This window comes from Oncorhynchus clarkii, chromosome 9 (genome assembly GCF_045791955.1).
Source record: "Oncorhynchus clarkii lewisi isolate Uvic-CL-2024 chromosome 9, UVic_Ocla_1.0, whole genome shotgun sequence".
Taxonomy (NCBI): Eukaryota; Metazoa; Chordata; class Actinopteri; order Salmoniformes; family Salmonidae; genus Oncorhynchus; species Oncorhynchus clarkii.
In genome coordinates this window covers 49,039,767-49,111,855 of record NC_092155.1, presented here as the reverse complement: position 1 = coordinate 49,111,855, position 72,089 = coordinate 49,039,767, and the positions used below count along the sequence as shown (strand labels likewise).

The 72,089-nt window shown below is 42.8% G+C and overlaps 2 protein-coding genes across 5 annotated transcripts; one reads left to right on the top strand and one right to left on the bottom strand.

Annotated features, from left to right (window-relative positions):
- The first annotated feature begins 25,018 nt into the window (after positions 1–25,018).
- Positions 25,019–37,594, top strand: LOC139416459 (uncharacterized). Of its 3 annotated transcripts, XM_071165076.1 has the most exons (5): positions 25,046–25,165; positions 25,718–29,797; positions 31,208–31,324; positions 34,790–34,845; positions 36,786–37,594. In XM_071165076.1, exons 2-4 carry the CDS (start codon positions 25,753–25,755, stop codon positions 34,828–34,830), a joined length of 4,203 nt encoding a protein of 1,400 aa, XP_071021177.1. In that variant the 5' UTR covers positions 25,046–25,165; positions 25,718–25,752; the 3' UTR covers positions 34,831–34,845; positions 36,786–37,594. The 3 variants fall into 3 exon arrangements, with proteins under 3 accessions (XP_071021179.1, XP_071021177.1, XP_071021178.1); XM_071165078.1 differs by lacking the exon at positions 34,790–34,845 and having other exon boundaries at positions 25,019–25,165; XM_071165077.1 differs by lacking the exons at positions 31,208–31,324; positions 34,790–34,845 and having other exon boundaries at positions 36,786–37,106.
- Positions 37,595–38,538: 944 nt separating this feature from the next.
- Positions 38,539–67,355, bottom strand: LOC139416460 (pleckstrin homology domain-containing family N member 1-like). 2 transcript variants are annotated; one of them, XM_071165079.1, is made up of 16 exons: positions 67,151–67,355; positions 62,007–62,097; positions 61,337–61,498; positions 59,377–59,457; positions 57,893–57,983; positions 53,682–53,818; positions 52,856–53,002; positions 50,075–50,155; positions 48,826–48,901; positions 47,960–48,105; positions 47,520–47,858; positions 43,400–43,636; positions 41,875–42,045; positions 41,066–41,290; positions 40,415–40,475; positions 38,539–39,537 (listed from the first exon to the last, which is right to left on the bottom strand). In XM_071165079.1, exons 1-16 carry the CDS (start codon positions 67,222–67,224, stop codon positions 39,350–39,352), a joined length of 2,307 nt encoding a protein of 768 aa, XP_071021180.1. In that variant the 5' UTR covers positions 67,225–67,355; the 3' UTR covers positions 38,539–39,349. The 2 variants fall into 2 exon arrangements, with proteins under 2 accessions (XP_071021180.1, XP_071021181.1); XM_071165080.1 differs by having other exon boundaries at positions 39,256–39,537; positions 62,007–62,094; positions 67,151–67,317.
- Positions 67,356–72,089: the final 4,734 nt, after the last annotated feature.

The window sequence follows — 72,089 nt, the reverse complement described above, 5'->3', positions numbered from 1 at the left end:
GGTCTGGGTGGAGTTTGCCTGAAACACTCCCCAGTTCTGCCACAGGACTCTCCCCTTTCGAGTGCTCCTTGGGGTGGGGGTGGGGGGGTACTGTCCAATACAGCAAATGAAAGATAAACATCTTGTTAATCTACCCATCGTATCCAATTTCAAAAATGATTTACAGCGAAAGCACAACATATGATTATGTTAGGTCATAGCCAAGTCAAAAAAACAGCCATTTTCCAGACAAATATGGGAGTCACAAAAAGCAGTAATATAGATAACATTTTCATCAGATGACACTCATATGACATAGGACAATGTTACACAGTACATGTATGTTTTTTTTCCGATAATGTGCATATTTATATCCAAAAATCTCAGTTTACATTACGTGCAGTAATGTTTTGATTCCAAAACATCCGGTGATTTTGCAGAAATACTCATAATAAACATTGATAAAAGATACAACTGTTATTCACAGAATTAAAGATAGACCTCTCCTTAATGCAACCGCTGTGTCAGATTTCAAAAGCATAATCTGAGAACGGCGCTCAGAGCCCAATCCAGCCAGAGAAACATCCACCATTTTGTAGTCAACAGAAGTTAGAAATAACACTATAAATATTCACTTACCTTTGATGATCTTCATCAGAAGGCACTCTCAAGAATCCCAGTTCGACAATAAATGACTGATTTGTTCCATAAAGTCCATCATTTATGTCCAAATAGCTACTTGTTGTTAGCGTGTTCAGCCCAGTAATCCATCTTCTTGAGGCGCAAGCACTTTGTCCAGGCAAAAACTCAAAGTTCCGTTACAGGTCGTAGAAACAAGTCAAACGATGTATGGAATCAATCTTTAGGATGTTTTTAACATAACATCAATAAGCTTCCAACCAGAGAATTCCTATGTCTGAAGAAAAGCACTGGAACAAGAGCGAACTCTGTCGGGAGCGCGCGTCACGAGCCTGAGACACTCTGCCAGACCACTGACTCAAACAGGTCTCATGAGCCCCTCCTTTATAGCAGAATCCTCAAACCAGTTTCTAAAGACGGTTGACATCTAGTGGAAGCCGTAGGAAGTGCAACTTGACTCCATAGACACTGTGCATTCGGTAGGCCAAGCTTTGAAAAACTACAAACCTCAGATATCCCACTTCCTGGTTGGATTTTTCTCAGGTTTTTGCCTGCCTGTTTTGCCTGCCTGTTATACTCACAGACATCATTCAAACAGTTTTAGAAACTTCAGTGTTTTCTATCCAATACTAATAATAATATGCATATATTAGCATCTGGGACAGAGTAGGAGGCAGTTCATTCTGGGCACGCTATTCATCCAAAAGTGAAAATGCTGCCCCCTATCTCAAAAAGGTTAATGGTTAAAGTGTTAGCTTTGAGTGCGTAAAATCTGCAGTTTGTTCCCGCCGGTTACGCATAGGCACGCCTGCACGCACACACATACACACACACCCCCACATGCACACTGGTTATCTGAGTGATACATAATTTTTGCACCATTTTATCCATTGGGTATATAATCTACTACGGGTACCATGCACTAAGGAAACCATTAATTGAAATGACTGTAATGGCAGGCCGTGAAAATGTTATTTGCTTGCGAAGTGGTGTGGCTAAGTAAGCCTTGTTGTATCAGCACAATTTAGATAGAGGTGTGAGCAAGTAACTTCTTTAGGGGATTTTTGCTTTCTAAGCTAGATCTATATCACCCAATCCTGCAGAGCAATAAGAAGTGTGACTCCTAGCAGCAATGTGTGGTTTGGAACACATGCATTGTTTTCAGTGTGAAGACATCCTAAGTAATCCATTAGCACCATTGAGGTTAAATTGGTAGGTGGTAAGCATAGCATTGTTTTAAATTGCCTACTTTTTTTATTTTACACCTAATGCTGGTGAGTAGCTGGAGTCTGATGTTAAAGGTGAACTGAACTTAGGTTGTCACTGTAAGACTGATCAAATAAAAACAAAACAAACAAATGATACTGTGTATCATGTTAACATACTCACCAAATTTGGCCTAGGAACAGTTTGAAACTGTTTGAGTTCACTGTACCTTACCCAATCACATCCTACATGCTCATCCCTCTCCTCAACCTCTCTACGTTTCCTTATTTTCTGCAAGAACAGATGTAGCACAAACGCTAGCTGAACAGATGTAGCACAAAAGCTAGCTGCCCAATAAAGTGAGGAGACAGATAAAAGAGAAGAGAAAGCTGGGAGGAGGTGAGGTGCGAAGAAGACGCTAAGGGAGAACGGCTTTACTGCTGTATGCTAATTGATGCAATTCAAAAACAGAATCCAATATTCCCTGAGGCCTGAAAAAAAGGGGAGCTGGGAGCTTGAGGAAGAGGGACGTATGGCTGTAAAAGAGCTGTACTTCTTAATGACCCCAGCCCCTCAAGAAAGACAAGGCATTGAGATGAAGGATGTGTTTTGGTTTCCGTATAATATTCTGTAAGGCAGAAAACCAAAATGTAGGTAAATCCTTCTTCCTGAAATGTTTGTCACGTTTCTAACTGCTCACATTATGTTTCAGTTAAGATTGTATCTCTAGAACATAATTGTTTTACTCACTGTCATATTGGAGACCACCTGTCAAGTTGAATAACTTGTTCAATGCCACAGAACATGCAGTCCACAGTCCATCTGATGCTTGTCATCACTAGGTTTATGCATTTGGTGGGCTTCAACATTTGAACAAATCAGCAATGGATTGTTGTGTTTCGCCAAAACATTGCTCATCACTCTTAGGCAAGGATTTCTCAAAACTTAAATGTTCAAGACAGTTGCTTTCCCTCAGAAACCAGCAAACACTCCAGGAGCCAATTTGCACAGATGGAATACATTTCACACTTGTCAAGTGGGATGATTTCAGTTTTTTATATCTGTATTTTTTTTTTCATTTTAAGGTCTCTCTTGAGTCCTGCGGCTTGGCCATTTTTAGACCAGAATTTAATCTCTGGTATCAGTGTTTTGTTCTCCCGCTGGAGGCTGAGTCGTAAGACAAAGAGCTGTTTACACTAATGGCCCTGCTAGGTCTTTCACCGCAGAAACAAACTGCCCTTGGGAAAAGTCAATAGAATTTAACATTTAGAAAATTTTTCCACATGCTCTCAAACTCAATATTGACCCTAAACCCCTGTGTGGCCTGCCTTTAGTCCAGAGCCTTGGCATACAAATAGAGCCAATGCAGTTCGAGCAGCAGGCCACCAGTCAAGGGGAGAAGGCAACAATGGCCTTCCCAGGATGGGGCTCTCCCGCCAGGCAGGCAGAGTGGCCACTGTCCCTGGGCTCAAGCTGGTCCACAGAAGCCTGCTCTATGAAAGCCTTAACACCGTCCCGCCTGCTTTAACGATTCAGTCTGAGTGGGCCGATTGTGCCTGTACCTTGTGTCCTGCTGGTGGGTGAGGCGAACAAGAGGAAAGGGACAGTGGGGGCACTCACATGTGCAGAACAACCCCGTAGCGGGTAGCACTTCTCAAAGGCCACATTACAATCAATTAGAGCCTAATGAGCGGGGAGTTGGACTTGTAACCTGTTGCTCAGGGTGGGTGTTTAGAGACATACCCAGCTGGTGGACACATCAATAATCTCAGAAATAACGTCCGACTGAAGGCTAGGGAGCAGCGGGACGCTCCTGAGTGTGTGGCTGGCTGGCGCTGTCTAAAGTCTTCAACCATGTCACCAACACACTTTCTTCTGATCTTTGTCCAACTCTATAGAGGGAAGCTATGGAAAAAATAATAATAAATAAGAATCTACAGCTTCATGCTGCGGACAACCTCAACTTTCTGTTATGGGTTGTGTAGGGTCAGGGCTTTTTCTTTAGCAATCAGCGGGATTATTGCAGTTTTATGGTGATTGGTTGTGTAGTGATGGTTACGGGATTCATGGTAACAGGGTTGATGGTAAAGGATGATGGTAACATGGTTGATGACAGGGGTGAGGTGACACAGGGGTCATATAGAGAGAGAAGACAGAGAGCCTTGGGCCATCAGCCAGGAGAGCATTCATAACCGGCAATCAACCGGTTATTCTGTAGTGTGTGGAGTGGGGGTCAGCTAGTTGATCCACAGAGAGGTTTGAACATGGAGAATGTCCTCAGGGCCCTCTATACCTGTGACACCTTTCACTCTGTGGAGGAGTTTCTGCACTCCCCAGGCCACTCCTCTGTAATGGGGAGGAGGACTTGAGAAGGTGAAGGAGTGTGACGGGGAAGACAGGTCCGACGGGTGGCTAGAGAAATAAGGGATTTCCTAAACTGCTCAGAAACAGTATCTCAAACCTCTCTGTGCAATCTTACAGAGCATTTCCCAAACCAAACAGCTTTCATGAAAATTGATGCAAAATCGTATTTAACCAGCCAAGTCAGTTAAGAACAAATTCTTATTTACAATGACGGCCTACCCCAACCAAACCCTCACGACACTGAGCCAATTATGCGCCGCCCTATGGGGCCCCTGATCACAGCCGGTTGTGATACAGCCCGGGATCGAACCCAGGTCTGTAGTGACGCCTCTAGCACAGTGCCTTAGACCACTGTGCCACTCAGGATATTAAAAGGAATCACTCCAGTAAATCTCAGACCAGATGTCGCCACATGCACCTCTTTTCAAGTGCTGGTGCATTGTGGGAACAGCTGTGCAGACTGGCAGACAGTGATAATATGTGCAGCCAACTTCTTCTTCTCTGCCTGTAGTGTACCAGAGGTCACAACAGTGATGAGGCATTTTAATCAAGTGGGACCCACAGAGAAACCCAGGACCCCAACCGATACCCCCCCTCTCACCCTCTCGCCGTAACCAGCCACTTCCCTCAGCAACCCTACCCTAACAGAGAGAATTTAACAATATTGTGTGGCTGTCCAAGAGCTTCCCCTATAATGTACCCTCCAGCTCTCTAACCTCTTACAACCTCTCTACCTCCTTCTAGGGTGATATTACAACACAGTGGGAGTTCTGTGAAAGTAGAGCAGAAAAAAAGGGTTGTTTGGGAGTTCTCAGGGAGCGCTGGCATTTTCCCAGGCTGCAATGAGGTCAGGTTTTTCTCCCAGCAAGTTTGATTAAAACTGTGAAGGACACTTGTTCAAGTATATGGTCTTTGTTTCCACCCCCCACCCCGATCTTTGTCTCACTCTTCAGCCTATGTGCCCACTGTCCACCTATAAGAGGTCACATTCCAAGCTTTGTCAGAGTAAAGAGGTTTAGGGATCGAACCAACCAAGATAATAACACAACAATGAGCTGTTGTGTGGGAAAGAACCCTCGCAAAAGATTTTTCGCAACACATTAGATCCGATCTTCCGTGAAATATTTGAAAAAGATGAAATAAATGGTTTCATGACATACATCATCGTTGGCTGTGCGTCAGTGGGGGAAGAAACCCAGATCATTATGAGAGACTGTACAGGCGAGGAGTGTTCTGACTGAGCTTGTGCAGCGGCTAGGCGTTCCTCCGGCTTTCACTCGTGTGTTACAGCCCAGTGCTGCCTGACAATCACAGAAGAATAGGTGAGAAGTTTCAGTGCACCGTGGGATTTCCATGACATCATCGTAACCAATTCTGCCTTGGAGCCCTGGGGCTGGGAGCTGTTGTTTGGCAGGTGTTTCTTACTCTTTGCCTGTCTTCTTTACCTTTGTGGTGACTGGGAGTGTAAATATCACATCAAAGGCTTTGCTGGGTTATGGGAAAATGTATTCTCCATGTCTCATCTGAGAGGTGTATTAGCTAATACAGTGTGCCCCTTGTGAGCATGCTTGCACAGTACCCCACAGATTTAGTCTAATGTTTAATAGCTTGCTATTTTGGATAGTTTCTCTATGTACGGTCGGAGCCCTACAGAACATAAAGCAGTCATTTTCTAAACTCCCCTTTCTGTCACTGCTAATACTTGCTCTGAAAAGGTTTGGGAGCTCAAGTCAGTGGCTGACCTCTGATCACTTCCCTTTGTCACGGCCAATTATTAAGCAGGCGAACACATCGGGACGCTACTACTTATGACCCTTTCTGTTATGGCAACACCCAAGCAAAATAAGCTTCACCCTGCGTCTTGTTACCAGAGCCCTCCGCTTACCATCAATACAGTGAAGAGTCTCTTTCCCTGGAGAGTGCTCTCTGCTAGACCTGGGGCTTGAGCTGGACCACTTGTCAGGGACCCACCTTTATTGTCCTGTGAATGGTGGCTGCCTTGATGCAAATTCCTCCCACACTTTCAATTGGGAAAAAAGAAAGAATTGACTGGCTGGCCTGTGTTAAATTAGCTGCCTTTCATGACCACTTGATCGGACCAGGGTCTTATGGAGCTCAATAGAAAAAGAGTGTAAAGCGTCTGAAGGGTTAGTGCAAAGCATGCGCCATTCAGCCTAGCGTCCCAACATTGACTGATGATGGGGAACACACACCTGCATCAATCAACTGGGCCTAAATCAAGCATCATCAGTGAGGTAATGTTTACTAGTGTGGAGGTCCTGTCGCTAGCTACTGATAAGCTATTTTGAGGCCAAATCAACAATAAGTAAACAATCATGAGGCGGGGTCAAATAGGTCTCAACGCCTAATCTACCAATCCCCTCCCAGTAAACGGAGAGGCAGTAAAACCTGATCTGTGATTTGACGGCCCTCTTCGGTTGGAGTCTGAGTTCTGGAGCGGGGATGGTAGGGGGGGTTACCCCAGGGAGATCCCCGCTCAGGGCAGCAAAGCACTCACCCACTCTCACCACCACCGGACTGTGACTCAGAGACAGAAGGCAGAGAGAGAGTGACACAGGCCGGTTGACTCATGAGAGCTACCCAGACAGACACTGGGTTGGGTGTGTAGTGCACTGTGCTGTACTGTACTGTACTGTGCAGCACACCTGGGTTCAAAATATATATATAAATATATATTTTATTACTTTGAAGGTTTGCTTGAGTCCGCCTGGAGGGCCAGATGGGCGAGGTTTACACTTCCATCCCGCCAAGCAGACAGACGCATATGTCTCAACTAGGCACCTGGAAATGCAAATGCGCTACGCTAAATGCTAAATGTACTCGTTAAAACTCAAACCTTGATCAAAATTCACAAGCAGGGTATTGAATTAAAGCTACACTCGTTGTGAACCTAGCCAACAAGTCAGATTTTTAAAATGCTTTTCGGCGAAAGCATGAGAAGCTATTATCTGATAGCATGCAACACCTCAAAATGCCTGAATGCGACGTAAACAAAGACTTTGCTTATCCGGCGCTGCACAAAACGCAGAAATAAAATATAAAACATTCATTACCTTTGACGAGCTTCTTTCTTGGCACTCCTATATGCCCCATAAACATCACTATTGGGTCTTTTTTTCGTTTAAACCGGTCCATATATACCCAAAATAGCTTTCTATGGAAGCTGTGTCATTCAGAAAAAAACATCGTTTTTAAACGCTGCGTCATTTTTTTAAATTAAAAAAGTTGACGATAAACTTTCACAAAACACTTCGAAATACTTTTGTAATCCAACTTTAGGTATTAGTAAACGTTTATAATCTATCAAAATGATTACAGGGCGATGTATATTCAATAGCTCCTCGTCTGCAAATCAATGGCTGCCAATGTCCACATTGAAAAGATCCTGGTGGAGACCGGAAGAAACGGAATCCAGATAGTTGGATTTTCCAACAAAAAATTCCATTGAAAATGACGACAATGGCGACATCGTGTGGAATTTGTATGAATTGCATGCAGGTCGATATTAAATTTTGTCCCCTTTTAACAACCCATGAAAGTGACTTATGGAAATTATTTTTAGCTTTCAGAGAGCAGTTTTTCTTGCGTTTTTCAATGAAACACACGATCTGTTATAGTCACAGCCGTGATTTAACCAGTTTTAGAAACTTCAGAGTGTTTTCTATCCACACATACTAATCATATGCATATACTATATTCCTGGCATGAGTAGCAGGACGCTGAAAAGTTGCGCGATTTTTAACAGAATGTTCGAAAAAGGAAGGGGTAGACTTAAGATTAAGTATGTGAAAGAAAACAAATTATATTTGAACCCAGGTCTGCTGTACTGTTCTGGGGCTGGTTTCCCAAAAGCATCTTAAGGATAAGTTCCTCGTTAGAACCTTTTTAGGAGCATCGTTAAATCTCCGAGCTGTTTCCCAAAACCATCATTACTAAAGTGCACTTGAAAACGCTTGTTATTTACCGACTGCCTCAGACCACTCGTAGAAAAGCTAAGTACGTTGTTAGATGCTTTTCTGTTCTCTGCTAAACAGAATCAATATGTTCACCTCTCTGTGACATCCCATAACATCACAACAAAGTTGACGACAAAAATAAAGTCGTCAATGTTTCTGCAATTGTTACAAATATATGAAGAGTAAAAATATGCTTTAAATTATGACTGCCTTAAGAGATAAATAGCCAACAGCATAGGCCTATATCATTCAATTATATAGAAATTACTTTCATGTTCATTCAACTAAGTTCTATTTTGATCATTTTAGGCTACTGTCTGTCATTTTTGCCACAGTATACACTGAACAAAAATATAAACGCAACATGTAAAGTGTTGGTCCCATGTTTCATGAGCTTGAAATAAAAGATCACAGAAATGTTCCATACTGTACGCACAAAAAGCTTATTTCTCAAAATGTTGTGCACAAATTTGTTTACATCCCTGTTTGTGAGCAATTCTTCTGAGTAAAGATAATTAATCCACCCAATAGGTGTGGCATATCAAGAAGCTGATTAAACAGCATGATCATTACACAGGTGCACTTTGTGCTGAGGACAATAAAAGGCCACTCTAAAATGTGCAGTTTTATCACATGACACAATGCCACAGATGTCTCAAGATTTGAGGGAGCGTGCAATTGGCTTGCTGACTGAAGGAATGTCAGAGCTGTTTCTAGATAATGTAATGTTAATTTCTCTACCAATGTTGTTTTTGAGAATTTGGCAGTATGTCCAACCGGCCTCACAACCGCAGACCACTTGTATGTGTGTGGGCGTCGTGTGGGTGAGCGGCTTGCTGATATCAACGTTGTGAACAGAGTGCCCCATGGTGGTGGTGAGGTTATGGTATGGGCAGGCATAAGCTACGGACAATGAACACAATTGCATTTTATAAATGGCAATTTCAATGCACAGAGATACCATGACGAGATTCTGAGGCCCAGTGTGAGCCCCATTTTTTTAAAGGTGTCTGTAACTAACAGATGCATGTCTATATTCACAGTCATGTGAAATCAACTGATTAGGGCCTAATGAATTCATTTCAAATGGCTTATTTCCTTATATGAACTGTAACTCAGTAAAATCTTTGAAATGACTGCATGTTGCGTTTATATTTTTGTTCAATATGTTTCATGATGTGTAACATGTGCACAATGATTCACTGCATTATTATAGGGTAAGAATTAGAATAAGCCCCCTTAATATTTGCAGCCATAGGTGATAATATCTTTCTAGGCGCTGATCCCTCATCGGTATTGGAGAAAGCTGATCCTTCGTCGGCATTGGAGAAAGCTGATCCCTCGTCGGTATTGGAGAAAGCTGATCCCTCGTCGGTATTGGAGAAAGCTGATCCGAGAGCAGCACTGCCTTTCTTTTGATCCTGTCAGTATTGACTCATGCCTCAACAACGCACTTAGCGAAAGTTCTCACTTTGTGGTGTTTTGGGAAACGCATGTTACATCTTTGGCCATTGTACACTAGGAAATATGCATTGTTAAAACACTCTTAAGTCTAAGGTGCATTGCTATCGGGATACCGGGCTCTGCATTGTAGCCTACTAGATGTAGACAGATTGAGGGGCTGGTCCTAACAGAGCTCCAGCCCATATGTCATTCTTTTTAGCAAATGTGGAGCAAAGCCATAAAATAGACTCTCTGAAAACTCCCTGTAATGGTAATGTCTCAGAGCTTTGCCAGACAGGCAGTTTCGCACACCCTCATGCCTAAATGTTCAGTTGCTTAAGCCCTGATGTTGTCATGTATGCTTATACATATCTAGGCTACACTCAGCTGGTTCACTGAAAGAGTATTATTTTGCCACTGTTCATACATTGGGCAGTATGATGAGCGGTTATTTATATCCAAACAAAAATACTACAATAGAAGGGTGAGCAGTATATAAAAATGTTTTATACTATACAAAATGTTTAACTAAACACTTAACTGTCTTTCCTGCACTCATACTCACATTTGTTTTCTCTTTCTAGAGCAGATTTTCAGACAGTGGCTCTTTTGAAAAAGCATGTAGCTAATTTTACATAAATTATCATAAACTTTGCCGTTAGTTCCCCTAATCGCCAACTACAGTAAAATCTTCCCATAATTCTCCTTTATTGTTAAGGCACAACAAGCAACCTGTTCTCAGAGAAAGACATATCCCAATGGGCACACAACTTCCTTTCAACATGGATAATTATGTAATATTTGGTTGAGATGTTGATCAATGAGGTTACAACCTATATTTACCCACTCAAACGGACAGCCAAAAGTTTGTTGAATTTACAATGTATATCATTAAACTTTCACCCATTTAAAAGCACAGCTAAGTTCAGGAATATAATGTCAGATATTTTGTTCATATAACAAATTAATTTGTTATCACTGCGTCATATAATAGCCCAACATGGGTGTGGTGCTGCCTGAGAGCGCACCTTCACTTTTTAAAAATGATAAAAATACACCGAGCTGGTAAAACTATTTCTGGAAATGTATTCTTTTTAATTTTACCCCCTTTTCTCCCTGGTATCCAATTGTTAGTAATTACTATCTTGTCTCATCGCTACAACTCCCGTACAGGCTTGGGAGAGACGAAGGTCGAAAGCCATTCGTCCTCCGAAACACAACCCAACCGAGCCGCACTGCTTCTAAACACCATGCACCTGGCTACCTTGGTTAGCGCGCACTGCGCACGGCCCGCCACAGGAGTCGCTGGTGCGCGATGAGACAAGGATATCCCTACCGGCCAAACCTTCCCTAACCTGGACGACAAGGCCAATTGTGCGTTGCCCCACGGACCTCCCGGTCGCGGCCGGCTGAGACAGAGCCTGGGCGCGAACCCAGAGTCTAGCAGCCTAGAATTAAGTAAACGGTGGTTTCTTCCCTGTCTTCTCTCTGGCGGTGGTGAGATGAAGAACTGTAGGTTACGAGTGTGAACTGTGGTGGCTCGTCGGAGGCTTGACCACTTTGGCCAATCAGAACGTTGAAAAAAAAAATCTAAATTCACCATGATGTTCATAAAACTCCACGGACGCCTCAGTGGAACCGAGAACGATATGTGACCACTTGGTTATGGCGACACTGTTTTGCTGAGGTCATCCAAACCAGAGTGGCCACCGCAAAGCCCAAGGAGCCTGACCCTCTCTGGAAGTTGCTGTAGCCCTGTTTTGAATATTTAGCCTACATTGGATATTGGTTGAGACATAGGGCCTATTCTAGTTTGGTATGTCAGGGTGGGCAATTGGAAATACGAATTGGGCCAAGTTGGAGGTAATAATGCATTTAGGTTATTGTTTATTGAGATTCATGAATAAACCACACCAAAAAAGCTTGATTTTATAGTTTTAAAACAAATTTCCTTCAACTCTATGTAGTAATGATTTATGTTCACTACTTGGTCAATTGATTAATTGAATCTATACAAATTAAATCTATACAAATACATTATATGAGTTGACAGTGTCACACCCTGATCTATTTCACCTGTCTTTGTGCTTGTCTCCACCCCCCTCCAGGCGTCGCCCATCTTCCCTATTATCCACAGTGTATTTATACCTCTGTTCTCAGTTTGTCTGTTGCTAGTTCGTTTTGTACTTCAAGCATACCACCGGTTTTCCCCTTGCTCCTGTTTTTTCTATAGTTCCTGTTTTCTAGTTTTCCCGGTTTTGACCTTTCTGCCTGCCCTGACCCTGAGCCTGTCTGCCGTTCTGTACCTTTTTTTTTTTTTTTTTTTTTTTTTTTTTTTACCTTTATTTAACCAGGCAAGTCAGTTAAGAACAAATTCTTATTTTCAATGACGGCCTGGGAACAGTGGGTTAACTGCCTGTTCAGGGGCAGAACGACAGATTTGTACCTTGTCAGCTCGGGGGTTTGAACTCGCAACCTTCCGGTTACTAGTCCAACGCTCTAACCACTAGGCTACCCTGCCGCCCCACCTTTTGACTCTGATCTGGATTACTGACCTCTGCCTGCCTTTGACCTGTCATTATGCCTGCCCCTGTTCTAGTAATAAACTTGTGATACTTTGACAATGTCTGCATCTGGGTCTTCCCTAAAACATGATATTACGAACTGGCCATGACTGACCCAGCAGACTCGGACCAGCTCCGCAACACCTTTGCCTCCCAAAGCGCCACCATCGGAAGGCATGAGGAGTTGATTGATTCATGGTCTTATGGAAGTGTTCCAGACCTTGGCGCAAAGCCATTACTGAGCATTGAACACATTGCTGGAGCAATTCTGCGGGTTGCCTGTTAGACAGACTACCACAACGGTAACCTCCCAGACCCACAGTAACCTGGCTGTTAGCAGCATTGCCTCCCCGGTCACCCCGGTTTCCCGGGGACCCCACTTACCTCCCCCGGAATGCTTCGATGGAGAGTCGGGCACCTGTCGGGCATTTCTTGCTACGTGTTCCTTCATCATCGTGCTGCAGCCCTCCTCCTTCCCCTCGGACTGCTCTATGATCTCATCACGCTGATGTCTGGGAGGGCTCTAGCCTTGGCTACGGCAGTATGGGAACAGCAGTTGTCCGTACGCTTCAGTCTGGAGGAGTTCGTGGCGGAGGTAAAGAGTTTCCGGTGCTCCGTTGCCCAGGAGAAAGGCTTCCCAGAAGATACTCCAGCTTCGACAAGACTCCCGCAGTGTGGCAGACTATGCGGTGGATTTCCGCACATTGGCAGCTGAGAGTGCCTGGAACCCGGAAGTGCTGTTCGACATGTTCCTACACGGAGGAAGCAAAGGACGAGCTTGCAGCCCGGGTACTACCGACGGATCTCAACTCGCTCAACGGCTTGACCATTTGGATCGACGGGCGACTACATGAACGAAGGAAAGAGATTTGATTTCACTTGCCCGCCGACAAGAGCTTTGTGGATGCTACCCTGGAGTCCGAGCTAGGCATCCCACTCAGCCCCTCTCCATTCCCATGGACGTTAAAACACTGGACAGGCGCTCTATAGGCCGGGTCACCGACAATACCACCTCCATCAACCTACGGGTGTCAGGGAACCACAGCGAGACGATCCAATTCCTGCTCATTAAGTCTCCTCAGGTTCCCGTGGTATTGGGATTTTCTTGGCTCCAGTAACACAATCCCCTCATTGACTGGCCGGCTGGTGCCATCATGGGTTGAAGCCCGTTTTGCCACGCTCAGTGCCTGAAGTCAGCGTAGCCTACCCCGGGACGTCTTCCTGGGGGCTCGGAAGTTGCCATGGACCTCTCCACGACTCCCGGGGAGGACCATGAGGTGTTCAGTAAGGACCGGGCCACTTCGCTTCCGGCACACCAACACTATGACTGCGAAATTGACCTTCTCCCAGTCACCACTCCGCCCCGGGACGACTGTGCTCTCTGTCGGATCCAGAGACCAAGGCTATGGAGACCTACATTGAGGACTCCCTAGCTTCAGGTTTCATCCATCCTTCTGCCTCCCCCACGGGTGAGAAGAAGGACAAAACCCTGCGCCCGTGCATCGACTACCAGATTCTCAACGACATCAAGGTGAAGAACCGCTACCCGCTACCACTCATCTCCTCGTCCTTCGAGCCGCTTCAGGGGGCCACCGTGTTCTCCAAGCTGGACCTACAGAACGCCTGGTGCGGATACAGATAGGGTACAAGTGGAAGACTGCCTTCTACACGGCCAGTGATCACTACAAGTATCTGGTCATGCCATTTGGCCTTACCAACATCCCTGCTGTGTTCCAAGCTTTGGTTAATGATGTTCTCCGCGTCATGTTGAACCAGTTCATCTTCGTCTACCTCGAGGACATCGTCGTCTTCTCCCACTCCGCCCAAGAACATGTGCTCCACGTCCAACAAGTTCTCCAACACCTCTTGGAAATCCAGCTTTTTGTGAAAGCGGAGAAGTGTGAATTCCATTGCTCCACCATCACTTTCCTGAGTAACATCACTGCAGGGAGTGTTTGCGGTGGAGGCCGATGCTTCAGATGTCGGAGTGGGGGCTGTCCTGTCCCAGCGGTCTGCCCTGGACCTCAAATCTCTGCCCCTTCTTCTCCCATCGCCTCAAAGCCACGGAGAGGAACTATGATATGGGGAACTGTGAGCTTCTCGTGGTGAAGATGGGGATGGAGGAGTGGAGGCACTGGCTGGAGGGGGCGGAACATACGTTCAAGCGTTTCAATTTCATGCAAGCTAGATGGGACCTGCTTTTCACCAGGTTCAACTTCTTCCTCCCATACCGACCGGGATTCAAGAACTGCAAGCCGGATACGCTGTCGTGCCGCTACAGCCCCACGGCTACAACACTGGAACCCGAGACCATTCTTCCCACCTCGTGCTTGGTAACGGCACTCAGCTGGGGGGCACTCAGCTGGGGGATAGGGAAGCAGATTTGTAAGGCGCAGCGTTCCCAGTCAAACCCCCGGGGAGGGCCGATATAACTGGATGTTTGTTCCTGGTGAGGTTAGCTCCTCGGTCCTGGAGTGAGCCCACTCCTCTAGGCTTGCCTGCCACCGTGGCTCCCGTTAGACACTGACCTTTGCTACAACACTTTTGATGGCCTACCATGATTTCTGACGTCTCGGCATTCGTCGCCACATGCACGGTCTGTGCGCAGAACAAGACTCCTCGGCAAGCTCCGGCTGGTCTCCTTCAACCTCTGCCTGTCCCTCACTGTCCCTGGTCTCACATAGCCCTGGACTTTGTCACGGGTCTCCCCATCTAATGGCAACACCACCATCCTGACAGTAGTGGATCAATTTTCCAAAGCCACTCACTTCATTCCTCTCCCCAAGCTACCCTCTACCAAAGAGAGAGAGCTCATGGTGCAGCACGTCTTCCGAATCCATGGGCTCCCAGTAGACATGGTCTCAGATCGGGGTCCTCAGTTCTTGTCCCAGTTCTGGAAGGCGTTCTGCACATGGTAAAAACAGGAACTATAGAAAAAGACAAGAGCAAGGGGGAAAACAATGGTAGGCTTGACAGACAAACAGAGAACACAGGTATAAATACACTGGGGATAATGGGGAAGATGGGTGACACCTGGAGGGGGTGGAGACATGCACAAAGACAGGTGAAACAGATCAGGGTGTGACAGTAGTTGCTGGCTCCAGGTGGTGGGGTTGGTAGAGACCAGGCAGCGAAGAGTCATCTCCAAGTATTGGTTGGCTCGCTTTGACTGGCTGTTGGACTGGGGGTGGAACCCGGAGAACAACCCTGAGCCTGCCTGACGTTCTGTACCTTTTGTCTCTGATCTGGATTACAAACCTCTGCTGCCCCCTGACCTGTCGTTATGCCTGCCCCTGTTCTAGTAATAAACACTGTCTGCATCTGTGTCTTCCCTAAAATGTGATAGTTCATCTCTCTGCTTTATTTTATTCTGTAATAGGATACATTGTATCCATGTGTTCAAGCTAATCAAATAAAAGTTTATTTATGATACAGCGTGTTAGCTATAAAATGAAATGCCTACTCACAACTAAAGCTCTCCTCGCAAATTATTTTAAGCTATATGTATTTGTATTTACATTAGGCTATAGCCTACAAATAGATATACCATGTAGTCGTAGGACTATTAGGCTATAGGCCTATTGCTAATTGTTGTTTGGTCCTGACAAATGGCAGAGATATCCTAAAGCATCGCAAGTTGTTTCAGCTTCTTTAACATCATTGCACGATCCTGGCGTTGTTCTTTTAGCACAATAAAGGGATCTCCAATCGTTTAAAATTACACTCATCACGATGTTACCTAATAGTCCTACTCATCACTTTATTACAAATAGAAGATTATTTGTAATAAAGATTATCACTCACAATGGTGCTTGTTTAGTAAAGTTAGATCAAAGCTGAATCAATGTTTTGCAAGATGATATATTGCATTTACATAACAGAACCGAATATGATAGCATAGGCTCATAACGTTTCTGTTACACCAAAAACACCTAATTTCTAATGACACTTTAGGATGGGAAGCTGAATAGTCAACAAATAAATGATCATGCATCAAAACTCAAGTGTGCCATTAGGCAGTGTCAACGTTCTAGGTGAATGGTTAAGGCGGAGTCAGGCGCAGGACACAGGTATGAGTAAAATCAGAGCTTTACTCAAAATAAGCAATGTTCCAACAAGGATAAACATAAATATCCAGAGCACATAAAATAAACCACATGACAATGACAATCACGCACAAAACAAAAGGGGAAGCCAGAGGGTTAAATAAGGAACATTGATTATGGAATGGAAACCAGGTGTGTACAATGAAGACAAAACAAAACGAAAATGAAACATGGATCGGTGGTGACTAGAAAGCCGGTGACGTCGACCGCCGAACGCCGCCCGAACAAGGAGAGGGACCAACTTCGGTGGAAGTCGTGACAGGCAGGATATATGCTTTATTGAAACAAAATACAAGAGACTAGTAGTTAATACCAAATGCTCTAATTTTCTCACAAAACAGTTATTCAAGAATATATAAATGCATATTCCCATGAAACTGATTGAGCTCAATCAAATGATTGGCATGTAGATGCAGTTTGGTCACTTCCCTGGTAAAACGTGAATTATCATTCACAATTGACAGTGATGGCCTAACTTGGTTTTTGAGGGTATTAAAAACATTTGTTCTTTAGTCAATTTGTGTGTGGGCATAGGCAGACTTTGCAATCGGATGATTCATTTTATGCATATTCTATAATGATAAGCTATTTAACTGGCTACATCTGTCGGTAGAAATTGATTGAGGTAATGATGACGTCATAAAAAAAAGTGAGCTCAACCTCACCTAAAAAAATAGCACTGCAGCACTGGAACCAAATGACCTGGACTGCAGTTGAGATTACATTAAAAGTACATAGTGCTAGTGATCAATGCCATTCAAGATATTGCTTTGATTATTACAGCAATTGTGAAGATCTCCACAGACCTGCGACGACCTATGCATGCCATCTTGAACATGCATGGTTTCTATGATTACAGAAGACATTTATAGTTACAGTAACCTCAATGTGGCCATGGATGTGTTACTCATTTTAAGGTTGAATGGATTGTTACATTAGTTTGTGAGAGAGCCTTATGAAACACATTGCTTTTCTGTGATCCGTGGGGCGGGATTCTTCCCTGTGACATCACAGGGTATGATTAAAAGTTTTCAAAACGGTGATTTTCAAAAACCTGCAACGAGTTTCTAGCCCAAGGAAGGGTATTTTCATCAACTTTATATTTTCTTTCTACAAAAATGTGCCATTTTCACATGAGTGATAAAGTATGGTCACATTTCAATGTCTCTGTTAAACCTACCCTTTGGAATAACTTTGATAGCAAAAGTGAATCTATATAGTTTTGAAGTGGAGATGTCTCAACAATAATTCTCACAATAGCACATTGCTAATAGTTAGTAACAAACATAAAAGCTAAGCTGGGCTAAGTTCAAATCCTGGTTGGGAGACCAAAATAATAGCTGTAGATCAATTCTCCAGTAGGAGGTGCTGCCAATCCTATTGTTTTTGGATTTTTGTTAATCCTAAATTGATTGTCACAAATTTACATGCAGAATAATAAGAATTGTCCTGAGACCAAGTTGGTCAGCCTGTGTAGGTATGCAGGAAGTGACTGACAGTACTGCACCCCTTTGCCTGACCGTGCCACTTGCTATTGTTCCCTGTTGCTGATAACCCCGCCGACCCAAGCTCAAGGAAGGAAGGCCATCACTCGGCTGGAGGTGGCGGGCTAGTCGACCCTTTGTCATCAGATAACTTATTAACCCAAACAGTCCACCATCGGAGAATGGGTCTTCCCATGGCTCCCAGTATGTTTAACCCAGAGCAAACAGGAGACAGCCCACAAATGATAAGTAGACGAGGTTTGGGAGGATGTTCTTGCTTGCTCTCTGAATCCAATGAATCATTGTCGGCTGTTGCTGCAAACCTCCATAGATCTAAACAAGGACATTGTTTAGTGTTCATCTAATCATTCTCCACACTCAATCTAAATTAATCCTCTGGCAAACACTGTGATCGCCTATTACAGGTGGCCTGAATGATCAACTATACTGAGCAAAAATATAAACACAACATGCAACAATTTCAACAATTTTACTGAGTTACAGTTCATATAAGGAAATCAGTCAAATTAAATTAATTAATTAGGCCCTAATCTATGGATTTCACATGACTGGGCAGGGGCACAGCCATGGGTGGGCCTGGCAGGGTATAGGCCCACCCACTGGGGAGCCATTTCAGATTTTGTATTTCCCCAAAAAAGGGCTTTATTACAGACAGAAAAACTAATCAGTTTCATCAACTGTTCGAGTGGCTGGTCTCAGACTATCCCACAGGTGAAGAGGCCGGATGTAGTGGTCCTGGGCTGGCGTGGTTACACAATTTCTGGGATCTTATATTTCAGCTCATGAAACATGGGACCATCACTTCACTTTACATGTTGCGTTTATATTTTTATTCAGTATATATTGTGTAGAAATGGGGTAAGACATCTTAAAACTCTCCTGAAATGAGCTGTTTTCTCCAGGCCGAGCTTATCAAAAGCAGTACAGATGATATACAATACATTGGTACTGTTATGAATGAGTGTGACATTTGACCTTATTATCTTCATTAACAGAGGAAATCAAATTGATTACCATGTCTTAATCACCTTCATCTCAACAATGCAAGTCACTGATTTCCATGAATCAAGCTGCTTTTTAAAACATTAATTTATTCATAATTCTATCTCAGAGTAGCCAGATGTGTCACAACATCCCAGCTGTAAAAGCAGGTATAGAGAGCTGACTTTGCTGTTTTTCTCTAACAATTAGCCCAGGGCCCAAAGGGTAATGCTTGGTCATGAGGGAGATAGTCATGACAGCAGCGTCCCGAGGGGGACGAGACAGATCCCAGTCAGCCAGTGACACCCAGGGTCACCCAACACCTCAGGCATATAGCTGCTGTCTCATCAGGCAACCTGGTTCTTTACTGATGACTCCGAGACTATGCTAATTTGTAAAACAATTGAGTAAGTTCATTTCACATTCACACAGGTAACACAGCTAGCCACCACTTCTTTGCTGCTTCAGCCCTACTAACCCTACTGCCTTTCCAGGTGACCACCTTGCCTCTCATTAGCCAATCACACTCTTTGGAGGGCAGTAACCCAATTACTATTTGTTCATTCAAGCCATAACCCTCTGAGGAATTCATATGATTGGTTATTCTGAATAATAAAGTTTCAAATACACCACAGGCTGCTGTGTTGTTCAATGTACATGTAACCAGGTCATGTACATGTAACCATGTAACCAAAAATCGAACCCCAGGCTGCGGTGCAGTGCTTCTGACCACTGCGCCACCAGGACCCCTTGTGGAAAACATGTAGGGGGTTTAGAGATGGAAGAACAACAAACATATGACTATCAAGTGTGATACAGAAAATATATAGTCAAAACAGCCACAGTTGCATTAACTAACGCTCCCTGACCCCCCCCCCCCCCCCCCCAAAAAAAATGTTTGGCTAACGTGTCAGACTTGTCAAACTCTGATACTTATATTATGGCCAGCACTTGCAAGATCCCCTGTTAATGATGGTACAGCATCCGCCTTCAGTATTAGCTTCCTAGCAAGACCCATTGAATGTTCTCCCTAATGATATTGATATTGCCTGACTCCTGAATCCAAATCTTTGACACAGAGGGGGTGGGAACCAGTAACTTTATGTTGAAACTTAATCAATGTACCAGCTAAAGTCAATTGAACTGGTTTCATCCAAATATCATTCAATCTTGTGAAAATGTGATTTAAACTTTTCGGGACCTTTAAGGTTGGGGTTAGGAGCTAGGTTATAGGGTTAGGGGAAGGGTTAGCTAACATGTGAAGTAGTGGCAAAGTTGTCCATGATGAGATTCAAACACACAACCTTTGCGTTGCTTGACATTCGCATTATATGCCCACACACCCGACCAACTAACCACCCTTTCTGTGTGTTTTTTTTTTTTTGTGCCTTAAGTAACACACAGTTCAGATGCCGAATTTATGCCGAGTCGAACTGAATAGAAACTAAGAGCGGGCTGGCACGGTTAAGAACTTTGTTTGATGTACCGATTGGTTTCTTTACAACCGCTCCCAACACAGCAGCAGACTTCCTTGTTCGTTTTGGCGACATTCACCGAAGTCCTCCACCTGCGAATCCGAGGCCATGGTTGTGCTTCCGTTGTGGGTATGGTAGAGAAACAACCTTTATTTCCATTTCGCCTGACAGTGTAAGAACTGGGGTGTATTCATAACGGAAAGCGTTTGCCGTTTAAGAACCAAACGGAAGCAAACAGCAAAACTAGAGTTTATATTGGACTAATTCAGGTATGTCCCTCCCTGTTTCATTCCATTTGCTTCCGTTTAAGAAACGTTTTGCAACAGAATCTGCCGAATTAATACACACCAGCTTTGGCGCGCTGCGTGAAACAGGTGTGCTTCACCCGCAACATGCCAAAAGAGCGACAGAGGCTGCCGAACTATAGTCAAAAGTCCGAAGAGGGGCACTATATTGTTTCAGACGGCACTCTATCCCCGCTCTCCAAAAGAGAAAGTGACTGGTTTTTTTCCGATGTGGTGTTTGAGTTGGGACTAACTCTTTGTCTTATGCAACCATGCCAATCGTTACATACAATATAATACTAATTTGAGTGAGATTTACGTTCACTATGTTGCGTAAATTGCAAATGAAAAAACACTCAACACCAATTTCCCAAAATTAAATGTAATATTTTCCGAATTCTATTATTATCAATATTGGTTGAAATGTTGAACATGTGCATTCTGACGTTAAATTCACAACCCTGATTTTGTTTTTCAGCCAAACTTGATCACAAATCATAACAGGACCATTGCAGGTTGTAGCCTACCTCGATTCCAAGCAACTGCGCCCACCCAGGATTGCTCCTCAAACTCTGTATCTCTGTGAATCCATTAAGATTTGAAGGCTCTTCATTTCCATCTTGTGTTCACTCAATGCATTGAAAGGGCTTCCTGCCACTGCCTGTTTTTGGCTGTTTTGTAGTCTACTGTATTGTAGCCTACTTTACTTTAGATGGTAGGCCTATCCAGGCCCATTCCACATAGTAGTCTAAAATGAATAGGTTGAGATTGATGTAGCCTAGCCTGTCGGTTATTCTCTAGGGCAAAATTGGATCCATGTTGTTAATTGAATATCAAATAAGGTTCCAACTTTTATATGGCCAATTCAGCTAAACCAATTTGTGTAGCCTATTCGCAATCGCAGCCCATTTGATATTGAAGATCTGTAAAACGATAAGTCTATGTGTCAAACCAATTCAACTATTTGTATAGACAATTATTCATTTCAGGGGTCCTTAAACTGTACCTTAAATTAGTGGTATTTCGGCTATCGTAAATCAAACACAGATCTTCTTGAAACTTAAGTTGAGTAACCATTATTTTTGTCAAAGGGGGTCTGTTATTAGGACATGATCATTCCAAAATACTGAGTGCACTGATACCTAGACGTTTTCAGCTGCTTTTGAGTTAAGGACAATAATGTCTTGGTCGTGTTACTCTGCTCAGACGTTGCTGACACATGCCAGATCTTACAACGCCTGGATAGGTATTTTACGTATTAGCTAACCACATCATATGTTATAGCAATTTGGTGCTTGGAGGTACAGATGATGGCGTGGCATTCAACCTTCGGTTGATGCATGCAATGTCTGAGCAGGGGAACACAACCATTGTTTGCAGGTTGATCCAACACGCGGGGTCGCACTACTGACACCTCACCTTCATATCCTACGATTGTCTGCATGCGGTAATCACTGTCCCACAGTCCCAACTGTGCCTTTGGCAAGGCGCTCTCTCGCGCTGAGGTAGGATAAACTGTGGGCTAATCTTAGGCCTAGATCAAGCTACAACCAAGATGAGAGGAGAAGAATTGAAAACAGTTGATGGGTTTATGTGTAGACAATTTTTCTTCGGGTGTCGAGGGTAATATGACAAATCCAAAAAGACTGTATGCTAGGCTAGGCTAGATAGGCTACCGACAGTCGGAAAAGATTTAAAAAAATATATTGACATGAGTTGAGTTCAAGACAGTAGGAAGAGAAAGGCACTCAACCGTACATCTAATTAAATGATCATGTTAAGGCGCAATCTGTCATTTTAACTGCATGTTAATTGACACTGAGATTGACATGATAGCAAAACATATTTTTTTGAAGCCATAGCCTATGCCTACGTGTCTTGTTAACAAAGTATCAAATGACAACGAAAACCAGGAGGAGCTGCACTCAAAAAGCATTTTTTCCATTATATTCCTCAAGAATTGAATGGGTATATTCATTGAAATTACCAACCACACATTTTTACATTAACCTTATTACTTGTGCCATGCAGCTAAAACCACTGCTTTAGTGGTTTAAATGGGACTGTGCTGTCTTGCTCACTGTGTTGTCAAGCTCAACTTGAACAAACTTAATCCCCTAACAACATAGCCCTCAAACACCCTGTGAGGCATTTGTAACGTCAAATTGTCAAAAACAACCACCAAGCCTCTAAAACAGCCTCTTTTGTCAACTGTTCTGTCATAGTATGCTCCAGACAGAATACAGTGCTCCCCCCTCTTGGTCATAATAGAAAATGTTACTGACTGTGCCACCTGTGAGGTACTTGAGGTTCCATCAACCAAGGCATGCAAGCCAGTGCGGCATATCCATACAAACCCTCTCTGTATAAACAACATCATGTCGCTATGTCTGCCCTCTGAATGGCTCTGTTTACAAGGCTTTGTTTAATATATGCTGAATTGCCGGAGGTGACACGGTGAAACAATTAGCACAAACCAACCGGGCTTTAGCTACTGTTAAGTAGTCCAAACAGATTCTGATCTTAATCCCCAAAACTGACTTCATGAGGGCCTAATCCTGTCAATGGCAACAGAATCCCACCCACGTCAAAACAGCCCACTGCTCTTGCCCCAGGTGCAGTAGTCACACACAGGCCCTGGTTTGTCTCTTTATGAAACCAGATGCATTGATAGGGCTTTTTTGGGCACACGGCCCAGCCTGCAGTTTGTTAATTAGGTGGGCTGTTTTCCCATAATTAGCCTTAGTGGTGAAAATCAGGGCGCATAATGGCCGTGGTGGCCGTGGATAGTCATAGAGTTTGTGAATGTGGAGTGTAGATGCAAATCCTGAATGTTTTTAGACGCAAGTTCGGAATGCTTAACAACCGTCTCTCCTCCAAGACTGGAATCCAACTGGTGTTTGTGTGAGCCAACCCTGTGGATGAAAGCGTTTCCAAATGTAGGCTACTCTTCTGACAATATGGTGAACAATTTGAAAGCGCCTTGTTTGCTTTCTGTATCTAAACCTTTTCTAAAGTCAATGTCCTTGTCATTCCATTCCATTGCAATCAAGACACATCAGCAGTCTATTATGCCCAGATTAAGTGTTGATAATGAGGTCATAAATTATATGCTATCTTGATATCTAAGTCAATTACATTTTTAGAGCAGGGATGGCCCCATAATCCCATTGTTCTCATTAAATCATTCTGATAGCTGTAAACAAAGACTTAAACCCACCTCAGTTTAATCCTGGGGCATCTGAATGGCAGTCCTCACAGTTTAAACAATGTATATGCAAAAGTTAAGTCACGTAAAATAACAGAATAAGAACCATAGATTGTTGTGAAGATATGGATGGTCGATATCACCCTCAGGATCACTTCTTTGACTTGTCTGATTTATTGTAGAGTTCAGCTGTTGATCGCACTCAAACCATAAAAAGGAGCCAAAAAAAAATCTAATACATCCTAATCTACTGCCATGCTTGAAAGAATACAAAAGGTTACATGGCAAAGTTTTTATTTAGCACTTTATTGCACTTTGCACACACTCACTTTTTGTATCCAGATGAAATAATTGTAGAATTATTCTGTCTCCCACATGGAGGCAGAGCCGGCTCCAGGCATAAGCTACATAAGCAGTTGCTTAGGACCCAACGGTCGCCTCCGAATGGCAAAATATATAGAACTGCAGAAAACTTGCTCTAAAACTGCAACATTTTCTCTATGCTCCACGGCAAAATGTGTAGAAATGCAGGAAATGTACTTTAAAATAGTTTTGTTCTCTCCACTGTCAAGAGGGGACACCATTTTTTTCTCCTCTTGGTGGGGAGGCTCCCTAACCAAATCTCGCTTAGGGCCCCCAAAAGGCTAGAGCTGGCCCTGCATGGAGGGATCAGATAGCTAGATTCTGGCTGCAAGATGGCCTGTGTCAGACGACTCTCACATAAACTGGCATCCATTTTTTTCCATGGCCGCTCCAGCACTCCAACCTTTTCTGGCATTCACTCTGACTGTCCACAGTGTCCAGTGTGTCTAAGGGGAAGATTCAGATCCTCTGTCACCCAGTGACATCATACCAGCGATGTATCAGCTGACTGACTGCCACAAATGACCCTCTTCCGTGGGAGTGTGGCCATTGTCAGGAGCATTAGCTGCCTCGCAAGACTTTACTGCAGAAACACCAGTTACAGTTGTGTTATGTCCTGGCTGTTCCATACAACCAATGTTAGAATGAATCTGTCTAATTCACTACTACAAGGAAGCAAGGAACCCCCAAAATATAAACTTATACGAAAGACCACTTTTTGTCTAACTGGCATGAAGAAGGTGTGACAAAGTGGGTAAACTACATTAACATCACATGGACATTCAAGATCTTGTGATCACTTTGTGAGTGTGGCGTCTATTTACGGTGCTGAAACGTTATACCTCTGTTGGGAATGATGGCGAGCGCCAGACTGGAGCATTGCGTGTATTACGTGATAAGAGGCACCGAAGCACCTCTCTATTTATAACGGATCATAGGGCCTGACACATTGCACTCTCACAACATATGGACGGCCGACCAGAGGACACGTAGAGAAACAGCATGCCACTGCTGGAACACCGGAGCATAACACTCTATATAGGAGTGGCACAGCAGCAGGAGGCTTAACAGGTAGGACCTTATGGCTGCACACATGGACAATACACTTTCTGATACAGATGTGTGGGGGGAGTCCTTTAATAGTTAAGGTAATTTCAATGTTAAGGTCATTTCAAGTACTGTTGGAGTTAGTGAATCTGTGACATACATGAATTTCATGACAACTAGCTTTTTATTTTAGTTAATGATTAAATCTCCCCACCTAGACAGAAGAAATTGCACATGAAGTGGGGGCTCATAGCCCACACAAAGCATATCATCATGCATTAGCAGACATTATCTATGAATGCTTTTTGCTTGGCAAGTCTTAGTTGCTCTTCTCAAACAAGTTTTCGCAATGCACTTGGCAAACGTAGCCAATTCTTGGTTGAGACATCATGTAGCCTAAACTGATAGCAAACAAAGATTTTCAAGAGTTGAAGTTATCTGTCATTCGTTGCAGTAGAACTGTTAAGAATCCCACTTTTTTGTTGAACTAGTTTGAGACACGAGTATCTTTATCTTCTCAGGTGTCGCACCATGTTTGCAGTGACATTTAAAGCACAGTGTTGATTTATTTCACAGGTAGTGGTGAAACTGTTTTGTAACCCTTCCTCACAATGGATGACTATGAACACAGTGTGCACGTCTCCGAGGGTGACTGGGACTCCTTCTTCCAGGAGTGCGAGGAGTGTGACCTCCACCCCCCCGCGCTGGCTGGATTGGACTCTAGCATTAGTGACTACAGCTTGAGTGACGTTGATGATGCGGGAGGGTCCACTTTCTTAGACAAGGGTCTGCGAGCTGACCTCAAGTCAGATGCTTGGGAGGCTGTCTGCCCCATGGACGGCCCCCGGGATTCCGAGGGTTCTCCCGTGGAGCATTACCTCAACAAGTACGGTGTCGGTAGCTTGGAGAATGTCCTGTCGTGCAGCGAGGATGAGGATGTGCACCTGGAGTCTATCAATAGGTTCTTTGAGAGGCTTAAAAGTCTCCCAGAGGCTGACCAGTTTATTGAACACAGCCAAGCAACAGTGGGGAAAAGCAGCAAGGTGGTTCAGGGGGAGGTGTGTGGTGATGGGCCACGAGCCAATGACGACGCTTTGCCAATAAACAACCCAGAGTTCAACTCCCTGTCTGCCAGCAGTGAGGCAGCAACTGGCATGGAAACCACAGAGCCAGACAATGCCAACACAACAGATAGGCCTGACTCCAAGGTGGCTCCTGAGCTCCCAGTCAATGATGCCTCTGAGGGCAAGACAGACAAATCCACCAATCCCAATGTAGAGTTGGCCATCAGAGAGAAGGATTGGATGTTGGTGCCAGCAAATGAAGCAGGGAGGCTGAAAAGGGAGGGTCAATCCTGTGACTTACTCAAAGCAATATTGGAAATGACAGCCGACTCATTAAAGACACCTGCCTCTGGGAAAGTGCTGAACTCAGAGTTAGCTGTATGCAAAAGTGTGGGTGATGAGAGTAATGGGGATATCATGTTAGATAAACCACTTCTTAGGAAAACCTCTGATTCGTGCCTTAACCCTGATAGGGATTCATCTAAAAACCTTGAAGTGATGCCACACAATAAATCAACAGAAGGCAAATACCTTGCTGTCACATCACCAAAGAAAGACCCAGAACAGCAGAGCGTAAGGAGCCCAGATCAGTCTCCAACATTCACCATTAAAAAGAAGAGAAGGAGAAAAAAAAAGGTCAGTATTGTGGACGCTGGCCAAGGGTACAAGAGGCAGTTCTTTGCCAATCATAGTGACTCTGAGGCGGAGAGATGTGCACGGGGAATAGAAATGGATGCTCATGTAAGACTATCAAGAGATTACACTGCAATTTGCATGAATGAAGCCGGCTGTGAGCATATCAAATCCTCAGCTCACCAAACTCAGAGTTTTCATTGTCCATCTACACACTCAGAAATACTCCAAGGGAGAGCCAGAAACAATGTGACACCTGGCCCAACTGCAGTGGAGCATGACGAAGTGAGCCTCAATTTACCAACTCCCCTTCTAAGAGACCGTCAAAGTCAAACACTAACTGAGAAGAATGAGTTGAGGCCAGTAAAAGCTGAGTCTCTTGGTATGGAGGCGAACTGCAAACAAGCCAAATCTAGCTTACCTGTAAACAGTGAATGCACTGATAGATCAACATCCCCACCAGGTCGAGGTGTTGACAGCGGTTTGTCAACACCTAATTATGACGGTAATGTGGCAGCAAATTTACAGCCAAGCAGCACATTACAATTACAGCCATCAACAGAATCTAAAGAATGTCCTGGATTGCCAGTCTCAATGTCCACCTGTGCTTCTAGTGAGTCATCTCCAGTCACAGAGGAAGCAACGTTTGGCCCAGATAACATCACAAAATATCAAAGGGAGTCTGGGCCTCTGCAACTGCACGAAGTGAATGGAAAGACTCAAAACAGGGACGCCTCATCTGAGATTCTCAATACAGAATCAGAATCAACAGAGCATAACACCGCACACAGAAAGAACAACTTACTCATCTCTAAAGGCAGCAGTGGTGTTGTTTCAAACACATTGCAGCTGCCTGCTCATGAAAACATAGTCCTCAAGATGCACCAAGAATTAAAAAATGTACTCATCCCAACTCTTGATAAGAGTATGCCATCAGAAGTGGTCAGCACTAACACAACACTAAAACCTACCAAGACACCATTACTTGGCCAAATCAATAGTTTCAATGAGCCCTGCTGTTCAAAATCAGATGACGTAATCAGTCAAACAACATATGGAAACCAGACATTTAATCCTGTATTAGCAATACCTCTTTATACTGTCTCTTGTTACTCTGTTATTCCAAAGAGTGCTATGAACTCTAATCAGGCAGATGAAATAAATCATACTTACATAAGTTATGTCACTGAAAAAGACCCTGATTCGTGTACTCCAGAGAATGTCCCATTAACTCAATCAAATATTTCACTTTCGAAATCCCCTGAATTACAAATGGAAGGTAACCAAATGGTTGGGTTTCAGTCTAACAAAACATATATGACAGCACTGCCAGATAAACGTAACACTGACATAGACTTGCCAATGACGTTATTTGAAAGCTCTGATACACCTGATATTCAAACCAGATTCAATGGTCAAGAAGCAGAACTTTCTGTAGGCAAAGCAACAAGGGAAATGTCTGAACATGACAGTCAGGATACGTCTCAAGATACTCCAGAACTCAAAGTTGATATAGAGGTCAACACAGAGGACACTGTTAGCACAGCCAAAACAGCAGAGTGCGAGGGGATTGAAAAAGCACCCGACGAAGCACGTCCTGTGTATGCCATCTCCACTTTTTGGAATGAGATGGAGAAGCTGACCATTAATGACATTTTGCGACTACGTATGGTCAGCAATGCCCACCAGTCCAGTGTTCTCCCCCAGCCACCAGAGGCTGAGGCAGCCGACAGCTCTGATGCCGCAGACTCAGGCTACTTCACTCACTTGGACGACTCCAAACCTCACCGCTCCAGTGGCGACATTTCCACCATTTCTGATTTTGACAAAAAATTCTCACAAAATCCAAATGCTGATAATCCAAGCACTGATCCAACCACGAGAAATGAATCATCCAACTCTATTGGTATCTTATGGGAAAGCGAGCCAGACTCAGTTAGCGTTAGGGCTGGTATATACCCAGAAAATTTTGCAATGCTAAGTTCCGCAAGTTACATCCCCCGACCAATATTTTCAGGCAGTGCCCCACAGTACGTAAGAAAAATTAGCAAAAACGTCAGCGTGCAGAACCTACTAGCTCTGGAAGTTGAACCACTTTGCCAGGTGTTGAAAGGTCAGGCCTTACCAGCTGTCATATCAGAGGAAAGAGAACCAGAAATGGAGTCCTGCAGTGATGGACATTTAGTGAGGCAGCACAGTAGCATGAATTCTTTACCTTCAGCATCTTTTTCGGAGGATGTGTCAACAGAAAGCAATCAGATCTCATTCTCTGAGATCATCCAGTACATCTTTGGAGGAAATAAATCCGAGGCCAGTCCATCGGAAACAAACAATATGGCCGCCTACTATGTCAACAGTGATTCAGTCCCTGATTATGAGCATTTCTACTCCGAGTTTGATGCAGGAAGCTTCTTCTACCCTGTCAGGGAGGCATCAATCCACAACAAGGATGAGCTGTTGCCCATCTTTTCCTGCGGGCATTCGGCCAACAAGAATCTTCAGTTCCCTGAGGCCTACGATCATTTCTTCTCCAGTGACTCGTCTGCAGACTCGGATGAGGAAGATAACCAAGTCAGAAGTCCGATCCGGGTGATCACGCGGTTGAACCATAAGCCAAATGAGACTCAAGGTGTAATAGTGGCTCCGGACATATATGAGGACTTTTTCACAGACGAGGGTCTAAGTGAGAACTTCTTCTGGAAAAACTCTTTCTCCCTACGGAAGGTCCGCCTCACTGGCTCCACCAGCCGAAGTCAGAGATCTGACTCCTGGTCGCTGGTTCCTGTGGATGAGATCAAGAGTTCATTCTGCAGAAGCATTAGACCCATCCACACGCTGGGCATCCAAGACCAGCCTTTTCCTGATCAACTGCTGTACAACCTAGAAGGCAGGATCTTCAGACAGCTGGCCGAACAGAAGAGGAGATATCCGGATCTGCAGATGGCTGTTGCTAATCCCAGTAAGGCCATTTTCTCTATTATCACACACACATTACTATGCACATTCAGCACTTGGAGTCTTTAAGTATTTTACTTTTTTTTTAATGTATCTAACCCAGCTGGGAAAACTGATACATTTCTTGACATCATGGCCAAGTTGTATACTGGTTGTAAAAGGATGTTTTTTTTTTTATCTGGTTGTAATCTGGTTAGCTGACGTCTCATCAACCAGACAAGTCATTTACCACGCCAAATTTTGCAAGCTGGCAAGAGGTAGTGCAATCTAATAGTTGATGACAATCACATGTTAGATGAAGACCTTAGTCATAATCGATCACTAACTATTGTGATCGTGCTCCCTCAATCCAGCTCTCAATGAACATTGACTAGACGCACGTAGTAGTGCTACGCCAAGTGCCAGAGGAATGGTTGCACGTGATAACTCTTCTTCAATCACTGTCCGTGTCATCTCAAGTTGCCTAGTGCCAAGCGTTATTCACATGTTTGCCGTCAAATGGTAAGTATAAATAGGCCCACCATGGTGGCCAAAGGAGCACCATTCCATCCAGTAAGCAGCTCTAAGACGGAACAGTGACCTTGACCGCACATATACACAATAGCACAATATACACACATAGCACAATGTGTTTAACATGGTGATCAACAATGATTCACCCATAGATTTTCCTTAAAGGGAAGTTAGCAAAACACATATCCAAAAACTGTCTTGGAGTCAACAACAGCCAAATTGGACATTTTTCTTTAGTAGAACATCCCTTTAAGGTGCACAGAAATACCTGGGTGCCACAGAGCTGTCCCAGTGTCAGACTTTAGATTGTTTGGAATTAGTCCAGGTATCGCTATGGCTAGAACCTGATCAGGGCACAGTGTGAAAGAACAGGACATTTCCTGCCTAATGTAATGAGGCCTAGTCTGTCTGCAGCAGGTATGGGATTTGAGATCAATGATCTCCTCCTGGACATATTCCCTGCGTGAACGTGCATTACCACAGTAAGCCCATTTCCTCTGTGCTCCATGGGGACAATTGTACTCCCAAGACAGCTGAGCAATGCCACGTCCCCATTGATCTTATATTTTAGTTTTGTAGCCAAAGAGCACACAAAGTACTCCAAAGTACTCACACAAACAGTTTCACCTGTGTGTCATCTTTACCATTGCATAGGTATTTGCCATCTATTCTATTATACTTGTATAAGTCAAATATATTTTTCAATCTACTGAGCCAAGCCAACTTGTACTGCGCTGGCCTCATTACACATCCACGATAGTTGCTGGAAACGTGCTGGAGAGGACGGTGTGAAAAGAAAATATCCAAGCCAGCACAGTACGGAACAGTAGAGAATGTTCAATCTTGAATGTGATACATTGTGTTTGACTATTTAAACAGCCACATACTGTGTCCTTTCTAGGATTAGATGCCTCCCTTGTACCTCTCAGACAGTCAGACATGTGTTTAGTCTGCATCGCATTCGCCTCCTGGGTGTTGAAGTCCGCTAACCCACAAGCTGGAGATGCGTGGAAGGCTGGTATGTACATTCTATAGACCTTGGCCTGGTTTCCCAATAGCACCTTAAGGCTAAGTCCATCGTTAGAACCTTTGTCTGAGCATGGTTAGATCTCCGAGATGTTTCCCAAAACCATTGTTACTAAAGTTACACTTGAAAATGCTTGTTATTTAATGATTTGCTCAGACCACTCATAGAGCAGCTACGTGCTTCGTTAGATGATTTCTTTATTTTTTCCCTGCCGTGTCGCTTTATACATAGAAGATCTCAGCTAAACACAAAATCAAGATGTTTATCGGTCTTTCTGTGACCACCGATGACTTCAGATGTCTTTGCAATTGGTAGAAACTGTTGGAAACAAGCATGGTTTTCAGACCCCTTGACTTTTCCCACATTTTTGTTACGTTACAGCCTTATTCTTAAATTGATTAAATTGTTTTTTTCAATCTACACACAATACCCCATCATGACAAAGCAAAAACTGTTTTTATTTTGGAAAATGTATTAAAAATAAACTGAAATATCACATTTACATAAGTATTCAGACCCTTTACCCACTACTTTGTTGAAGTCTCCCAGTCCCTGCCGCTGAAAAACATCCACGCAGTATGATGCTGCCATCAGCATGCTTCCCCGTAGGGATGGTGGCAGGTTTCCTCCAGACTTGGCATTCAGGCCAAAGAGTTCAATCTTGGTTTCATCAGACCAGAGAATCTTGTTTCTCATGATCTGAAAGTTTTAGGTGCCTTTTGGCAAACACCAAGTGTGCTGTCAATTGCCTTTTACTAAGGAGTTGCTTCCGTCTGGCCTCTCTACCATAAAGGCCTGATTGGTGGAGTGCTGCAGAGATGGTTGCCCTTCTGGAAGGTTCTCCCATCTCCACAGAGGAACTCTGGAGCTCTTTCATAGTGACCATTGGGTTATTGGCCATCTCCCTGACCAAGGCCCTTCTCCCCTGATTGCTCAGTTTGGCCGGGCGGGAAGCTCTAGGAAGAGTCTTGGTGGTTCCAAACTTCTTCCATTCAAGAATTATAGAGGCCGCTGTGTTCTTGGGGACCTTCAATACTGCAGAAATGTTTTGGTACCCTTCCCCAGATCTGTGCCCCAACATAATCTCATCTCGGAGCTCTACAGACATTTCCTTCGACCTCACGGCTTGATTTTTGCTCTGACATCGCACGGCAAGCGGTACCGGAGCGCCAGGTCTAGGACCAAAAGTCTCCTTAACAGCTTCTACCCCTAATCCATACGTTTGCTGACCAATTAATCAAATGGCCACCCAGACAATTTACATTGACCCCCCCCCCCCTCCACTTTTTTTTTACACTGCTGGTACTCGCTGTTTATTTATCTATGCATCTATGCATAGTCACTACAAATTACCTAAACTAACCTGTACCGCCTCACATTGACAGTACTGGTACCCCCTGTTATATAGCCTCGTTATTGTTATGTAATTTTCGTGTTACCTTTTTTTCACTTTAGTTTATTTAGTAAATATTTGCTAAACTCTATTTCTTGAACTGCATTTCGTAAAAGACCAAGTTCAAATTATGGCAAGAACAGCTCAAATAAGCAAAGAGAAACAACAATCTATCATTACTTTAAGACATGAAGGTCAGTCAATACGGAACATTTCAAGAACTTTGAAAGTTTGTGCAGTCGCAAAAACCATCAAGCGCTATGATGAAACTGGCTCTCACGAGGACCACCACAGGAAAGGAAGACCCAGAGTTACCTCTGCTGCAGAGGATAAGTTCATTAGACTTACCATCCTCAGAAATTGCTGCCCAAATAAATGAAAATAAATGCTTCACAGAGTAACAGACACATCTCAACATCAACTGTTCAGAGGAGACTGTGTGAATCAGGCCTTCATGGTCGAATTGCTGCGAAGAAACCACTACTAAAGGACACCAATAAGAAGAAGAGACTTGCTTGGGCCAAGAAACACAAGCAATGGACATTAGACCGGTGGAGATCTGTCCTTTAGTCTGATGAGTCCAAATTTGAGATTTTTGGTTCCAACCGTTCTGTCTTTGTGAGACCGTTGTAGGTGAACGGATGATCTCCGCATGTTTGGTTCCCACCATGAAGCATGGAGGAGAAGATGTGATAGTGTGGGGGTGCTTTGCTGGTGACTGTCTCAAGGAACAGTTCTCTCTCTGTGGGTCTAACCCCAGAAGTTATGAAAAATGGATAAAGACCTAAAGAATATAAACCCTCCTCCTCACAGCTGCCCATGTCCCTTAATGTTGATGATGTGGTTGTTACTGACGAGGAGCACATGGCTGAGCTCTTTAATCACCACTTCATTAAGTCAGGATTCCTCATTTTCCATCCCTTCTAATGCGACTCTCCCCGATGCTCCTCCCTCTGTTTCCTCTGCCCCACGATAAAGTTTCTCACTGCAGGCAGTCACTGAGTCCGTGGCGCAAAATAAGCTCCTGAAACTTGACCCCAAAAAAACATATGACCAAAAACTTTAAAAAAAGAAAGGATGGTTTAGATCCTTTCCTTTTTTAAAGTTGCTGCCCCTATCATCTCCAAGCCTATCTCCAAACGTTTTAACCTGTCTCTCCTCTCTGGGGAGGTTCCCATTGCTTGGAAGGCAGCCACGGTGTGTACTTTATTTAAAGGGGGAGATCAAGCTGTTATATCCTAACTGTTATAGACCTATTTCTATTTTTGCCCTGTTTATTAAAAGTTTTGGAAAAACTTGTCAATAATCAACTGACTGGCTATCTTGAGGTCTACAGTATTCTTTCTGGTATGCAATCTGGTTTCCGCTCAGGTTATTGATGTGTCACTGCCACCTTAAAGGTCCTCAATGATGTCACCATTGCCCTTGATTCTAAGCAATGTTGTGCTGCTATTTTTATTGACTTGGCCAAAGCTTTTGATACGGTAGACCATTCCATTCTTGTGGGCCAGCTAAGGAGTATTGGTGTTTCTGAGGGGTCTTTGGCCTGGTTTGCTAACTACCTCTCTTAAAGAGTGCAGTGTATAAAGTCAGAACATCTGCTGTCTCAGCCACTGTCTGTCACCAAGGGAGTACCCCAAGGCTCGATCCTAGGCCCTTCTCAATTTACATCAACAACATAGCTCAAGAATTAGGAAGCTCTCTCAATTTATTTGTATGCAGAAGATTCAATCTTATACTTAGCTGGCCCCTCCCTGGATTTTGTGTTAAACGCTCTACAACAAAGCTTTCTTAGTGTCCAACAAGCTTTCTCTGCCTTTAACCTTGTTTTGAACACCTCCAAAACAAAGGTCATATGGTTTGGTAAGAAGAATGCCCCTCTCCCCACCTGTGTGATTACTACCTCTGAGGGTTTAGAGCTTGAGGTAGTTACCTTATACAAGTACTTGGGGGGTATGGCTAGACGTTACACTGTCCTTCTCTCAGCACATAGCAAAGCTGCAGGCTAAAGTTAAATGTAGACTTGGTTTCCCTCTATCGTAATCGCTCCTCTTTCACCACAGCTGCCAAACTGACCATCCTACCCATGCTAGATTACGGATGAATTATAGATCGGCAGGTAAGGGTGCTCTCGATTGGCTTGATGTTTTTTACCATTCGGCCATCAGATTTGCCACCAATGCTCCTTATAGGACACATCACTGCACTCTGTACCCCTCTGTAAACTCGTCATCTCTGTACCCATCGCAAGATCCACTGGTTGATGTTTATTTAATAAACCCTCTTAGGTCTCACTCCCCCCTATCTCAAATCAAAATCAAATCAAATGTTATTGGTCACATACACATACACATGGTCAGCAGATGTTAATGCGAGTGTAGCAAAATGCTTGTGCTTCTAGTTCCAACTATGCGGTAATATCTAACAAATAATCGGACAAATTCATAACAACTGGGGCGGCAGGGTAGCCTAGTGGTTAGAGCGTTGGACTAGTAACCGGAAGGTACAAATCTGTCGTTCTGCCCCTGAACAGGCAGTTAACCCACTGTTCCTAGGCCGTCATTGAAAATAAGAATTTGTTCTTAACTGACTTGCCTAGTTAAATAAAATAAAATAAAAACTACCTTATGCACACAAATGTAAAGGGAGGAATAAGAATATGTACATATAAATATATGGATGCGTGATGACCGTGCGGCATAGGCAAGATGCAGTAGATGGAATAGAATACGGTATATACATATGAGATGAGTAATGTAGGATATGTAAACATTATATAAAGTGGCGTTATTTAAAGTGACTAGTGATACCTTTATTAAGTCAATTTATTTAAGTGGCCAGAGATTTGAGTCTGTATGTTGGCAGCAGCCTCTCTATGTTAGTGATGGCTGTTTAACAGTCTGATGGCCTTGAGATAGAAGCTGTTTTTCAGTCTCTCGGTCCCAGCTTTGATGCATCTGTACTGACCTCGCCTTCTTAATGGTAGCAGTGTGAACAAGCAGGTGCTCGGGTGGTTGTGGTCTTTTTGGCCTTCCTGTGACATCGGGTGCTGTAGGTGTCCTGTAGGGCAGGTAGTTTGCCCCCGGTGATGCGTTGTGCAGACCGCACTACCCTCTGGAGAGCCTGAGATACCTACTGCAGCCCTCATCCTCCACATACAACACCCGCTCTGCCAGTCACATTCTCTTGAAGGTCCCCAAAGCACACACATCCTTGGGTCGCTCCTCTTTTCAGTTCGCTGCAGCTAGTGACTGGAACGAGCTGCAAAAAACACTCAAACTGGAATATTTTATCTCCATCTCTTCATTGAAAGACTCAACCATGGACACTCTTACTGACAGTTGTGGCTGCTTTGCGTGATATATTGTTGTCCCTACCCTCTTGCCCTCGTTGCTGTTGACTGTGCCCAATAATGTTTGTACCATGTTTTTTGCTGCTACCATGTTGTGCTGCTGCCACCATGTTGTGTTGATGCCATGTAGTTGTCATGCTGTGTTGCTACCATAATGTGTTTTTATGTGTTGCTGCCCTGTTAGGTTGTTGTCTTAGGTTTCTCTTTATGTAGTGTTGTGGTGTCTCTCTTGTCGTGATGTGTGTTTTGTCCTATTTTTTTTATTTTTTATCCCTGCTCCAGTAGGAGGCCTTTTGCCTTCTGGTAGGCCGTCATTGCAAATAACAATGTATTCGTAACTGACTTGCCTAGTTAAATAAAGGTTTAAATGAACTATTCTTACTCATTTTGATGCCACATGCTGTTTTAAACAAGATAAGTTGGTTTTAAGGGGCAGTTGACCTTTAAAGCCAATGTTATATTTTGAAGAATATTGTTATATTCTAGTCTAGTATTAAACTAGATCTAATACCTTTTTTTCCCCCCCAATCTATTTGTTCTTATGAGTTTATATATGTATATTATATGATTATATGATTACATTATTATACAACATGTCTCAAACATTCAATTCAATAAGAAGAAAATGTCATTAGTTTTTCAGTCAAGAATGATGCAGTCATGCTATTGGCTCATGTGATATTTTTTTCCCACGGAACATTGCACAGTTCTCCTGGCCAACATAAGTGCGCTGTCTGCCATCCGATACCTGCGGAGAAAAGGCAGGGAAGAGGCATCTGGAGAGAAGCCATAACATCAAACACCCTCCATCTGATACAGGGACAGTCACCATGCACAGCTACGTCCTTCCTAAGTTTACCCCTTACTCCCATGGAAACTGAATTCATCTTGGGTGCTTCAGTCCTATCAGGGTTCCTTGGGACGTCGTACCCTAACCCCTTAACCATTTGACATTTCTACTTCAATGGGGTAGGGACGACCCAAGGATACCGTATAGCATGGACCATCCTTTGACTGCAAGTGAAATCTGTGGTTTCCGCTTGTAAAAATATAGATATTTAAATTTAAAAAAAATAGAGGGCTAAAGCTATGTTTTGCTGTGCCTGAAATGTTTGCACTATAACTTATGAACATCAAAGTTAGCAATAAAAAACATGTCCAATCCACTGAAATGGTCAAGATAGTGTGTATGATAATAATCCTCTATGCCATTTTTAAGTGTGTTTGAGGTCTGTTAATGTCATTTGGATAAATATAACCTATAACAAGGGTTTAGATGACAACATCCTTGGGTAAGAGATGTATGATATTTATGAGCGTACAAAAAGAGACAGATCTATTGAGATTTCATAATGAAGGTACCAAAATGTAGAGAAGAGACATAAGATGCCAGTGGAAAGTGCTCTAAGAGATATACACTGTCAATGTGTTAGGATGAGGACATGAATATAGTGTGTATGTTTTGGAATTGAATGACAAATATTAGTAAAGTAAAGGTACAGAATGGATATAAAAATATAGCTATGTTTGATTATTCAATCAACTTCAAAGTATTTTACTATGTGAAATCATCGCATACCCCAGTACAAAACAAAGGTGTATTATATGGGGTGACAGGTAGCCTAGCGGTTAGAGCTCTGAGCCAGTAACCAGATTTATTTAGGGGACTACAAATACGTGCCATTTTTTTTTTGTTTATACATAATTAAGGCTGTTTTATTTGATGGCCTCTATTAGATGACTTTCTGTCATTGTATGGTTTGTTCTGTGAACTGTGGATGTATTACGTTTCAAATATATGGCATTTCAGAGTTGACAGCGGTTTCCTGTGTTCTGTCAGATTTTCTACACTAGAGGGCGCTATAGTACCGTGTATAAACTACCTCCACAATACTGTCAATGCTGCCAGATTATAAACCACTATAAAGTAGTTTTTTGCTCTTAAAATGTGCAATCCTAACAACACACATAACATCACATTTAACTCCTACTGGGCCATTTGCATCAGACAGGCACTCCATAGACATGGGGTTCCAATATAATTGTAGAGATGACTGTCTTACACCAGCAGAGAGCGAGGTTGTGCCATGAGAGAGAATGAGAGGAGCATCACAGATTCTGATCCGGGGTGAAATAACACTCTACCTACTGGCATGTGCTCATTTGACCAAAGTTCTATATTTTTTTCAAAATGAAAAACAGTTGACTAGTAAAATGTGTTTGTTTTGACTGAATAATACACATTCCTTCAAATGACTGTACTGCATTCCTCTCAGTACATTTGATATTCGATTTGAAGTTAATCTTACCTATACTATCTGATTTATCAACTTCTATTAGTTCAAAGGAGCTTGTCTATTGTACAGTAGGACTCTACTGTCCGGTCTGTCATGTTAGTATGTTTTAGGTCATAATTACTACTAAACATCCATCAAAATAATCACAGTATAATAATGCTAATAATATCAATACTAGTTTATATTAAAAACTTAAATAAACACCTAAAAGTATGAGAAACAAGCCACAAAGACAAGCAACATTTTGCAGCAGTAACACAATGGAGAAAGCCCATTCAAGCCATCAATGTTTGCCTTGTTATTTCGGAACATTAAATAAATTATCCTGATGTGTTGCTATTATTAAGCTTGCTGGAATGCTTTTTACAGCTTACAACCAAAGACACGTTGTCTATGATGCAAAAAATGATAATAATGATATAACATATGAATCAAAACATTTGCACAAAATAAAACCATTTAAACAGGACGGTGTTAAAAGAAAATGCCCATAAATAATACAAAAAAACTCAATTCAAATGAAGCCAAATGCAGTGTAATGACAGTGGTAAAAAAACAAAACATGTTCAAGCACTCAGGGATAGAAACTATGTACATTTTGCACTTTCATCAATGCTACGTAAACAGAGGTAGGCTCAGTTTCCTACCTTTTTATGCTGTTGTGTGGGAAAGTGTTTTTGCTGAATCATGTTTATCTGCATTTACATACAGTACACAGTAGTGCAGCATTAATACTAATAAGTTCCTCTTATCTCATGGCCACTTAAAGCATTCTTTTGACCAACTAACAAATACATTATTCACACCCTATTCCCTATATAGTGGGCTACCTTGAAACAGAGCACACTATGTCGGGAATAGGGTGCCATTTGGGGCACAACCATGATATGCAGTAGTGAGCTTGGGTTACTGAATGGCTCTCTGATAGGGATCTGTTGTTTGCGCACGTCCAGACGAGTGTCGGCCCATTGTTTTTATAACCATCTCTGCTGGTTGTTTGCCATGGCACCAAGGCCTCTGGCCCCAATGTCTAATCCCGTCCGGTGTGGCGAAATTCCAGACATGGGTTGAATTCTCTCGGTATTGCAGTCATACTCCCAAATGTTGTCATAGTCCATTTCCTGGTCATCTGGCTCGGATGGTTCAAGGTATGAGTTGTGATCTGTGGGGGCGAGAGAGACACGATTCCCAGGCTTTTAGTTTTCAAAGAGCAGAAGAAGAAGAATACAAGACCTGGCCCAGATTGGGCAACTAGTTTTGGATCAGGTCCAATGTATACTGTCACTCTCTCATGGTGTGTGTGAACAGCTACACACAGTGTTACTGTACTGTAAAACCCGTCCTGTTGCATACCTAACAGCACCCATGATTTGTGCAAAGACATACAACTTGAGGTGATCACATGATAATGTCCTGAGTTATAGCCAATTTTACAGTGGGTTTATATTTGGAGATACCGAGATAACCTCTTTAAATCCCATCCTGTTTTTATATGAGATAAAAGGAGACATAGATATGAGCTAGAGCGAGCGGTCCTAGCCTAGTTGTGAGCTGTCAGTCATGGCTAGCAGTAACCCTGTCTGGAACAGTGTTCTGTTACACTGGGCTTTCCCCCCATGAGACACCTGAACACATGGTATTTAAAGCTGGCCTAAGCTCCATTTCATTGGCACATCTGCGCATTTCCTGCACTTTTTTGTCAAACTGCATGTTGACAGTGACACACCCAGTCCAATATTCCAATGTTTTATATGGTATATTATACAATACTGCATGTGCACATGTGCCCTTTTTCTCCAGTCCCCCTATGAACAGACCTCTGTGTCGTTGAGGTTTTTGAAGTAGATTACCAAAAAAAGGCAGGCTTTGCTTTTAGTGGGATTGTAGTGGGTGAATGAAGACATGACAATGTATTAGACGGGTTTGAAATGGTGTGCATGACAGAAATGCTAAGAACGTAGCAGGTTTAAAGGTAACCGATGTTGTAGCATTGTGATGTGCAGCGTGTTAGTTTACAAGAGCATGCTTGACATTCTTACCTGGTGAGTAACCATACGGCATCTGGGGGGTGTTCATAGCAGCCATCGATGGGAAGAGCCGCTGTCAAAAGATGAGGATAGAAAATTGTTTCACATGTACAAGAACAACAAATAGTACTTTAGAGATGATTATTATAGAGTACTAATGGAGATTATTCAAAAGTATTCGAAAGAAATATGATTGAGCCATAATGCGTTAACTATGGCCAGGATTCAAGTCTTACAGCACTGTCAACAATGCGCCTTTTAAAGGCAATGCTCCTGCGTTTGCGGAGACTGCATTCAAGGTAAAGGCTGCAGATGTCGGCTCAAACGCTTAATTTGAGCCAGTTTGCTACAGCAGGAAAACATGTTAATTATTATGTTGGTTTAATTACTGGACATTTTTTTTATATATTGATATATTTTTCGTTAGGGCAAATCAAGTCTGACATTTTAAAGTGGAAATGACAAACTTCAGAAGCATTTTTAAACCTTGAATACACTACAAGTTTGCATTTCCTGCTGTGCAGAAAAATTCTCATCAACAAAAGAGTGATCAAATTAAGATCCTACATCTGTAAAACGTATTGACCCGTAACAATAAAGCATTGAGTTCTGATAAAGGATCACCATTCATGCTTTGTGAATATGAGCCATTGAGTGTCCCACCTCCTCTTGCACTGCTTTGGGTGCAGGCAGCAGCCTTAGTCTGGGGACAGCTTCAGTTCTCTGGTCTGCTGGCCCCCGAGGGCCCTCCATCTCCAGCCCCTGGCCTTGGCAGAGCACCAGGCTCCTCCTGCAACGCTTGCCCAGGGGAGGGGTGCACAGCTGGAAGGAGGAGGGTAGGAGATGAGGGTCCTGCTGCTTCTGTGGTGGTCCTCGCCAACTTTGTTGCTGAGAATCAGAGGGTGCAAGCGTTAAAAAGCCAGCAGGTCAAATTTGTAGTCGTGGTAATTGGAATTGAAGTCCCTGTCCAATGACAGTCTTGCATATAAAGCCACTGGCGAGAACCTTAAGCACCCCCATGTGTCAATATGGTGTCTAAAATCTAGACAAACCTAGACAGAAAACTTCAATTCAATCGATTAAATCATATTTCTCTAAAATACAGGTAATGTATATGGACAGGACGTTGCTAGTGACAAGGAATTTAATCTCTCAGCAGTCCACTTTATTATGCATCAGAAATAATCAATTAGTCATCAGCAACATGCAGCCCTTAGCCTCTGTCCATTGCCTGCGTCAGTCACCCCCTGGTCAAACGCTTCCTGTATGCGTGCATGCATGTGCCTGCGTCTATATGCACATGTACACAATCAGGTGCACACAACCTGGTTGTGTGTATGTGTGTACTTTTGTTGTACAGTTCATGTGTGCATATGTGATATGTGCGTGTACAGTATGTGTGTGAGAGTTGGCGGGGAGTGCGGTTGTGGTGTAAACTGAGACACATGGATCCAGTATCGTGGTCGGCTTACCGTTGGCTGCTGCCTGGGCCAGCTCTCCTCCTGGGCGTAGGTGTCAGGGGTGCAGGGCTCATCGTACAGGGGCGACAGGGGCTGCCGGGGGGCACACATGTCTGAGTGGCGCTGAGGGGTGGAGAGCGATGCGTACTTCGGGGACGTCTGAGGGGTGCTCCAGCTGTTGGACTAATCACACAGGGATTTCCAGGGGTTACCATTATTCTTCCGAGCCTCAGTCATCTGTTCCTTGCGGCACAGTGGGTGAATGGCCATTGTCTTTTCTCGCTCTCTCACGCTCCTAGGCTAGCAGAAGCTAATCATTTAAGCCGCACTTAGCGTTGGGATTTTGGGGTAGAGTTACCAAGCGGAGAGATGGGTCTAATCTCACACATGCTCTACAGAGGGGCGAAAGGAAAAGGGGTGAGGTAGTGGGGGTGTAGTCTACTAGGATCACATCTGTATGTGTGTGGTGTTGGGAGTGTATGCCACTAGCCTGCTACACTAATCTGTCTTTAGTCTCTTTAATTGGAACCCCCTGACGGCGGAAGGTTACGGAGGTAGTGGGGGTGTAGTCTACTAGCGTCACATCTGTATGTGTGTGGTGTGGGGAGTGTATGCCACTAGTCTGCTACACTAATCTGTCTTTAGTCTCTTTAATTGGAACCCCCTGACGGCGGAAGGTTACGGAGGTAGTGGGGGTGTAGTCTACTAGCGTCACATCTGTATGTGTGTGGTGTGGGGAGTGTATGCCACTAGCCTGCTACACTAATCTGTCTTTAGTCTCTTTAATTGGAACCCCCTGATGGCGGAAGGTTACGGAGGTAGTGGGGGTGTAGTCTACTAGCGTCACATCTGTATGTGTGTGTATGGGGAGTGTATGCCACTAGCCTGCTACACTAATCTGTCTTTAGTCTCTTTAATTGGAACCCCCTGACGGCGGAAGGTTACGGAGGTAGTGGGGGTGTAGTCTACTAGGATCACATCTGTATGTGTGTGGTGTGGGGAGTGTATGCCACTAGCTTGCTACACTAATCTGTCTTTAGTCTCTTTAATTGGAACCCCCTGACGGCGGAAGGTTACGGAGGTAGTGGGGGTGTAGTCTACTAGCGTCACATCTGTATGTGTGTGTATGGGGAGTGTATGCCACTAGCCTGCTACACTAATCTGTCTTTAGTCTCTTTAATTGGAACCCCCTGACGGCGGAAGGTTACGGTAAGTTGTTTCATGTCCAGCACTTATGATGTAATATCTACATGAAGCCACATTGTCTGAATTAAGCTGAAGAGGTACTACCATTTACTTCTTTAACTCACAGACCTGTTGCTTTGTGGTACTAGTCCATTTTAGTTCTAGTACCCATGATGTACCGACTAGGTGAAAAATCTGTCCAGGTGCTCTTAAGCAAGGCACTTAATCCTAATTGCTTTTGTAAATTGCTCTGGATAAGCGTGTCTGCTAAATGACTAAAATGCCAAATGCAAAGATAAGTCTCAGAGGGAATATTCCAAAATCAAGTTAGCCGCCAGGCTGAAGTTAGTACCTTGACAAGGGTGGCTTTCTCCAGGCATTGCGGGGTACTGGCGCGGTCACGGTGCAGGCCTGAGTAGGGGGTGTTGTACACAGGGGACAGCACCACCGGCCCCTCATGGGGGAGGTAGGAGCAGCGCTGTGACAAAGGTCGGGGGTCACGCTCGGACCTGGCGGCGTGGGACGAAACGCTGTTACTGCGGCTGCCCAGCCGAGCTGTCTCAGTAGAGCAGGGCCGACTGGAGATGTACTGTAAGGACACACAGAGACAGGGGGCAAAGGTCAAGTATGCTCGGTGACATTGCAACAAGCTAGGGTGATGTGAATGAACACTGATTCTACTACTCAATCCTCAATACTTTTCCATTGAGCAAACTTTTGAGTCAAGGTGTAGGCTTAATAGAGATCCGGGAAACCGGCCCAAAGTGTGCTATTCAAAGAAACTTGGAATCTGGCACACCTGATGCTTTTGTTCCTACCCCCCCTTAGGTTGGATTCCTGCTTTATTTGAATAAGTTTAGCTTATGTTATCTGTTGCCAAAATCTAAGCAAGGAAAGTTGAAGGTTTCAATCATCTTAATTGGTACTGCAGAGGTGCAGTTCAGTAGCTTGGAGTAGGCCACACACACACACACAGTCCATCCATATGACTAAGCTCACTGATACAGATGGAGTGTATTCTAGAAATGACCGTAATGCTTTTGAATCAGCACTTTTCGAGAGCAATGAACTAAAGTGGTACCAACTGATAAATAAACCTGAAAGTAACAAACAGCGCAACTACTGCCTTTTTAAACGCACTTTTGGGACTGAACCCTATGTACGGAAAGTTTTAACCAAGCAAAAATCGAAGCTCTTTTGAAAAATGTAGATGTGGAGTGGCCCCTCATTCTATTGAGACTGGTAGATACAAAAACACTCCCCTAGATAACAGCCTCGTCTAATAGACTTGACGTAACATAGTAAATGTAACTCCTGGAAACCCAAATTGGTATGATATGTTAAGTTGGGCATGGTTACATAGGACAGATGGTTACTTAAGGGAAAACTAAAGTAGGGTCGTTGGTCAGGGTGGATGGGTGGGAGTATAACGTGAATGTCTAGCAACCCAAAGGTTTCGAATCTCATCACGGACAACTTTAGCATTTTAGCTAATTAGCAACTTTTCAAGTACTTACTACTTTTTAGCTACTTTGCAACTACTTAGCATGTTAGCGAATGTCTAGCAACCTAAAGGTTGAGAGTTCGAATTCCATCATGGAAAACGTTAGCATTTTAACTAATTTGCAACATTTCAAGTACTTACTACATTTTAGCTACTTTGCAACTACTTAGCATGTTAGCTAACTCTCCCTCTAACCACAACCATTTTAGCTAACTCTTTCCCTAAACCTAACCCTTTAACATAACTTCTAAACTTAACCCTAATTCCATTGCCTAGCTAATGTTAGCCAGCAAGCTAAAGTTAGCCACCTTGCTACCTAGCTAGAATTCGTAACATATCATACATTTAGCAAATTCATAACATATTGTATGTTTTCTGAAATTCGTAAAATATTATATGAATTGTAATTCGTAACATATCATGTGATGGACATTTAATGGTAGGTTTATTTGAACAGTGAGAGACAGAATAAAAGCAAAACAATTCAGAAAAACCCATGTCAAAAATGTTATAAATTGATTTGCATTTTAATGAGGGAAATAAGTATTTGACCCCTCTGTAAAACATGACTTACTACTTGGTGGCAAAACCTTTGTTGGCGATCAGAGGTCAGAAGTTTCTTGTAGTTAGCCACCAGGTTTGCACACATCTCAGGAGGGATTCAGCTCCCTCCACTGATTTTCTATGGGATTAAGGTCTGGAGACTGGCTAGGCCACTCCAGGACCTAAAAAGCTTCTTCTTGAGCCACTCCTTTGTTGCCTTGGCCGTTTGTTTTGGGTCATTGTCCTGCTGGAATACCCATCCACGACCCATTTTCAGTGCCCTGGCTGAGGGAAGGAGGTTCTCACCCAAGATTTGACGGTACATGGCCCCATCCATTGTCCCTTTGATTCGGTGAATTTGTCCTGTCCCCTTAGCAGAAAAACACCCCCAAAGCATAATGTTTCCACCTCCATGTTTGACGGTGGGGATGGTGTTCTTGGGGTCATAGGCAGCATTCCTCTTCCTCCAAACACGGCGAGTTGAGTTGATGCCAAAGAGCTCCATTTTGGTCCCATCTGACCACAACACTTTCACCCAGTTGTCCTCTGAATCATTCAGATGTACATTGGCAAACTTCAGACGGGCATGTATATGTGCTTTCTTGAGCAGGGGGACCTTGCGGGCGCTGCAGGATTTCAGTCCTTCACAGCGTAGTGTGTTACCAATTGTTTTCTTAGTGACTATGGTCCCAGCTGCCTTGAGATCATTGACAAGATCCTCCAGTGTAGTTCTGGGCTGATTCCTCACCGTTCTCATGATCATTGCAACTCCACGAGGTGAGATCTTGCATGGAGCCCCAGGCTGAGGGAGATTGACAATTATTTTGTGTTTCTTCCATTTGGGAAAAATCGCACCAACTGTTGTCACCTTCTCATGGTCTTGGAGCCCATTCCAGCCTTGTGTAGGTCTACAATCTTGTCCCTGACATCCTTGGAGAGCTCTTTGGTCTTGGCCATGGTGGAGAGTTTGGAATCTGATTGATTTATTGCTTCTGTGGACAGGTGTCTTTTATACAGGTAACAAACTGAGATTAGGAGCACTCCCTTTAAGAGTGTGCTCCTAATCTCAGCTCGTTACCTGTATAAAAGACACCTGGGAGCCAGAAATCTTTCTGATTGAGAGGGGGTCAAAAACTTATTTCACTCATTAAAATGCAAATCAATTTATAACATTTTTGACGTGCGTTTTTCTGGATTTTTGTTGTTGTTATTCTGTCTCTCACTGTTCAAATAATCCTACCATTAAAATGATAGACTGATCATTTCTTTGTCAGTGGGCAAACGTACAAAATCAGCAGGGGATCAAATACTTTTTTCCCTTACTGTACAACAACATTAGGAATGATCTTTTTCTTCAGCTCTCCAGCCAAAATGAAAATGTTAACAGTCTAAATGAAAATAATTCATTATGTGAAATTTTATCAGGTAACAATAATGTAAATGCCTGCGTCAAAGCCTGCCACCTTATCCTCCAATGGAGACGTTTCTTTATAATTACCTAAATGTCCTTTTATCGACTGTACTTTGTTTTTTGTTTATGCATATACTGTATGTGTATAAATGATGCAATGTATTAATAGATTACTTCTGTACCATGTTTGACTCTATTGCTTTTAGTGTCTCAACTCAATTTGAGGGGTCTGTCCACAATGTGGTAAAAAAAATCGAAGTGATGTATCATTGTGGAGTGACACTCAAATAAATGTTTCTAAACTAAACTCTACACACACACACCAAGAACAACATGTCTTGTGGGCACAACACCTTCCCCAGTATAAGCTAATTGGATGAGTGACCAGTCTGTAGGGTCATTCTCTCTTCAGGAAGTCAACTCAAGGTCTTGATAGCGTACGCAACTTCTGCTGAATCTGAAACACTCTCCGTTATCAGTTAACCTATTGATTGCTGAGGCAGCGTGTAAGTGCCCCTCATTTCTCATGGTCAAAGTTATCTTAATGGTGTTATTTCAGAGGAGGAAAACACAACAAAATATCTCGTTTTCGAGAGGTTTAAGAACTTCAGCATTGGTTTGGGTTGTACCAGGAGAGGCACAGTCTAAACCTTTGTTAATAATTCACATTTGGAAAATGCTGAGCTCAACTCCACCAAAACAAACAAGCACTTTAATGATATGGATATCAGATCCTATATATACCGGCTACATAAAAATTACCACCACAAGGCAGAGCCTTACAACACCCAACATCGTAGTGTAAAGGTAAATAAATTCGCTTTGAGTGGCCTAGTTCACATGGAAGTAGCACACATTCCATTTCACCCTAATTTCTTTGTAGAAAGCAGAACTGTCTCAAAAACATTTCAAATACTTTGACAAGTGCTTCATTTAGCTTATTTTGTCATTTGAATGTGTCTGACATATGTATTTGATCCAGGCCTGGTAGAAAGTATTCAAGTGCAAACTTACACATAGGGGTTCTGTGTAGCCTGGGGACAGAGGGTTGTCCGCGTGTCTAGGGGGGAACTGGAGATGCTGGGACCCGGAACCAGACCCCCGTCCACTGTGGGACTTCCCCAGCCTCAGAGAATCACTCCCAGCGGACTGCCCCAACCTCAGAGAATCACTCCCAACGGACTGCCCCAACCTCAGAGACTCACTCCCAGCAGACTGCCCCAGCCTCAGAGACTCACTCCCAGCAGACTGCCCCAGCCTCAGAGACTCACTCCCAGCAGACTGCCCCAGCCTCAGAGACTCACTCCGGCTCTGGCTCCGGCTGTTCCAACTCCACCTATCAACCTCTGGAGCCTAGTGTGAAAAATACAACACTACATGTTAAGAACTGACAACAAGGGAATGGACACAGTTAAAACCCAGAAGGGCATTGTTGTCCTAATCTAATGTCTCACCTTTTTCGCTGTGGGGGTGTAGATGATGTCATAAACGGGGGGTGGGGGGCTGACCACAGGGACATTGAAGGCTTTGAAGTGCTGGATCCAGTCATAGAACTCCCTCTTATCCAAACAGGACACCACAATAGGGTTTATCATCTTGCCTGTGACAGCAGGGCAAAACAATGGGTAAGGTCACTCATTGAATGTGCATGAGGCAATGTTCAGTGACATTAGCTAGATTTGCATTCAATTGGGGACAAAATACCTTTTGTGGTTAAATTCATACGTACCGAATAAAAGATACAAATTAATAGGGTTCCCATCGCATTTTCAACTCTACTGATGGTTTTCTCACAAACATTTTTGAGATATAGCAAGTGTGCCCACTCTGGTATTGACATGTTGGGCTGTTAGCTAGAGCCACATTGGGTAGAGCGCACATATAGCCTACATGATGAGATTATTATGGACCAAAGAGCGAGATTATTTGTATTCGTCAAACAGAAGATGTTGATCATCACGTCACCAGAATAAGTCCCTTAATATTTATTGGAAAGGAGCATCAAGCTCATCACCTTGCACTTTCACCACCCTGATAAATTCATCGTAATTGATTTCCTTTGTAGCCTAATAAACTGCATGCCTTTCGTAGTAGGAGGACCACACAGCATGTCATCGTGTGACTCCAAGTTTACTTCGATATGATGGTGATTATATCAATATTTGGGCATAAAAACGTTTCTTGTTTTCTGACATTTGGAAATGTCGACAAAACACCCGCCTTCATTAAAATCTATACGTCACAACAGACCTGTGTCATATACATATGTTGTATTTGAGGGGAGGCTTGCACAATAAGTGTGACATCGTGGTCAATTTACCTTCAATCATGAAGGTGTTGGGCTTGACGTCCTGGCAGGGTGTGGTCACAGTGACCATGTTAAGTGGAAGTTTCCCCTGCAATCATACACACACACACACACACACACACACACACACACACACACACACACACACACACACACACACACACACCGTTATACATACAATTTCACACACTTCTGATTCAAAGACAGATCAGAGGGAACATGACAAATAAGGCCCTCAAGCATTATCAAGGATATGAGTCACTTACTGTATATGAGCTCTTGGGGTGAGTACATTATGTATAGTACATAATGTACATAAGAGTTAGCCTGAATGCCAGTCTGTTTGTGCTATCATGCCAATTCCTTGCCACTTTTTGGCATGACAAGGATTTGATTTGATAGCACAAACAGATCTGGGACCAGGCTAGCTAAGAGTCTACATCTACAGATGTATTATCTTAATTGCATCACTCTTTTGTTGCTGAGAATATTTCTGCGCAGCAGGAAGTGGAAACTTGTAGTGTATTTGAGGTTTTAAAAGGCTTCTAGTTTGTCATTTCCATTTAAAACGTCAGACTTGATTTGCCCTAACAGAAAATATATCAAACCCTACAAAAAATGGCCATTAATTATAATCCACATAATAATTCACATTTCCTGTTGTGGCAGGATTATTTTCCTGCTGTAGAAAAATGGCTCAAATGGGGCCTCCCGGATGGCGCAGTGGTTAAGGGCGCTGTACTGCAGCGCCAGCTGTGCCATCAGAGTCCTGGGTTCGCGCCCAGGCTCTGTCGTAACCGGCCGCGACCGGGAGGTCCGTGGGGCGACGCACAATTGGCCTAGCGTCGCCCGGGTTAGGGAGGGCTTGGTCGGTAGGGTTGTCCTTGTCTCATCGCGCACCAGCGACTCCTGTGGCGGGCTGGGCGCAGTGTATGCTAGCCAAGGTGGCCAGATGCACGGTGTTTCCTCCGGCGCATTGGTGCGGCTGGCTTCCGGGTTGGATGTGCGCTGTGTTAAAGAAGCAGCGGCTTGGTTGGTTGTGTATCGGAGGACGCATGACTTTCAACCTTCGTCTCTCCCGAGCCCGTACGGGAGTTGTAGCAATGAGACAAGATAGTAGCTACTACAACAATTGGATACTACGAAATTGGGGAGAAAAAGGGGTAAAAATTCAAAAAAAAAAATTTAAAATTAAAAAAAGAAAAATGGCTCAAATTAAGATCCTACATCTGTATGGTTCAATGGGACGAATGAAAGGTACCTTGTAGAAAAGTCCGTGGCTCTCTTCTGATAGGATGATCAGAGTGGCTGGGTACATCACCAGTAGTCTGTCACTCTGCTCCTGTATTGGACACAATAGAAACAATCAACTCTCACTGCATTAGCTAATTGATTAAAATGTCTATATCCTGTCAATGTATCTTGACTAATTGAAGTGCCATGTGTTTTCACATCAGATGCAATAAGTTACATAGTTCTACTGGGCTTTCTGTGTCAAATATAGAAGGCCCTTACATTGAAATCTACTCAACAAAAATATAAACGCAACATGCAACAATTTCAAATATTTTACTGACTTACAGTTCATAAGGAAATCAGTCAATTGAAATATGAATGGGCAGGGGTGCAGCCATGGGTGGGCCTTGGAGGGCATATGCCCACTCACTTGGAAGCCAGGCCCAGCCACTGGGGAGCCAGGCCCAGCCAATCAGAATGAGTTTTTCCCCACAAAAGGGCTTTATTACAGACAGAAATACTCCTCTGTGTAATGTGTAATAATCATGCTGTTTAATCAGCTTGATAATCATCAGCTTCTTGATATGCCACACCTTTTCAGTTGTTCTACAGCTGCACTATCGAGAGCATCCTGACTGGTTGTATCACCGCCTGATAGGGCAACTGCTCGGCCTCCGACCGCAAGGCTCTACGGAGGGTAGTGCATATGACCTAGTACATCACTGGGGCCAAGCTTGATGACATCCAGGACCTCTGTACCAGGCGGCAACAGGTCTTAAAAATTGCCAAAGACTCCAGCCATCCTAGTCATAGACTGTTCTCTCTGGTACCGCTTGCCACACGGCAAGCGGTACCAGAGCGTCAAGTCTAGGTCCAAAAGGCTTCTTAACAGTTTCTACCCCCAAAGCCATAAGACTGCTGAACAGCTAATCAAATGGCTACCCAGACTATATGCATTGACCCCCGCACACTTTTTTTTTACGCTGCTGCTACTCACTGTTTATTATCTATTATCTTTGCATAGTCACTTTACCTCTACCTACATGTACATATCACCTCAATTACCTCGACTAACCTCTATCCCTGCACATTGACTGGGTACAGGTACCCCCTGTATATAGCCTCGGCATTGTTATCTTATTGTTTCTCTTTAATTTTTTACTTTAGTTTATTGTGTAAATATTTTTCTTAACTCTTATTTTTCTTAAAACTGTGTTCTTGGTTAAGGGCTTGTAAGTAAGCATTTCATAGTAAGGTCTAAACCTGTTGTATTCGACGCATGTGACAAATCAAATTTGATTTGATTTGATCTTGACAAAGGAGAAATGCTCACTAAGAGGGATAAAAACAAATGTGTACAGAACATTTGAGAGAAATAAGCTTTTTGTGCGTACAGTATGGAACATTTCTGGGATATTTTATTTCAGATAATGAAACATGGCACCAACACTTTACATTGCGTTTATATTTTTTTTCAGTGTAGTAGCTAAGTAGGCTGTTATCTCCCTGACCGTGTGTGTGTGTGTGTGTGTGTGTGTGTGTGTGTGTGTGTGTGTGTGTATGCCCGTGAGCGTGTTTCTCCACCCTGCCGAGGGCGTGTCTGGCAGACAGCTGACATTCCAGCTGTGAGGTGAGTCAAGTTGCTGCGTGAGCTAAGCAACTGCCTCTCACACACCCAGTTTACAAGCCCTTCAATCTCCCTTCGTAAGAATTCCATCAGGCTACCGCCAGTTCCCATCAAACGTTAATTGGCCGATTCACCCGCCGGCTACATGAGCGTTGCTGTTTTATAGGATTAAGCCTAGTCAGCATCATGTATTTCCTTGGTTACTTTCTCGCTCGGTTAGCAGAGTAACGTCACGTCTTGTAGGAGTGTAAGAGACCTAGGGAGTAAGTGCTGTGGTAACTGTAGTAGACTAGTGTTCTGCCCATACACTCCCTCAAGGTTTAGAGTCCCAGCAGACAACAATGCTCACTCCTTACGTTGTGGTGAGGCTATGGTGAAGTTGCGAAAGAGTAATTGTGTGTGTGTGTGTGTGTGTGTGTGTGTGTGTGTGTGTGTGTGTGTGTGTGTGTGTGTGTGTGTGTGTGTGTGTGTGTGTGTGTGTGTGTGTGAGAGAGAGAGAGAGAGAGAGTCAGTGGGCTCTAAGGTAGATGTTGTTGATTGATAATGTTACATTTACTCCTCATTCTCAGATCCCCGCTATCTGCCTGATAACAGGTTGGAGTCATAACTGTCTAATGGACAGTTCCATAAATTGTCTGGTTTCACAAAACAAGATAGCAACAGTCAAGACCATGAATACATTCTCTTATTCATCTTTCTTAAAATGTGTCTAATCTATTTATGAGCAATGCGGACTGTATATACAGGCTTCTTCGTTTGAGTGATATTTGAATATCAAAAAGTGTCTCTACAATCAATAATCAGTCATGTTCTAATATCAAAGGTTATAATGTTTCACTGTCAGGTTATAATGTTTCACTGTCAGATTGTAATGTTTCACTGTCAGATTATAATGTTCCACTGTCAGGTTATAATGTTTCACTGTCAGGTTATAATGTTTCACTGTCAGATTGTAATGTTTCAGTGTCAGATTATAATGTTTCACTGTCAGATTATAATGTTTCACTGTCAGATTGTAATGTTTCAGTGTCAGATTATAATGTTTCACTGTCAGATTATAATGTTTCACTGTCAGATTAAAATGTTTCACTGTCAGGTTATAATGTTTCAGTGTCAGGTTACAATGCACCATAGGCGCATCATAAGCCAAAGAAAGGTGAGCGGAGGTGGGTGTTGTACCTGGCAGGGGAGGTGCTGCAGACTGACTTTGGTCACGAAAGTGATGGGCCCCAGACTCTCACGCTGAGAACCCTCCCACTCATAGATGGGGTCTTTACTGATTGAGTTCCTCAGCTCCTCTCTCCCCTCCGTGTTCTCCTTTACATTCTGCAGGAAACAGGTAGACACGTTTACATTAGCGAGGCATGGAAATAATCTACCTCACCCAACCAGTTACAAGAAATAAACATTAAACACATACAGAACTTCTCCACAGTATGAGCTATTATTGCTATAATGATGGGGCTTTTCATTCTCTGATAGTGACGCAATCATACTTAAATACTATCATACTTCCTGGGCGAGAATACTGTATAACGAAACAACAATTGTTCCTACACTAGCTGTCACTATTGGAAGTGATACAGGAAGAATGTTGCATGAATGCTTTTTTTCTTTGCTTTTCAGAACATGCATTGGGTTATACCGTTGGTCAAACCTGCTTGTGTAGATGCCCTATATTTCGTCCACTATTGAATGTGTATGATCAGCCTTTTCCACACCTGTTGGTGTAACCATACTTTGACCCAGTGCAGATGTGAGTCTAGTGATGTGGTTGTGGTGTGGCCACAGTCATGACCGCTCCCTGGGAATGGATCATGCACTCAGGAAGAGACAGCCGTGACCTACATGACTCAACACATCCTGTTGATTGATTGCTGTTTTACCCTCAGGATCAACCCAGGGTGTAGCTCCTACTTGTGCCTCCTTAACTGGTCTCTTTAACTGGCCTCCATTTCTGTCATCTGCACTGCCATATCAATGAAACATAGTATTATTTCCTTACCTTAACCCTGGTGTAGGTCTCGATAGGTGCGATGGGGGTGCCCCCGTTGATCTCGATGTGTTCTTTGAGCAGGCCGAACCACATGTCCATCTCCTCCTGGTTGGAGCAATAGACGATGATGGGGTTCAGGCTGACACCTGCAGGGGTCAAAGGTCATGAGGTCAGAGAGGAGATGGCCACCAGCGCTTCCTGCTAAAGCCCTACCCTATCCATTTACAAATAGAAGGTTGTACATTATGCAACTGGAAGCTTGTCGTCGCTAGTAAATCAGACTTTTGGTTTTACCACTATTTCACAAAGAAAGTATTGTGAAAATACTGTAGAGGTAGAGCTTTCCGTCATGTTAATTACACATTCTGTCAAACTTCCCCAGAAGATACCCTGTAGCCTGATATCCCTTTCAAACTAAGACAAAAACACACCAACTTTAGCATGCCGCCAACTTTTTACAGACACAGCTTCACAGAAATTATTTTATTGCATTTATTCTCTCCATTTAAATGTATGTAGTTCTGTCCTTGAGCTATTCATGTCTATTGTCACAGAAGTGCCTTGGCATTTGGCTTGGGGGAACGCACACTGCCATTTCATATTTTTTCTTGACTTTGACAGGTAAATATTTAAAGGCCACTGATATTTAGTTAATAAATGATGGGTTAATATGCATACATATCTAACTACTAGCCATTTGTAGTTTATCTGTCAAAATAACTGGGTAGTTTGAAAGGAGAGAGCACACGATGGTGTGATCACATTGGCTGGTGATTTATTTACTGCAGTATTAGGAATAATATTTAGCCACTGAACGATGGGTTAATATGAATGAATTTCTTGAGCTACACATAACCTCTCTTTTCCAGATGAGCCCATGCGCAATTATGTAAGAATGTCTTGTCTGTTTAATGAACAAAATAATAAACTATTGATTTCATTTGCGTGGCACAACCACAGTGGTGGAAAAAGTACCCAATTGTCATAGTTGAGTAAAAGTAAAGATATCTTAATAGAAAATACCTCAAGTAAAATTATTTGGTTTTAAATATACTTAAATATCAAAAGTAAATGTAATTGCTAAAAGATACTTAAGTATCAAAAAATCCTCATATTAAGCAAACCAGACGGCATGATTTTTTATATTTGTTTTACTTACCGATAGCCAGGGGCACACTCCAACACTCAGACATAATTTACAAACACAGCATTTGGGTTAAGTGAGTCCGCCAGATCAGAGCCATTTTCCTGTCCTGCTAAGCATTCAAAATGTAACGAGTACTTTTGGGTGTCAGGAAAACTATGGAATAAAACGTACATTATTTTCTTTAGGAATGTAGTGGGGTAAAAGTAGAAGTTGTCAATAATATAAATAGTAAAGTAGAGTACAGATACCCCCCCAAAAAAATTAAAGTATTTTTCTTAAGTACTTTACACCACTGCATAGCGATGTAGCCTATAGGCTGCACAGACCAGTAACGTAATTAAAAAGCAAAATATGCTTTTCTTTTGATAATAAATTGTATTAGTCTTAATGTCTCTTATGGACAAATTATAAACAAATTATTATCGGATCATTTCAAACTTCGTAATGGTGTATATTTAATGGATTTTTTCCCACTCGTCAACAGTGCCGGCATGCGCACAGGATATATAAAAGGCTTACGCCGGCAAGAATGTGGTAAAAAGATGACTGTTTGAAAGGAGGTCATACAAGCAATACCCCAAAAATGTTTTTCCAGGAAACATACAGTAAATCATGTGTGAATTAGGTATAACTTACATGTAAACTACTACAGGAGAGCGCTTGCAACCTCGGCCGGTATTCATAGTGTCTCAGAGCAGGACTGCTGATCTAGAATCAGGTTCCCAAGTCCATGTCATCTTATCCGTTGTGATCTAAAAGGCCAAACCGATCCTAAATCAGCCCTTCTACTCTGAAACGCTTGCTACATATGGGCCCTGCTCTCTTTGGCCTCATAACAGCTCACCTAGTGGGGAAGCAAGGCACCTCCCTCTGGACTGCCTTCCTTCCCAACAGGAATGTAGCCTACAGGACCTGCAGTGAATAGAGCAGGAATCTCCCTTTATCAGCCCTACTACACATACTAGAGATAGCAGCCTCTCATTCCAGCCCCTTTGTCATTGTCCGGAATGCTTGCCTTGCCAGCTGGCTGCTTCTCTAAACGGCGGCCATGCTGCTCTCGTTAGTTGATTTTCTTTTTCCTTGTTCCAGCCTTCATTTTAGATCTTGATCATCACACTCCCTTGAAGGAGGCATTTTCACATGGTTCACGTGAGTACAGCCAAAGTTCAAACCCAACCAAGGCTTGTCGGGTTGTGAAATATTTCAGGAGCCGAGGCCTATTGATCTGACCTGTCCACCTTAACTGACGTGTGAGAGTCTGGACTAGCGGTAGCGCTGTCGACTCTGGACTGAGTCCATTCATCCACTACTCTTTTCCTGGCTGTGATTACCCTGTCATCTGTCTCATCCTCATTTCACATACATCTCTATCAGAATGGAATTACAAAAATGTTATGAAAAAATGTGGCGCAACATGACACAAACTTATAATTTCAATTAACTTTCCAGGATTTTTTAGGTCAGTTTTCGGGACCTTACATGTTCCTAGTATGTCATGCTAAGTCAACTGCTGGTCAGTTTACAGTGAAGCTGATTCAGCAATGTAGCAATGAGGAAGATTTTTACTCAGGGTTATCGCTGCGCACAACATCTCACTTCACTCGGAGTTTTGTCATGTTATTCTACGTGTGTTTCCAGTGAAGTCTACTACAGCCTCCCTGCAGGTAAATAAAGGCTCTCAGAACAGAGAGAACATCTGAAATACAACAGTTTATTAAATCAGTTTTCTCCGGGAAATATAAATGTTTTGGCCATGGGTAGCGAAGAAAACGTTTGACAGTGGAGATCTCTTCCGTTTCAAAAACAGGATGTGAATGATAAAGAATTCTCTGTGACTTGAGCTGACTTTACGTGTCAATGACTTTTATTCACAATGTGTGTCATCTTGAGTGCAGAGAAATGCCCAAGATCCCCTCATCAAACACATTTAAATCCTAAATACATTCCAATTCTAGCCCGGTTGCCAGGTATGTCTGTGCTTTAACAGACCCCTCTGACAATAATTGCCATGCCATAGAATGGACGACAGAGAAGCTGGCTAAGGCACAAATCCATCAACCATGCTCAAATTAATTTTGCAACTACTTCCTATCACTATCAAAGATGCAGTCAAGTTGATAATGAAGTCCAGGAACATTTAGAGATCAGCGCCCATATCCACAAAGCCTCTCAGAGTAGGAGTGCTGATCTAGGATCTGTCCATATCATCTTATTCATTAATATCTATAAGGTACAACTGATCATAGTTCAGCACTCCTACTCTGAGACAGTTTGTGGATGTGAGCCCAGATTCTAAGGGGCAAAACTAGCAGGCATTAAGTAGGATGCCCCTGGAATGTGCAATAGATTAAATGTCTTGATAGGGCTTAGAGCTGGCGCTGGCCTTTCTGCCTTGACAGCTGAGCGAGTTCAGGAGCACCTGTCGCACAACAAGAGGGGCCTTCAAGAGCGGCTTGGCCCCCTGACTGAGGGCTGAGAGAGGCGACTCTAGTTAGTCTTGGGGTTGTGTGGAGGTGAAATAGGTCACAGCACTTTTGAGTCACCGGAATATAGGAAACGCCACCATTTGAAAATAGTGGGTGGTTGCAGTTTGGGATTGTGAACGTGAATATGGGCTCTGCCTGTCTTTGCTGAGAAAGAAACAAAACTTGAGAACCATTGCGCTTCGTTTTGAGTTTTTGACAGCAATACAAGATATAAGTGACAGTCAAGTTATTTCGCACACATCTCAAGTAGCTTTGAGATTGGTTGAAAGAAGAGGGGCATTTAGTCACTACTTAATGCAAAGTAGCTTTTACAAATTCCTGAACTAGATTTTCTTTGTTTCAGTCGGTGAGAATAGAACGTCGCCTACCACACAGCTGAGTTACAGAAAGGGTTGAGGTTAGCCTGTGAATCAACTATAAAATCACGGCGGTCCAATGCCAACTCAACACAGATTGGCTATAGTCAATAGAAAACATGAAGAAAGTGATTTCGACATCTCAGCGCTCCATGCTCTGCTATTTATGAATGCCACTTCTACCACAAGGAGTCAATTTGTTTTTCCCTTTCAAGTAAAAGGCCAACTAACCGTTGATCTGGAAGGCAAATTCCTGGAGTTGGCTGTGGTTACAGTTCTGCTGCAGGTTGCAGATGGTGAGCTCTTTCAAAGGAAGAGTCCCCTGCATGCACAAAACACAAGTCAAATCTTAGTCATTCAATCATTCCCTTGAACCATACAGTTTCATTGTCATGACCATAGAAATATACTTTAAAAAAAGGATGGGTTTCACTGTTTTTAAAGCATGGATAATACCTTATAATTAAATTGTTGACAAATGTTATAGTTTTACATTCATTGAAAGCAGTCACTCCCCTTTATGGACTCTGAACATTTCATGACTCTAGGACCAAGAAAATGTATTCAAAATAGCTTCTGATTTTTTTGGGATCTTATGACCATCAATGGTCAAATGTGCTCGTTTTTCCGTTTCAGTTTTGGAATTTCTACTTAGGCAAATATCACTATTAATTGGTGTGAAACTAAAGCCAGCCAGGTTGCATGTATGATTGTCTGAGGCCTTACATTTGTTGTCATAATGTCTAATATCCTGTAATGCTCCAGCAGCCTCCCACCCTGTCACTGAGTCTAGTACAAACACGCTATAGACAAACACGATATAGACAAACACGCTATAGACAAACACGATATAGACAAACACGCTATAGACAAACACGATATAGACAAACACGATATAGACAAACACGATATAGACAAACACGATATAGACAAACACGATATAGACAAACACGCTATAGACAAACACGCTATAGACAAACACGCTATAGACAAACACGATATAGACAAACACGCTATAGACAAACACGATATAGACAAGCACGATATAGACAAACACGATATAGACAAACACGATATAGACAAACACGATATAGACAAACACGATATAGACAAACACGCTATAGACAAACACGATATAGACAAACACGATATAGACAAACACGATATAGACAAACACGATATAGACAAACACGCTATAGACAAACACGCTATAAACAAACACGATATAGACAAACACGATATAGACAAGCACGATATAGACAAACACGATATAGACAAACACGCTATAGACAAGCACGATATAGACAAACACGATATAGACAAACACGATATAGACAAACACGATATAGACACTGCTTGATGACTGTTCATACTTTACTAGACAGGTTAAGGAGACAGTCATACACACCATGTTTACCAATACAAAAACCGTTCGCAAGGGACACGTAATCGGTGTATCGGTTATATTCACTTAGACGGGGACACGAGATTGAAAACGACATTACATCTGAGTCATTTAGCAGATGCTCTTATAATACCGAGCTATTTTACAATCAATGCAATGAGACTACTGTGTCATAGGAAACATTTCCTCTCCATTTGTCATTTGTGATCAATTTGTGAATCATTACTCATTAATTTACAACATGTTGAGTACAATCTATCTCCATAAATAACATAACGGCAGACTTTGAAGAACAGTTGGAAAGCCTCACCTGGTAGGTGAGTCCAGTGGTGTTGTTGGAGACAAAATGAAGGTGTGTCTGGAAGAGGTCCAGGTAGCAATCATGCACATCCTGAGGAGAGAGTGCAAGAGACTGAGTGTGTCTGTCTGTGTCTGTGTGTGTGTGTGTGTGTATGTGTGTGTGTGTGTGTGTGTGTGTGTGTGCGTGCGTGCGTGCGTGCGTGTGTGTGTGATATGCCTCTATCTGTCTATTATGGTGGTCATTAGGGGAAACATAGAATATCAGAGAAAGACTAAAGGATTGGCAATATGACGCAGTGTTACCAAATAATGATTTGGAGATTGATTCATCATGACATGATGAACGTCAAACAAAGCACCCGATTCCCTGTAAAGTGCACTAATTTTGCTGACTGTGAGTAATTTTACATCTGTAGGAAGTGTTGTGCTAGATTTTGATCATAAGGACTTGTTGTATTAGGAGGACGTGTGGTATTATGAGGACTTGTTGTATTAGGAGGACGTGTGGTATTATGAGGACTTGTTGTATTAGGAGGACGTGTGGTATTATGAGGACTTGTTGTATTAGGAGGACGTGTGGTATTATGAGGACTTGTTGTATTAGGAGGATGTGTGGTATTATGAGGACTTGTTGTATTAGGAGGACGTGTGGTATTATGAGGACTTGTTGTATTAGGAGGACGTGTGGTATTATGAGGACTTGTTGTATTAGGAGGACGTGTGGTATTATGAGGACTTGTTGTATTAGGAGGACGTGTGGTATTATGAGGACTTGTTGTATTAGGAGGATGTGTGGTATTATGAGGACTTGTTGTATTAGGAGGACGTGTGGTATTATGAGGACTTGTTGTATTAGGAGGACGTGTGGTATTATGAGGACTTGTTGTATTAGGAGGACGTGTGGTATTATGAGGACTTGTTGTATAATTAGGATGTGTGGTATTATGAGGACTTGTTGTATTAGGAGGATGTGTGGTATTATGAGGACTTGTTGTATTAGGAGGACGTGTGGTATTATGAGGACTTGTTGTATTAGGAGGACGTGTGGTATTATGAGGACTTGTGGTATTCTGAGGATTTATGGGATTTCTCAAAGAGCCACTTGTGATTTACAATCACTTCCTGCCATTTGCCAAGACTAGCCCTGTATTCTTTTCAGGTTCAAAAACAGTGAAGCAATACTTCCTCCTCGAGTTACTCTCTGCGTTGTATTGAGTTACCAAACAATGTGTTCTTTCCCCCTATGACACTCCATTACAACACTCCTTTTTTGTCTCTCTCTCGCTCTCTCACTCTCTTTGACAGTGTGATTGCATCTGTGACAGATAGCGATTCCCACGGTTGGGCGCTGGTATTTTCCTGTATACCTGTTCTTAGATCAGCCCTGAGGTTGTCTCAGGGAGTTGTTTCCCAATTCCTTCAGTGCCCAGCGTGTTGAAACGCGGCCTGCGGTCCCCTATGCTGACACGGTCTGCGGTCCCCTACCCTCGTTTTATTCATCCACCTCGGTCACCACGTCAACGTTAGCTAAGCATTAGCTAGCCGTTTCACAAACCCGCAGAGCTAGGACTACATCCTGTCCCCTCCACCTGTTTGTTTGGTTTGCCTCTCGTCGGGGGTGACTAACACACTGTTTCACTGTGGGGTTGAGGCTTGTTTAAAGACCTCATTAACCACAATGACTGTGTGGAGGTATATGTTTATTGTGCTTTATTGTTGTTTCATCATTTAGTTAGTCAGTTATCTGAAGTGACTTGAGGGGTTACAGTTCCGTCAGAGGACGTGTGCGTGTGCTCGCCTCTCTGTGTGTGTGTGCATGTGTGTGTGCTCGCATCTCTCTCTCTGTGTGTGTGTGTGTGTGTGTGTGTGTGTGTGTGTGTGTGTGTGTGTGTGTGTGTGTGTGTGTGTGTGTGTGTGTGTGTGTGTGTGTGTGTGCGTGCGTGCGTGCGTGTGTGTGTGTAGTTTCTCACCTGGCAGTGGAGAAAGCGGAAGTGGACTTTAGAGCTGTGGACCATCCTGCCATAATTTTTGACATTGATGCTGCTTTTCTTCCAGCCACTGGCTGGGTCGTAAGGGAACGGAGGTTCCCACTTAATGTTCTCGATCTTCTGCAGATCTTTATGGGTCATCTCCTGCAAGCAACCAATCACATTCGTGAATATTAGCCCATTGTGCACAACAAACCTGGGGCGGCAGGTAGCCTAGTGGTTAGAGCGTTGGACTAGTTACCGAAAGGTTGCAAGATCGAATCCCCGAGCTGACAAGGTACAAATCTGTCGTTCTGCCCCTGAACAAGACAGTTAACACAGTGTTCCTAGGCTGTCATTGAAAATAAGAATTTGTTCTTAACTGACTTGTAAAACAAAACTAACTTAAATTGGGGATAAAGAAGTTTGATTGTTAATTTTCTGAAAAAAAGGTTATTCAGTTGTCCCAAGATTATACATACATGTATCAACATAGTAAGTGTGTATGGTTGAAATGAGAGAAAAATATTTGTCATAAAATATTTGTGTGTGTTCATGAAATATGTCTGTCATTTATCATGGTTTAGAGAGAGAGAATGGAAGATGGAGAGTGAGAGAGACGGACGGAGAAAGGGGGGAAGAGGGAGGGAGAGAGTTTTCCAGCGTTCCATACCTTCCTCGGAGTGACAGTGCAGAGAATATTGATGATGCTGTTGGACTTCTCCTGTCCTTCCTGGGGATACCTCTTACGGAACAAGCGGCTGCTGCTCCGGGAGGGAAGGGGGAAAAGAAACTTCTGTTACAACTCACTCTCCCATGTTTCCCACGCAGGTAGCCTAGCTAGCCTGTTTGTTTGCTGTGCTACCAGCTGGCTTCTCAATGGCGGATGAAAACAATGAGTTCAAGATGAATGTGTTCCTTTCTGAAGAGTTCCCTTTTTTCAGTTTGAGAGTGTAAAGTGAGTGCCTGGTTTCACGTTGTAAATCTAGACACATTTGACCAGGAAACCCCTTTGGTCAGTTCCCTTCAATATCACCCATTTAAATGAGCAAAACATTCCGGGCTTATGTCTCAGATAGGCAGTGCATGAATAAAGAAATAAAGGCTTCAATATCCTCCTTTGTCAAGCCTGAACCCCGTCTGTTATCTTTAGTGTCACCACTTCATAACAAAACATTTCCGGTGCATTGATAACAGAGTGAGTCAACTTTTACAATCTCCCTCAAGTTTCTCTCTCTATCTCCCTGTGGCCCATCTAAATGACATTAGCATGAAACAAAGACTTCATCTGAGCTGGTGGTAATCAAGTTCGGATCAGAATGGGATGACTGACAAATAAGACTGACAAGCATGAATCAATCATCAATAAAGTGATCACTACATTCCAGGTTCTTGTTCTTTGAATTCTGAGCAGAACAATATAATGTGAACACTGACTGTCTAATGCAATCCAGGAATGTAAACTCATTGACTAAGACTGGTATCTGCGAACCTAGTATTTTCTGTGTCACTAGATTGGCAGTCACATTATCTTGCTCTACAGGGAATAACTAACCTGGCCCTTTCACTACACAGAGAGAGAATGTGAGACATTGTCATCCTACAAGAAACCTGGTATAGAGGAGACGGACCCACTGCTTGCCCTCTAGGTTACAGAGAGCTGGTAGTCCCATCCACCAAACTACCAGGTGTAAAACAGGGAAGGGACTAAGGGGGTATGCTAATTTGGTATAGAGCAGAACTAACTCACTCTATTAAATTAATCAAAACGGGAACATTTTACATTTGGCTAGAAATTCAAGAGGAAATAATCTTAACAGAGAAAAATGTCCTCCTGTGTGCTACCTATATCCCCCCACTAGAGTCACCATACTTTAATGACATGTACTAGTCTGTAGCGACCTAAATGCCAGAACCGGACAAGAACCTGACACCCTCAGCACACAGGGGGACAAACACCTGTCTGGAGGTGACAGCATTCCCTCCCCCATATGCCCGCCTAGGCACAACTATGATAACATAACCAACAAAAACTCCTGCAGCTCTGTCGTATGCTGGGTATGTACATAGTCAATGGTAGGCTTTGAGGGGACTCCTATGGTAGGTACACCTATAGCTCATCTCTTGGCAGTAGTACAGTAGACTACTTTATCACTGACCTCAACCCAGAGTCTCTCAGAGCGTTCACAGTCAGCCCGCTGACACCCCTATTAGACCACAGCAAAATCGCAGTCTACTTGAACAAAGCAATACTCAATCATGAGGCATCAAAGCCAAAGGAACAGAGTAATATTAAGAAATGCTATAGATGGAAGGAATGCAGTTTGGAAAACTACCAAAAAACAATTAGGCAACAACAAATTCAACCCCTTTTAGACAACTTCCTGTACAAAATGTTCCACTGTAATAGTGAAGGTGTAAACTTAGCAGTAGAAAATATTAACAGTATATCTGACCTCTCAGCAATCTCAAATAAGAAACCGAAGAAACTTTAAACCACTTCTCCAAATCTTTTAGACTCGTTAACAAAGAACAAACAGCAAAAACATATACATGATCAAATACAAATCTTAGAATCAACAATTAAAGACTACCAGAACCCACCAGATTCTCCAATTAACTTGAATGAACTACAGGACAAAATAAAAACCCTCCAACCCAAAAAGGCCTGTGGTGTTGATGGAATCCTCAATGAAATGATCAAATATACAGACAACAAATTCCAATTGGCGAAACTAAAACTGTTCAAAATCATCCTTAGCTCTGGCATCTTCCCCAATATTTGGATATTGGAATATCACCCCAATCCACAATTCAACCCCAATAACTGCCGTGGGATATGCGTCAACAGCAACCTTGGGAAAATCCTCTGCATTATCATTAAAAGCAGACTCATACATTTCCTCAGTGAAAACAATGTACTGAGCAAATGTCAAATTGGCTTTTTACCAAATTATCGTACGACAGACCAAGTATTCACCCGGCACACCATATTTGACAAACAAACAAACTAAATCAAAGAAAAACTCTTCTCATGCTTTGTTAATTTCAAAAAAGCCTTCGACTCAATTTGGCATAAGGGTCTGCTATACAAATTGATGGAAAGTGGTGTTGGGGGAAAAACATACGACATTATAAAATCCATGTACACAAACAACAAGTGTGCGGTTAAAATAGACAAAATAACACACATTTCTTCCCACAGGGCCGTGGGGTGAGACAGGGATGCAGCTTAAGCCCCACCCTTTTCAACATATACAGTTGAAGTTGGAAGTTTACACCTTAGCTAAATACATTTAAACTTACTTTTTCACAATTCCTGACATTTAATCCTAGTAAGAATTCTCTGTCTTAAGTCAGTTAGGATAACCATTTATTTCAGCTTTCATTTCTTTCATCACATTCCCAGTGGGTCAGAAGTTTACTTACACTCAATTAGTATTTGGTAGCATGGCCTTTAAATTGTTTAACTTCAGTCAACTGCTTCAGGTAGCCTTCCACAAGCTTCCCACAATATGTTGGGTGAATTTTGATCCATTCCTCCTGACAGAACTGGTGCAACTGAGTCAAACTGAGTTTGCAGGCCTCCTTGCTCGCACACCCTTTTTCAGTTCTGCCCACAGATTTTCTATGGGATTGAGGTCAGGGCTTTGTGATGGCCACTCAAATGCCTTGACCTTGTTGCCCTTAAGCCATTTTGCCACAACTTTGGAAGTATGCTTGGGGTCATTGTCCATTTGGAAGACCCATTTGAGACCAAGCTTTAACTTCCTGACTGATGTCTTGAGATGTTGCTTCAATATATCCACATAATTTTCCGGTCTCATGATGCCATCTATTTTGTGAAGTGCACCAGTCCCTCCTGCAGCAAAGAACCCCCACAACATGATGCTGCCACCCCCGTGCTTCATGGTTGGGATGGTGTTCTTCGGCTTGCAAGAATCCCCCTTTTTCCACCAAACATAGCAACGGTCATTATGGCCAAACAGTTCAATTTTTGTTTCATCAGACCAGAGGACATTTCTCCAAAAAGTCCAATCTTTGTCCCCATGTGCAGTTGCAAACCGTAGGCTGGCTTTTTTATGGCGGTTTTGGAGCAGTGGCTTCTTCCTTGCAGAGTGGCCTTTCAGGTTATGTCGATATAGGACTCATTTTACTGTGGATATAGATACTTTTGTACCTGTTTCCACCAGCATCTTCACAAGGTCCTTTGCTGTTGTTCTGTGATTGATTTGCACTTTTCGCACCAAAGTATGTTCATCTCTAGGAGACAGAACGCGTCTCCTTCCTGAGCGGTATGACGGCTGTGTGGTGTCATGGTGTTTATACTTGTGTACTATTGTTTGTACAGATGAACGTGGTACCTTCAGTCGTTTGGAAATTGTTCCCAAGGATGAACCAAACTTGTGGAGGTCTACAATTATTTTTGAGGTCTTGGCTGATTTTTTTTATTTTCCCATGAGGTCAAGCAGTGAGGCACTGAGATTGAAGGTAGGCCTTGAAATACATCCACAGGTATACTGCCAATGGACTCAAATGAAGTAAATTAGCCTATCAGAAGCTTCTAAAGCCATGACATCATGTTCTGGAATTTTCCAAGCTGTTTAATTAAAGGCACAGTCAACTTAGTGTTAAACTTCTGACCCACTGGAATTGTGATACAGTGAGTTATAAGTGAAATAATCTTTCTTTAAACAATTGTTGGAAAAATGACTTGTGTCATGCACAAAGTGGATGTCCTAACCGACTTGCCAAAACTATAGTTTGTTAACAAGAAATTTGTGGAGTGATTGAAAAAGAGTTTTAATGACTCCAACCTAAGTGTATGTAAACTTCAGACTTCGACTGTATGTTTCCCATGCCAATAAAGCCCCTTGAATTGAACTGAATTGAGAGAGAGCAGGACACAGAGTATGTGAGAACACGGAATTTATTGTTCCAAGTGAACAATTAATTCACCTGTGTGTGTGAGTGTGCGCTTTCAAGTGTGTGCATGCTTTTAAAGAGGCAACGGTTAGGTGCACTTTGGACAACACTAAACCTCTGTTTTTATTTGAACATAAATCTACTTGGCAGAACCCTAAGGATACTACAGATAGAGGCTGCCTCCAGAATGGTGAACCATGTGGTAAAGTAGCAATTCATAACAGTTGTACCATCAATGCCCTTGCTTTGCTCAGTGGCTATAAGTAAAGTTGATTAATTTCATGACTCTGATAGTACATTAAAGTAGCATAAGCTTACAGCAATACTAATCAACTTCGAAACAATCCAAAATAATTATTTCATGATTAGGACATTGTCTGTCGGTTTATGTCCCGGCAGTGATTATATTCTATCCTAACCATTATATTCTATCCTAACCATTCTATTCTATCCTAACCATTATATCATATCCTAACCATTCTATTATATTATGTCCTAACCATTCTATTATATCCTATCCTAACCATTATATTATATTCTATCCTAACCATTGTCTTTTATTCAATTCTAATTTGGGTCAGATACTGATGGGAAGGGAACCAGATTATCTGACAAGAAACAAAACTACAGTCTAACAGGGAGATGCAAATAAGAGGAAAACAGTAACTGTATCACACAGTTGGAAATATACCACTGCTCATGTGCTCTCGTGTACCCCCTATGTGATCCTGTCTCTGATCCCATAAACCTCCCAACCTCCGTTTAAACCGTACACCTCAAACACTGTGAAAAATACCAGGAATTCCCTCCATCTCCAATACCACAACACACGAGCCAGACATGTATGACATTAAGACTCTGCATGTGTTGTGAGGATTTGCCCTTCCTTACCTGTTCCTGCGTATGAAACTCTTGCTGGAGAACCTGAAGTTGTGTTGGGGAACACATGACATGCTGCTCCCCATGTTGCTCTACTGTTGTCGGGGCTGTCCGCTCCTCTATAGATGTCCTGTATTATGTTCCTCTGTGATGGTGACTGTGTAACCCAAAGCAGACGGTGTGGAGGCAGTGTGCTTACTGAAGTCAGGCGGATACTGAGGGAGAAGAGGGAAGGGCGAGGGTTGTATAGGCAGACCAGTGTGGGTATGTGTCAGTGAGAGTGTGTGCGCGCAGGGGGCGGGGCTTTGAGTTGTGTCAGGGAGTGTGTGTGTGTGTGTGTGTGCGCACGTGTGTATATTTCACACCCTGCGTGGGATCCCTCTGTTAAAGCCATTCCACAACAAAGAAATGGGGGCAGAGCGAAGTGTGTCCTTTTTCTCGTTCCACCAGCCAAACGGGCCTAATTTCAATGTTTAAATACTATCATTAAAAGACAGGTCCCTCTGAATTGGTGGTGGTTGACAGTGGTGTCAATCAGAGGGGAGAGGAGTGACCTTTCAGACTGGGACATGTCTGAGCCTGTTGCGCAAATAAGTATTTATTATTTCCCCATATACATTGAGCACAACGTTATGACTTCAGAGTGACGACAAAGGATGTGATATTAAAACAGAGGTCAGTCTCTTGTAGTTGTTCTATATAGATCAACAGCTTACAAAAAAAGGGAATACATGTTTTTCCCACATCGTGTATAAAACATATTTTTTCAGTAATATCACTTTAAACCCAAAATGAACTGAAATTTGTCTATAACATTACATTTTATGTATAGCAGACCAGAATGTTATGTCATTGCTGTATTCTTACCTATGTGTCTCTAAAAATGTGTGTACGCTGTTTAACACTAGAAAAGTCCGGCCTTGAGCCATCCCGTTTTCAGTCATCCATCATTTTTGACTGCAACATTCTAACCGTCTAATAAGTACATTTAATATGCCGTCGCAAAAATAATCATTTGGTTGTGTTTACGAAGGTCTTGGGTAACATTAGAATAGAAAAGAAGAACAATTAAGAACACAATAGTATATTAATTTATGTTAATGTAGGCTCTCTCTAAGAACAAACAAAAAACACCACAATTCAAGTGTTAAATCCATCACAAGAGAAATACATTTTCGTTATGGCAGGTTTTAAGAAACATTATGGAACTAAGAACATGTATTCAAAATAACAAAATAGCATATATTTAGTTGTATTATATTAATAGTCATATTTGGAAATAGAGGTCATCTCTCAAAATGTTAAAGTTATTTGGCAAAGGTAAGTGTTTGGAAACCTCAGAATTAGCTTTTTTTCATACTATATAGACAAAGTCATACCTGCATGTGACTGTCGGAGGATTTGAAAAAGTCTCTTTTTGGCGCTCCATTTCCTTGCCTGTGTGTCAATTCCAAGCTACCCATGCATCTCTTCTTTTAGGCTACAATTTGACAATTGATAATATTGTCACCCATCAGACTATTGTCAATTTAATCTTGTCTTTAGGCTAACTCTGTTTTTATATGTGTGAAATTAGTTTTGATAGAGTTTAGGTGTAGTTGGGCTGCACAGGCTGGTGGTGAATGACTAGCGGTGAATGAGGGGCAGGAATTTTGTGATATTAAAATGTTAACATAATTTGTGTGTTAAATATACTTATTTAGGAAAGGTCAAGGACGGAGGTGGGGCATGACTTTAATAATGGCAGAGATAGGCCTATTTCAATTTTAAATTAATATGCCGTCAAAATGATTACTTCAGTGCTTCTAGTGTTAATCATCGACTAATACTTGTTTGCATATGAAAGAGTTCCATATTTAAATTAAATCTACAGTTTCAGCAGGAAGGCCAGTTGATATACACAAGCTCCTGTTTGATGACGGATAATAAGTGTTAATACCAATAATTATATTGTATAGTGTTATGGTAACACTGCTAATATTTAATTTTAAAAACACTGTCAGATGAATCCCTCTCTTGGTGTTTCATTGTCATCAGGAGCAACAGAGGAAACATTTAACAAAATCAATACACCATGCGGATAGGCCAATATCTCATATTTTAAGACTTATTATAAACTGGGTGGTTCGAGCCCTGAATGCTGATTGACTGAAAGCTGTGGCTTATTTAACCGTATACCATGGGTATGACAAAACATTTATTTTTACTGATCCAATTACGTTGGTAACCAATTTATAATAGCTATAAGGCACTCGGCATTGCGTCGTACTTAACAACAGCCCTTAGCCGTGGTATATTGGCCATATACCACACCTCCTCCTACCTTATTGACTAATTATGACCTAGGCCTAGTTACTTTAGGATTAGGAGCACTGCAAGTGTTTTCACAATTTCTTAAAAGCATCATTAAAGGTTATTATGAGTAGAGAGGGCACACCTAAAAAAACTAAAATGTCCATTCAAAATGAAACCAAAACCAGAGATTTGTCTTGATAGACAGTGCTTGTTTCTGGTCAAAGAATGAGTCACAAACTAATGATTGCCTGTGGCACATCACTCAGCTTTAATTCCAGTTTCTGTCTATGACTGGACTTTGAACGTCCTGGCCACATTATATGAAATAGACACATTTCCAATAAACTGACAGTTCATCCCAAGCTGCTGAACCATAATGTGCAAACCAATCCACCCAAGGCACTAAACAGTCATCATACTAGTTCAACTCAATGGGAGAAGCTGCAGTCTTTAAGAGAGCAATCTAAAGCTTGTATGAAAAGCCGCATTTAACATAATAAAGTTGTGTGTTGCTCAAGCGGAGTAATTTAATCAAGAGGGAAGGTGGAGTGTTAAGCTGTTATTTGATAGAGACAAGCATTATTATAACAGGTGTCAACCTCACCATGAAATGCTTACTTACAAGCCCTTAACCAACAATGCAGTTCAAGAAATAGAGTTAAGAAAATGTATGACTAAATAAACAAATATTTTAAATAAAAAGTAACACAGTAAAATAACATTAACGAGGCTATATGAAGGGGGTACCGGTACCGAGTCAATGTGCAGGGGTACAGGTTAGTCGATGTAATTTGTACATGTAGGTAGTGGTAAAGTGACCATGCATAGATACTAAGCAGCGAACAAAAGTTTGCGGACACCTGCTCGTGGAACATCTCCTTCCAAAATCATTGGCATTAATATGGAGTTGGTCCTCCCTTAGCTGTTAGAACAGCCTCCACTCTTCTGGGAAGGCTTTCCACTAGATGTTGGAACATTGTTGCAGGGACTTGCTTCCATTCAGCCACAAGAGCATTAGTGAGGTTGGGCACTAATGTCGGGCGATTAGACCTGGCTCGCAGTCTGTGTTCTAATTCATTCCAAAGGTGTTCGATGGGGTTGACTGCGGCCAGTCAAGTTCTTCCACACAGATCTTGAACAACCATTTCTGGTATGGACCTTACTTTGTGCTGAAATTGTCATGCCCCAAAATGTTGCTACAATGTCGGAAGCACAGAATCGTCTAGAATGTCATTGTATTCTGTAGCATTAAGATTTCCTTTCACTGGATCTAGGGGACCTAGCCCGAAACATGAAAACAGACCCAGACCATTATTTCTCCTCCACCAAACGTTACAGTTGGCACTATGCATTTGGGCAGGAAGCATTCTTCTGGCATCCGCCAAACCCAGATTCATCCGTCGGACTGCCAGATGGTGAAGCATGATTCTTCACTCCAGAGAACGCATTTCCACTGCTCCAGAGTCCAATGGCGGTGAGCTTTACACCACTCCAGCCGACGCTTGGTATTGCACATGGTGATCTTAAGCTTGCGGCTGTTTGGCCATGGAAACCCATTTCATGAAGTGCCCAACGAACAGTTCTTGTGCTGACGTTGCTTCCAGAGGCAGATTGGAACTCGGTAGTGAGTGTTGCGATACACTTCAACACTCAGCGGTCCCGTTATGTGAGCTTGTGTGGCCTACCACTTCACAATAACAGTTAACTGAGGCAGCTGGGTTCGAAGCAGGGTCGAAATTTGAGGAACTGACCTGTTGGAAAGGTGGCATCCTATGACGGTGCCATTTTGAAAGTCACTGAGCTCTTCAGTAAGGCCATTCCACTGCCAATCTTTGTCTATGGAGATAACATGGCTGTGTGCTCAATTTTATACACCTGTCAGCAACGGGTGTGGCTGAAATAGCCAAATCCACTAAATTGAAGGGGTGTCCACATACTTTTGTATATATAGTGTATGTCACTGAGATAGTGTCGGTTGTAAAAGTGTTGCCAGACATTACAACGCCTGGAGCAGACAAGAGAAAGGGGAGTTGGTGTCACAGGAGGCTGCTGAGGGGAGGACGGCTCATAATGATGGCTGAAACAGAGAAAATGGAATGGCATCAAACATATGGAAACCATGTGTCTGATATATTTGATACTATTCTACTAATTCCGCTCCAGCCATTACCACAGGCCCATCTAGTGGTTAGAGCGTTGGGCAGTAACTGGATCGAATCCCCGAGCTGACAAGGTAAAAATCTGTCGTTCTGCCTGAGCAAGGCAGTTAACCCACTGTTCCCCAGGCGCCAAAGACGCGGATGTCGATTAAGGCAGCCCCCCGCACCTCTCTGATTCAGAATACATTGTTGGACAACTGACTAGGTATCCCCTTTTCCCCTTTCCTCTCCAAGTAAGATGCCACCAACCTGGCGGGTATTTAGCATAATCAGAAGTGATGTCTTGACTGTGCAGTGTGTATGTGTGAAAGATGAGTCTATCATATGGTGTCATGGAAAAATGTATTTGCATGCTCGTCTACAACTGCACACAAAATGGTGACTTACCTACACTCAATGCTCCAGTCACACATGCCTATCCTTGAAGAAAGTAGCGGAAGCGGCTACTTGGGAAAATAAACCGTTTGTGGTGATGGATGGGAAGTTTTACTGACTCT

Coding starts and splice junctions, on each gene's coding strand:
- LOC139416459 (XM_071165078.1), top strand. CDS start 25,753: ATGGATGACTATGAACACAGTGTGCACGTCTCCGAGGGTGACTGGGAC. Junction 29,798..31,207: donor GATGGCTGTTGCTAATCCCA/GTAAGGCCATTT, acceptor TGTCCTTTCTAG/GATTAGATGCCTCCCTTGTA. Junction 31,325..36,785: donor TGGAGATGCGTGGAAGGCTG/GTATGTACATTC, acceptor AACATTGCACAG/TTCTCCTGGCCAACATAAGT.
- LOC139416460 (XM_071165079.1), bottom strand. CDS start 67,224: ATGGGGAGCAGCATGTCATGTGTTCCCCAACACAACTTCAGGTTCTCC. Junction 61,499..62,006: donor GCACTGTCACTCCGAGGAAG/GTATGGAACGCT, acceptor GGTTGCTTGCAG/GAGATGACCCATAAAGATCT. Junction 40,476..41,065: donor CCAAAGCAGTGCAAGAGGAG/GTGGGACACTCA, acceptor ATCTTTTGACAG/CGGCTCTTCCCATCGATGGC.